The 72,089-nt window shown below is 35.0% G+C and overlaps 1 protein-coding gene across 4 annotated transcripts; it reads left to right on the top strand.

Moving 5' to 3' along the window:
- Positions 1-14,541: 14,541 nt before the first annotated feature.
- Positions 14,542-64,908, top strand: LOC115963891 (probable cyclic nucleotide-gated ion channel 20, chloroplastic). 4 transcript variants are annotated; one of them, XM_031083115.1, is made up of 14 exons: positions 14,542-14,746; positions 17,380-17,902; positions 21,981-22,172; positions 25,351-25,449; positions 32,869-33,006; positions 33,835-34,077; positions 34,938-35,204; positions 47,653-47,808; positions 49,052-49,197; positions 54,117-54,194; positions 56,123-56,252; positions 63,812-64,058; positions 64,149-64,311; positions 64,513-64,908. In XM_031083115.1, the coding sequence occupies exons 2-14, from the start codon at positions 17,396-17,398 to the stop codon at positions 64,631-64,633; spliced, it is 2,487 nt and encodes an 828-aa protein (XP_030938975.1). In that variant the 5' UTR covers positions 14,542-14,746; positions 17,380-17,395; the 3' UTR covers positions 64,634-64,908. The 4 variants fall into 4 exon arrangements, with proteins under 4 accessions (XP_030938975.1, XP_030938977.1, XP_030938978.1 ...); XM_031083117.1 differs by lacking the exon at positions 33,835-34,077; XM_031083116.1 differs by lacking the exon at positions 47,653-47,808 and having other exon boundaries at positions 14,544-14,746.
- The last annotated feature ends 7,181 nt before the right edge of the window (positions 64,909-72,089 follow it).

Raw genomic sequence — 72,089 nt, 5'->3', positions numbered from 1 at the left:
TACAATACTGCTCGCGTGCTACTATAAAGGGATAGGTGCTCACTAACTTCATTGTGGAGTTCACCCATATGGAAGGCCAGGGGGCAGAAGAGTAACCTCCATGGAGTGTCCACATAGACGAGTCATCTAACAAGCAAGCTGGCAAAGCAGGTGTAGTGCATCATTATCCATAAGGGGACAAAATCGAGTGCATGGTTCGTCTCGACTTTCCTACAACAAATAATGAAATGGAGTATGAAGCTTTAGTGGTAGGACTAGATCTCACCAAAGTCACAGGGGCCACAAGTGTGATTGAGTATTGCGACTCTCAGGTGGTCACAAGTCAGATGAACGGTGACTACGAATGTAAAGTGGAGAAGATGAAGAAATATTTGGAACAAGTAAGAAAGCGGACAGTTGAGTTACAGGCCAAGTTTGCTCAAATCCCCAGGGAAAAGAACAAGCAAGCTGCCCGTCTTGCCAAAGCCATGTCAATAGAACACATGCTCACCTTCAGTAAGGTACTCTCCTTTGTTCAACTTTCACCTCTAATAGATGGCGTCAGCATGCAGAACATAGACTCAGGAATTAACTAGACCACGCCCATAGTTTCTTATTTGAAAGACGGCACACTACCTAACGGTAAGAAGGTCTCAAGAAAGCTGAAGGTCCCAACAGTACAATTCATCCTAATAAAGGGTGTCTTATACAAGAGAGGTTTCTCCCACTTGTACCTAAGGTGCCTAGCCCCTGAAGAGGCAGACTACGTCATGAAAGAAGTCCATGAAGGGATTTGTGGGAACCATTCAGGCTCATGGTCGTTAGTGCACAAGCTAAATCAAAGCCTGCAACAAATGTCAAAGGTTCAGCAATGTCATTAGACAGCCAACAGAAGAGCTCACACCAATGACGGCCCCATGGCCTTTCACTTAATGGGGGTTGGACATCATGGGCCCATTCCCAATAGCTATGAGACAGTTGAAGTTCCTACTGGTCGGAATAGATTACTTTACCAAATAGGTAGAAGCCAAAGCCTTGGAAACCATCATAGAGAAGAGCATACGAGGCTTCGTCTAGCAAAACATCATCTGCAGGTACAAGATCCCTAGAGTCCTAGTCTCATATAACGGGAAGCAATTCGACAACGACTCCTTCAGGGACTTTTTCTCCCAATTGGGGATCAAGAACCACTACTTCTCCCCTGCCCACCCTTAGGCCAACATGAGAGATGTTGTTTCGTCTGGCATGTGGAAGTGAGGCAATTATATCAGTCGAGGTCGGGCTCACCAACTACAGAGTGGATAACTATGATAAGAGTAGGAACGATGAAGCCACACACCTACAACTTGACCTAGTGGATGAAGTCAGGGCGACAATTAAACAAAGGCTAGCACGATACCAGGATCTCATGGCCAAGCACTACAACTCCAAGGTCAGACACAGAGACTTCCAAGTTGGAGACCTCTTCTTGAGGAAGGTAACGGGCGCCACGAAAGATCCCTCCTAGGGAAAACTCGGACCTAACTGAGAAGGACCCTACATAATCACTTCATGGTAGAGGAAAGGCACCTACCACCTAAAGATGCGAGATGGACAGAAGTTATACCACCCGTGGAACGTCGAGCATCTCAAGAAGTACTACCAGTAGATGACGGCATGAAGAACACCACTCCTCAATTCCAGTTTATTTTCTCTTTTAGTTAATTTTTATCTACAGTACTTTTTAAGCCCAAAGGGTAGCCTTTTTATTCTTTCAAGAACCATTTTTTTACTTATGCATATTGTTGGGAAATTTAGACCCCAGTTGATAGAATTAATAAGTTTTAAACTCAAGTTGTTAATTAGATTTATTATGAATAAAACTTGTTAAAACAAACAAACATCAATATCATGTCAAAATCATGCAGTGGAAAAAATAAATAAGACAAGATATGATAACCCAGGAAAACTAATGAAACAAACTAGTTTCACAAAAAAAAACCTATCCGCGTTGGTTGGTCCAGAAAGGCATGGGAGTCTTTGGGCATCTCACTTGGAATGTAAAGCATTCTTTTCGATCTTGTACTAAGGTACACAGAACACCAACTCAATCTCTACTAAATCAAAGTAGACTTATGGAAAGATCTCTCACGCACTTGGGGGGAAACCTTCCCGAAAAGTAATCCACTATAGTAAAGAAAAGTTTCTGATATAGTACAAAACCTTTGCCCCTAGACTCTACAATCCCCATAGATGAACTTACAGCAGAAATCTTCTACTGCTTCAGAACCTCTGAACTCTTCTATATATGAACGCTACCGTTTTTGCACGGATCCAAGTACGTGACTAACCAATGATGCACGGCTCCCAGTACGTGACTAACACACCAACTTGGAGAAGATTGTTGGTTGCAAAGCTCTTCACTTCATCAACAATGAAGATCAAGAAGCACTTGGTTACAAAACCTTAAGGCGTAAAGACGCAGTAGCTTTCTTTAGAGAGAATAAGGCATCGGTCACCTTTTGCATATGTTTTCCTTGTATTCTCTTATGTGATGACCTCTGAAATAAGCCTTATATATGTCTAGGGTTATGAGAAAAGCAACCCTACACAAATACATAAGTATGGGCCGAAAATCAGATCTGAAAATCTGAATTCCCGTAACCTCGATAGATACCTTGATAGATAGTATTTGTCGAGCCTCATTAAAACTCAATAGATAGCTATCTGTCGAGCAGCTGTCAAGATTTAATGAATTAACACTTCTTCACTTGTTTCTTGGACAGATTTGCATGGCTTCAATACTAGACTTGAACTCTTGTTCTTTGAAGTATTAAACACATCCTAGATCTATCCAAATACTCTTGTTCTTTGGAGTTATTCAGATATGACAAGTATGTGCATGTGTCTCTATGCAACTAAGTCCTTAAGTGGATGAAGTCCTTAAAGGGATGAGTTCATTACGAAGTTCGAAAGTGGACAAGCTCATCCTAAAGGATGCCTAAGAATCACTAAGTCCAAAAGTGGACGAATTCATCACTAAGTCCACAAACAGATGAATTCACTACTAAGTCCATAAGTGGACGAGTTTATTGCTAAATCCTCAAAAAGACAGATTCATCATTAAGTCCATAAGTGGATGAGTTCATTCCAAGGAATGCCCAGAAACCATTAAGTCCATAAGTGGATAGAAATATTAAGTGCACAAGTGGACGAATTCACTAAGTTTACAAGTGGACAAGTTCATTACTACGTCCACAAGTAGGTGTGCTTAGAAATTATTAAGTCCACAAGAGGACGCATTTGCCAGGTCCCCAAGTGAATGAGTTCATTACAATGTCCATAAGTGGATGAATTTGTTATTAAGTCCATGAATCGACGGAGATATATAGAAGAACGAATTTATTACTAAGTTTGTAGGTAAATGGAGATATTAAGTCTTTAAGTAGACGAGTTTACTATTGACTCCTTAGGAGGACGGGTTCATATCCATGGATGTTGTAAAATTATTAAGTAGTTGATGGATTCGGTGCCAGGTCCCTGGGCAGACGGACTTGTCCTAAGGATACCCAAAATACACCAAGTCCCTAAGGGACGAACACACCCAAGTAGACAGGTGTATCCTAACATGTATGCTGACCCTAAAGCGGGCAGACATACGCATATCTCAAAATAAGAAATTAACACATAACAAGAGCATACTAAAAGTGACGGATGTAAAATGTTAAACAAATGCCATAAATAAAAGGAAGTATTTACAACAAGGCCCAAAAACAAAAAAGGCACTTAACATTGTCTAAAGATATGATGAAATACATAAAAAGTTAAACAAATAAAAACTAGGCTAGAAGGTTCTAGATGTCTTGAGCAAGAGGGTTCTTGTTATCTTTGGTAGGAGGATTCTGGGCATCTTGGGCAAAAAGGTTCCTAGCGTCTTTGAGAGGAGGATCTTCAGCAGACGGGATCAAAGGAGTGACGGGCCTTTCCTGAGCAGGTTGGGTAAGAACCATGCCGTCGTCTTTCGAACCCTGCTCTGTATGAGTGGAGTCGTTAGTCTCCTCACTGGCGGTGTCGCCACCTACAGGGGTTATCGGCAGTGGGTCGTCCATGGTGACTTTGGATAGGTCAAGGTTTGGGTAGACAGACCCGACCTTCTTCAGGCAATCATCAAACCCGTTACCATAATACACCATGCGTGCATCAATAAAATGCTGGGAAGCCCTGAACTCTGCTATAGTGTTAGCCCTGGCTCTACTTGCTCACAAATGGCCGTCAGCTTCGTCTCTAGGTTCGGCTTGGCCTCTTATGCCTACTCTCAAAGATGGGCTTCCTCCTTCAACTTCTCGATTAAAGCCATCACCTCCTTGTTAAGAGTATGGAGGGCCCCTTTATATTGCTCCTGGTCATTAGTCAGGGTTTCCTTACGCTTCCGAAGCCAGCTAATCACCCCTTCCTGGGCAACGCTCTTATCTTGAAGCGCCTTCATATGTACTAGCACCTAAAAACAAGACAATCGTCAGCCAATGAATGAACAACAGAGTAAAAGAAAGTTTGAGAAAAGGACGTACCCTAGAAAGGTCAAAAAGACCCGACGCCTCCAAGTCTTTCGTCATCTGCTCGACATAAGGGTCCAAGTCCGTCTCCTTAATGATTGACTCAACCATCTCAACAGCATGCTCCTTATGCATGAGAAGACAATGGATGATTCCTTGGGTGATGGGACCCGTTGCCGTCATTAAACCTTTACCAACTCCATGGCTAGGTTTGGGAGGCAACGACTTCTTCTGTTTGTCACCTATAGGGATGACCGATCCTCTCTTAAGTGGACGGTCATCTTTCCCTTCATTTTTCCTTTTAGACGACCCCTTGCCAACAACCTTGGGGGAGCTGACATTGACGCCCCCTCCTTCTCCTGCTGCTTACGTGTTATAGCTAACGCCCTTACCAGGCTCTTTGCCTCGCTACCTCCATTTCTACAAAGGGTAAGAGACAGACATTAAATAAGTAGACGGAAAGAGGCCGACGGAAAGAATGAAGCAAAGGAGTAAGAACTTACACCGACGAGAGTATGTGTTTAGTCTAGGAGCTGTAGGCGTCAGCACAGGACCACCACAATAGGCATGTAGCGTGTCAAGGGTGATCAGGTCCCTACACTTCCTTTCGTCAAAGGGGATCTCAAGCACTCGACGGATGAAAGCCTCTTGCTCGTTGGTTATATAAGGACGCACACTAACTGAAAAAGAGAAGAAGCAGACGACATTAAATGCTTAAACAAATAAATAAAGGAAAAGCAAGAATGTAGACGGTACTAAACCTAAATCCTTGATGACACCCCAAGTATTGTCAAAACCATGAGGCATCGTCACCCACTCTTCTCAACGTCATATCCTGTTTTTCCAATTTCTACTAGAATTGGGCATGTCCGACACCAACCTAAGCGACTTCTTCCTCGCTACAAAATGATATATCCCCTTAGACGAGGAGATATGTTAGGGTCTGTAGTACCAAAAGAACTCGTCTAGGGTAAGCTTACGGTTCCCCCCACTAAGACGACCCCAAAGGATTTTAGCCCCTGTGAATATCCTCCAAGCATGGGGGGCTATATGACTGACGGATAGACCTAGGAAAATGGCTAATTGACGGTGTAATGCCGTCAATGGCAATCTCAACCCTGCTGCGAACATGGCGTCATACATGCCGACGTCCACGGTCTTCCCAGAGTAGCACTTTTCAAAATTTTCGAGCAAACGAATTGGAATGTTATCAGGGATTTGGTAACGATCCCGTAAGGTTTTGAAGATATTGGTCGTCATCATCGGCTTAAAGTTGTTGACTGTCCATATTGCGGGAAGGATGAAGGGACGGGTGTGACCATCCCCTGATCTTCCTAAACTTCCTCCCTTAGGAGCTTTCTCGTCACCCTCATCCTCACCTCTGTCACCTTCTCCCTTGTACTCCTCTTCATTCTCCCCTTTCTCTCTGTTCCCTTCTCCCTCGTCGTATTCATCCTCGTCCTCTCCTCCCTCTCCTTCCTCTACTCCTTCTCTGTTATAATCTTAATCATCATCAAGAGATGGGCAGATGGTTCCCTCTCTGACGACCAGGATGAGCCCTCCTCAGGCCCATGGCCTGACAGGTAGACTCCGTTGTGCCCGCTCCCTCACGAACTGACGACGACTGATCACTCATCGCTTCTCTATCACTTGACATCTATTCACCTACAAGCGATGGAGTATTCTAAGAACCTATTTGACGGGTCTCTCTATTGAAGTGACGAGTAGCTAGAAAAACGGAAGTAGAAAAAAGAAGTGAAAGGAAAAGAAAACTTACGGATTTGTTAACAACTCTAAAGGGGTGATGAAATCCGAAAGTTGACGGTAGCAAAAATGACGAAATGACAGTTCTCCCTCTCTTAAGATTTGCAAAGATGAAATAAGAAAAAATGAGAAGAGGTGGTGAACTATTTATAGGATGAAAGAGCATGGGAAACGAAGCGATGCCTTTGTTCAGAAACGAGGCCAACCTTCTGATGCTACGTGTCCTAGCATTAAATAAAAGCTACTCAAAGAGTCATTAATGAGCACTCTTTTTTTTCAAACGAATGAACAATGAATGAAAAGTTACATTCCATTACCCGTCAACTAAAACCGACGGAGTCATGGAGTAGGGGGCAGCTGACAAGGGTGTTTTTAGAAAAGGATTAACCCATTACATGCAAAGAAGCTGACAGCCCCATTAGGACTGTCAGCTTCGCATGCACGTAAGAAAGTATGAAAATGATGACGCCATAGGTTGATGGTCTCACCTCTATACTTGATGGTGTCTACACGAGACGACAGAAAGAGAGAAGGCCGACAGGAACAAGAAGAGGCCAACGAGAATAAAGGGTGTAACGGGCCCAACATGGCCTTACTTGATCTCCACGAATATCTGTGCAAGGAAATGTCTTGTACCTCACGATTAACCTTAATCAAGAGAGTCCTTACAAGGAATGGATCCCGCAAGATATGTGTAATAATAAGGATCTTCCTTACGAGCCTCTCTGCCAAGAAACGAATGTCAGCTCTACACTACTATAAAAACCCCAAAGTCCTCATAAACCGAGGTATGCATAATTTACCTCAACTCTGGCATTCTAGAGTGGTGAAAGTTCTCTAACTTAACTTTTGAAAGGTATTTGGCCGGTACCACACTAGTACTCTCTGTGAGGTCTTCTTCTTCTTTATTGTGTAGGTCGTCTAGAGCACGTGAGGACTGTGCGACTTACTGATAGTTTTTGGCATCATCACCCTTAATTTTGATTTTTTTCCCTCTATTTATAGAGATTGGGATGCTTAAAAAATAAGCTGAATGAGATCAGATACTAATTGGAACGCCTCCTTATCTCTAAGAAGTAGAAAAAGATAGGCTTTATCTCAATCAGGAAGCACTCAGGCTGGGCCGAGTGTTTCGGCTAATTGGCATTTGCATGTGTTAATTGGCACTCTTCTTGGAGTGCCGATAGGCCCTTTTGGGTGCTAGGCTCGCATTTGAGTTTTGGTTCAATTTGGACTCATTTTTTGAGGATTTTTGAGCTGGAAATTGCACATAGATGCATTTTTAATCCATATTCTAAAAATTAATCATTTTTCTTGATATTTAGGTCTTTAAAGTGATAGTTATCTTGTAGATAAATATTCTAAAAAGATTTGATTATCCATAACTTCTTTGTTATCTAATTATTCACTTTATTCCCATGCAAGTAGGCCTATTTTTGACACTAACCAACAACCAATCACAAAATTATTTAATTAATTTTAATTGTTTAACCAATCAGAATTAATTTAAATTAATCATGCATAGTTGGTTCCACCCAAACAAAATGCATGCAGACCGTGAAAACTTGATAATGTGATATCTTTCAATCTAACAGTCCGATTTAGGAATCATACATACCGTCGCGATTGTTAAAATCTCAAGATAACTTTTATGATATGCAATGAATGAATAAATGCATGTAATGCAACTCTAAATTTTGGGTATATGAATGGTCACTTTAGCCATCTTCCAAGATTAAATTATGGGTGCAAAATCGAGTGTCTACACCAAGCATTATGGCAATCTGATCAAACATAATGCTTGAGTTTCACTTGGAATTCGAGTTTGACAAATTTTTCTACTGATGAGGGGTTGAGGAATAGCATTGATTGTGTTTAATGTGTGAGACTTGAGAGGAGTGGCGATGGCTGTGCTCAATGTGAGCAACTTGACAAGGATCAGCAGTGACTATTTGGTGTAGATTTCACTAAAAGCGCAAGCGCAACCACTGCTATTTTACAAAACTAGACTAGACTAGATCAATAAAATAATTGGTCAAACTGGTCTAGTTTAGGCGGTTTCGATAAACTCATTTGATCCACCAGTTCTTTGTATAGCCATATTAAAAATTATTTGGAACCTCTCCACCTCTTTTTTTTTTTTAAACAAGCTGATTGGGCCTAGGCCACTTGTTTAGGCCTCCTACAAGAGAAAGACCACTAAATGTAAGGGCAGTTATTTTATTTAAAAAAATAAAAATAATTGTTATTTACGCCTTTTTTTTCCTTCAACTTTTAAAAAAGCTTCCAAAATAGAGTAAATGTTAGAGATAATACAAATTTTACTACATAGATCTTAAAATAGGTGCATCACCAATTTCAAGAAATTATTCAAATAGGAAAATACTTGAGATACTACAACTTACATAGTCTTTTCAAATTGATGTGGCATTAAATATTGTGGAGAGTGGGATAAATACAAGCCCATGGGCCCAAAAACCATGAGAACGAGAATAAGGAAAGGGAAATAATAGATCCAGCCCAAGGTAGTAGTAGAAGGAATGAGTTGGACACCAAGGAAGGAGAAAACAAAGAGAACTTGTAGGGTAATAGGGCCCAACCCACCAAACTCTTACTAGGTACATGGCCGAGGACAATCTTGTCCTTGGTTTGTGACTAGAGAAGAGTCGAGAAGTACTTGAAAAATAACAAAGAAATGCTACAGATGAACTAGAGAAGGTAGTGCTAAATCTAACAATTTTCACCTCCGCATTATAAATGAATGTACCTACCAATCAGACCACACTTCATACCAAATGACTCATCACAACAATGCTTTTCACCCATCTACCCACTTACTCCCTCAAAAAGATGGAGGATACCTTTAATGGGACAAGAATCTTCTTCCTACCGCACAAATTATTAAAGAGAAAGGAATAACATGTATAAACAAAATCCACCCCTATTTTGAGAAGGGGATAGAGAAAATATAGAGTAAAAGGTAGAAAGGAGAGCTAAGTGTTGATCATTTCTTGTAATATGCTTCATCGCTTAAAAGAAATAAAAGTAAAGATCATTATGATAATCTTTATTTATATAAGCCTTATGACTTGTTTTCTTTTCTAGTTCTCCCATCGTGAATCTCCTTCCCATAACTTATAAATTAATTGTGACGTTCATTTTACTTTTCTTTTTTATTTTGACCGATATAAATAGATTTTATCAATGCTATTCAATGCATGTTTGATATTTTTTATTTTTTTGTATGATTGGTGATACGTAAGTATCATGTTGTAAAATTTGTAATATCTTTAACATTATTCATTCAAATACTTTGAAATGTTGTTGATCACATTCAAGCAACATCAGTTTGTAAGTTTTTTTAAGTAAAATTTAATATATATCTTTAGCATTTATATATATATAACCAAAGTTGACAGAAAATCCAATTAGATCTCAAATTGAAGTCTAATTTTATGCTTTGTGTTCCATTCAATTTTCTTAATTTTGGTGCAACTATTTACTACACTAAAAAAATAGTGGAGTCCAATTTATTTTTTTCTTTAATTTTTTTGGTCCTAAATGAGTTATTAAGTGAGAAACCATAGTCTTCTATAAAATAAATAAAAAAGGTGAGAAACCGTAGAATCAAAATTAGTAAACCTTTAAAAAATCACCAACATTGATTCATTTTTCTTATATTATTATACAAATAGTGGTTGGACAAATTAAAAATTAGAATTTCATGGATAACAATTTACATGATTTTTTTCATTTGTTTGAAATAAACTTATATTTATTTTATTAGTAGTTATTTTATATTTTCAAATATACAAACTTTATAAATATTTTATTCAAACTTGGTAAAATTTTAATCCACATTTAGTTATGTTTATTTGTAAATGTATCTAGTATACATGCATGAGGTTAAAAGCTACTATATATATAGAAATTTACCTCAATTACCATTACTTGAATTTGTCATATTAAAAAGTAAGAATAATAGAATTTTATATAAAAAATAATAAAAAATACTAACTAAATATTACTTTAGTGATATTTAAATATAAAATACTAATTTAATCATGGGTCTTTGAAGTTCCAAACTAGGTTTAGGTTTCTCTTGTCCTGATTTGTGCTTCTAAGGAGTTTTGACTAGGGTTGTGCACGGTCCAGGTCAGGTCTCACCCAACCCACAACACAACCAACTAGAAATTATTCGAAAGCTCTCTCACTTGAAACTCGCACATTTCGGTTGGGTCGGGTCTTGGGCAAGTGATTCGAGTATTGGGTCAGATCAATACTTTGTCTTATATTATTTTTATTTTAAATTTTAAAGTGTAATTCATTATGTTTTCTTTCCTTTTTGAATGTAGTTGACATAATATGTTTCTTTCCTTAGAAATCTGTTTTGGGAATTTGAATCATAAAAAACCAATATGGAAAATATAGGGTTTTAATGAATTGTTTGAAAAATGATACTATTTAATTTGCATTAGGAAAATATCTTATTTCCTTAATTTATTTTCCTCCAAATTAGCAACCAAATTTCAAATTTAAAGACCCTCTATAGGAGAAATTATTAAGGCTACTGGGTGGATTGCTGACGTAGTCCTCCCAACTAATGAGATAATGCCATTTATGTAAATGTGTGAGTGAACTTCCTAATCAGCATAAGGAATAAAAAATAAAAATTATCAGGTGATGTCATATTTGCATAAATAAGAGCATTTTATTGGTTATGAGGTCAAGGAGGACCATGTCAGCAGTCCTCCCAGTGGACCTAATAATTTCTTCCTCTATAGGAAGTATGTTGATTATATCATTTTGTTAACTTCCTAGTCTAGCACATTTCATTTAGACTTTGCCCTTTTGAATTCGCAAATCACATGAGGTGGAATCAGCCTTAATTGAAAAGTACACCATGAAAGTTCAAAACATTTAAGTTTACGACAGGATTATGTATGAGATTTTAAAACAATTTATATTATCACCTATTCATTTTGCCAAAGAGTCAAACTTAACCAAAAAAAAGCAATTGAACTAATTAAAGCTTCAATTTCAATTAAAAAAAGAGAGGAAATAAACGTATACAATTTTGGCAAGCTCATAATTATGCCATAATTTTCATTTTACGAAATAATTTTTATTTTGTTAAAAATTATATTAGGTGGTGTAGGGGCGGTATTTTGAGGCCCAGGCCCAGCAAGTAAATGGTTCTGGCCCAAAAGTCCCTAGACAATGAATTTGTAGAGAGTGGGCTACAGAGCTAGGATTAGACGAAGTGAACGTCAGTTAGATGTGAGCCATGCAACGTGTTGAACGTGAGAATACTCCATTTATGTTTAGTAGGATATCAGTCCGAGGAGACATATAAGTGCACCTCTTACTCTGTTTACAGACTATAGAGTTCTTTCACCTTTCTCTCTCTATCTCTTTTCCTAATTCTCTAATCCCTTCTTTGTGGGGATCTCCTTCTCTTATATAGCCTCCTTGAATTGATAAGGACCTTACACTTGTTAATCATCTGGACCTTCACTTGAGTGACTGTCCCATTGGACATCTTCCCTATCTTCCTGTGAGTTGCACTGACCAATGTAACACTGTTTGCTTGTATTTTCCACATTAATGCGGCTGAAAAAGTAGTTTCTTGCATTTAATGCGGCAGTTGTGGCTGTTCCCCGATGTCTCACATTTTCCTCTTCTATGCTGTGCGAGGCTCACCCTTCTGCTCATGTTCGCCTGGATAGGTTCTTCATCGTGGAGGGGACGCATATTGGGCTCGTATTAGTGTGTCCGAGGAGGCATTCCTCATCGGACGTCTTTTAGATCAAACCGGGCTCAACAGGGTTGGGCCAGGAATCACTTGGGCTCCTATTCCCCGTTGGGTCAGGGTTAGGCTTCGTGTGGGTCCCCAGGTCCATTCGCTGATTTTGGAAATTTCACCCCTACAGGTGGTATTTGGAATTTAAGAGATTTAATATAAGAGTCCGAATTTGGTAAGGATGTGGTGTAAAACTTATGTTTTACACCATCCAATAAGAGATTACCACATTAACATTTTACTTAGAATTCAATACATCTTACCACACCTAATAACATACATATATATATATATATTTTTTTTTTTTTTTTTGAAAGAATGATAGAAACCTAATAACATATTAATAAACTCTAAATTTGGTTGGATTTATATATGTGTATTAGAATTGATTGGGTGTGGCATGTTGGAATTAGAGAGATAAAACATGAGTTTTACATCATATCCTTACAGAATTTAGTCTCTTAATTTAAACTTTACCTCTATTTTTTTTTTTTTTTTGAGTGGGAGCATATAATTGATGGGTTCATCAAAATCCAAGAAATTAATTTTTCATTATACATTACATGAAGGATACTTATTTGATCCAAATTAAATGTGATGGACCCACAATTACCTTTTGTCCTTTACTTGAATTCGTATAATCTATGCTAGAGTATTTACATCAGTGTGGCCTCTCTTTTGGAATGCATCAGACTACCACCAATGGTTGTAGACTTGGAAGCTCTGGCATGTAGAAGGGCCATCTTATTTGCACTCGAAATTGGACTCCAAGATGTGGTGTTCGAAGGTGATTTAGAGGTTATTATCAACCACCTCAAAGTAGACCAGCCTTGTTTGACAGCATTTGGGCACATAATAGAGGAAGCACAGGCACTTTCAACTAAGCTAAGACAGGCATCTTACTCACACACAAGAAACAAGGGTAATAATGTAGTAGATAAGCTTGCAAAATTAGCAAAAAACTTGTATGAACCACAAGCGTGGATGGAGGATATTCATAGCAATTTTTTGCAATTTGTATTTTCTGACAGAGGCTTAATGCCTGATTAATGAAAAGTTCACGATCGTTTTCTAAATATATATATATATATATATATTTATATTATCCTACATCAGTGGACCTCATTATATGTTCAACAAGTTCTAGGAATGAAAAATCCTGAAGCTACTATCTTTGATGGGCAGTTTGCGGGTAAATTGGTAAATTCATATTATGTTTTCAAAATAGAATTGAGTTGTCAATGTTTGGATTTTAAATTTGAATCCTAAAAATCAATTAGGAAAATGCAGAGGCTTTAATGAGGTGACTAAAGATAAGATTCTTCTATTAGAATTAAGCTCTCAGGTTCAAATTTCAATTCTGGTCAACTCTGTTTTACTTTCCCTTTCTCTCTTCTCAATCCAAACAGGCCATAAAAGATTTCCTTTTAAGGTTCAATTCAAATTTGAATGGGAAATAAAAACATGGAAAGTATAAAAATTTTTGGGTCTTAAATGAGAAGATTTGGTCAAAGTTTTAGATTAGTAAAGGAAATGAGAGAGAAATCTATAAAATGATTTTTATTATTATTTATAATTAGAAATAAAAGTATATAATTTTCAAAAGACAATTATTATTATTATTATTTTTTTTTTTTGGGGTTTTGAGAAGTGAGAACGCTATATTAGGGAATATAACATAAAACCCAGCAAATGTGTAAAATTCAAAAGAAAAGAAAAAAAATAGAAAAAAGAAATTTCAAGAAGAAGCGGGTCGGGTTAAACCTGAGACCAACCCAAAACCCAAAAAGGCATGAGCAAGAGACCGCCCAAAGGATTGTCCCCAGGAAACTTGATGAGGCAGAGTCAGAACTTGACGTTTTGATTTCCATGGGAAACATACAGAGAATTGCTATAGACAGAAGTTGTTGGGAAGACTTTAGAATGAGCGAAAGGATTATGACACTCAAAGTTGGGCACAAGACTTATTAAGATTCTTGCTTTCAATACTACTGTAACTATATCCTCAAGAGTTTGCATTGCATTGCATTGAAGAGTCATTAGTTTTTGGAGAGAAGTGCAGAAACGGTGTTAACAAGCTGCAGGAGCAGAGGCAGCGGGTTGTTTGTTTAGCGCATAATAATTAATAAATAAGCATAACTTAAAAAAAGGAAAAGAATAATAGTATATGTTTGCATGCATCGAAGATAATAGAAATAATAATATTATTATTGAGACACAAACATATCCCGTGCTCTATCTATAATTTGGATATTCTCCTCAGCTTCTTATTTTGGAGGTTCCAGCTTTGTTTATAAATTATCTTATTGTTAATAATAAAAGTTTTCTTCTCAGCAAAGAAAAAGAAAAAGAAAAAAAAAGAAAAAGCCACCGTCTTAGATTGTCCCGTAGTGGTCCCACCAACAACTACTACAAGGAAAATTATGTGCAAATGAATTATGAAATGAAATGGGCCAATGATGTAATACCCTTTGCCTTTTTTGTCCATCTCAGTCTCAGTCTCTGTCTCAGACGACAACTGACTTTTCAAACTCTTTAAAAGTCACCTCTGTCTCTCTCTCTCTCTTTAAAGTCACCTCTGTCTGAGTCTGAGAGAGCTTAATTGCTGTCTTTTTCTTTCTGAGTTTGAAACTCCCTGCTAGCAATAGGAATTTAGCTCTTCAAACAGGTATGTAAAATACTTTCGTTTCTTTTTTCTTAAAGATCTTTTATTTATTTATTTATTTATTTTTAAAACAGGTATGTAAAATTGTCTTCAACTTGTTTATTTTTTCTGGAATCGGACTACAGACTTTGTTATTGTACAACCCAGTGGCGGAGCTATGTTATGGCCAAGGGGGCCACGGCCCCCCCAAATTTTTTTAAATTTTTTAGGAAGGAAACTTACGAGCTTAACAATTTCTTGTCTCAAATATGTGTCCTGGAAAAATATTAGGAGGAGGAAACTTATTTCTTCTTTTCCCTGACTTGTTTTCTAAAGCTTTTTAGTGCTTCACGGATTTCTAAGTCCAAAAATACTTTACTATTTGCTCTAATCCTAGAGGACCACATGTGTATGGTTTTAAAACTATACACTTTAAAAGAAAAAGGTGATCTCAGTTACTCCCAGCTAGGTGCCTGGCTTATTGGCTTTCATTCTCTTGTTCTATTATTCATTAATTTTTTTTTTTTTTTTTATATAAAAGTACTACATTCATAATATTTTCATAATAAATTATAGTTAATAAGTTGATATTGATTCTAATTTTTTAATTAGTTCTAATTTAAATTCACAATTGAAATTAATTTTTTGCCCACCAATAACAACCAATAATAACTTGTTACTTAAGATTTATGGTGAAAATATTATGGACATAGCATTTTTTTTTATTAAAATGGTGAATGATAAATATACTATATTAATATATCATATAAATATAATATATTATTATAAATTTGACAAAAATATATGATTGTTTATTCACTTATTTGATTATATGTTTTTTTTTATGCATTCAATGACAAAAAGATTATAGTATATAGAAAAATGTCATGTCCAAAACATTTTAACAATATTTTTACAATAAATTTTAGGTGGTGGATTGTTATTTGTTGTTATTGGTGGGTAAAAAGATAATTTTAGTGGTGGTTTTAGATTAAAATCAGTAACAACCTGCCACCTAAAAAATATGGTGAACATAACATTTTTCATTATACATAATATAAATATAGTATATACATGTTAAAAGTTTATGATCTCATTTTAAACTTGGCCCCCCCAAAGAAAAATTGCTAGCTCCGCCACTGGTACAACCACATTCACATATGAACAATATGCCAAAAGCACGGTTATTGCTAATGGAATTTGGTGAGGTTTTATTAGAATGCATACCCCCCAAAAAAAAAAAAAATCTTATTAATTATTACTTTACAATGGTAATCTTGTATTTGGAAGAATACCACATCCACATGACATACTCTTACTAATGGTTGTTTCTGGGTCCTTTGCTTACTATCAGCGTGTGTTGTTAATCTTTTAGTATTTACAATTGGCCTTATACGTTGGGTGATGTTAGAACAGGTTTATACTCGCACTTGATTGCGGTATTAATAGCAAATGATTTGCTTAAGTCAAATTGGCCTCATAGGTTCCAGTTAGTTAAATTGGTAAAATCTCTAATGATTAAATAAAAGATCTGTGGTTCAATCACTGTAAAAAATCATTTTTTTTTAATTTTTTGGTATTGGGTTTTGAGCCCACAACCTCATCCTCCCTTTTACAAGCGGAGTAGGTGCGTTTGTTGAATCATAATCATGTCTGAAATGTAATATTTTTAATCCTTGCATTTTCTAGAGAGAGAAAGAGAGGAAAATTACTAACAATCAATCTATCAATTACAATAGGATGTGTATAAATATTTGAGTGATAACATCATTCATAACTAACTCACATTTATCACATGCTAGATTTAATAAAGCACACAAACAACTTCCTTAAATCTAGCAGGTGGATTTGCCTTTAACTATTTTTCCCTCTAGTTTTCAAATACTACAACAAACTTGGCACAAGTGGATTTAGTAACAATAACCATTTGACACCTGAAATTCAGCTGTGCCATATCATTCCACCTTTCCCAAATGGCACACGCTGCTGTGTCACCCCCATGCCATGTCATTAGTTTCCATATATGCATTAACCACCCCTTGTTTGTGGCTATAAGTTTTGTTCTCCAATTTTTTTATCTATGTTTTTCATATCTTCAGTGTTTTTTTTAATTTATTTTAAAAATATAATTAATTTATTTTTAATTATGAAAAATGAAAAGTTAGGTTGCCAAAAAGAAAAAAATAAATATACAAATTTGAGCTTTAATATGTGTTATCAGAATATGGGGGTTTCTATGTTATAATATATGCATAATGCAGGATAACCTGATGCTTTGAAATATTGTTACACTTAATGGGCTGAAGGGCAAAATATGTTATCCTGAATATCTTGCATATACAGCATTTGAGTGATATATTGTTGAAGAAGAGAAACACAAGATTTGAAAATTGCATTGCATTACTTGAGAGTAAACAAAGAAGATAGAATTTTATGATATCTTAAGTAAGAACTTAGATTGTGAGGATTGAATAAATAGCCTTCGAATATGGTTTTGTTTTCTTCTAGTTGGAAACGCATTGGTGCCAAGTTACTGAATATCTATATAAAAAGGACAAATACTTCTTGTGGTGGCATGACAATATTTTTCTAGCTATGCAATACTTGCAGAACTAGCATGTGCACGTATGCATTCTGACTTTTACATTCTTTTGTAGGTCTAGTTGATGAGAAATGGCTGGTTATGAAAATGATGATATACCTATGCTTTTAGACACACATGCACAGTTCTTGGATGAACATCCGGATTCTCGATTTCAGAGATTTGTATCCACAAGGAGTGCATCGATTTCCATTCCTACGAACTCAATGGATTCCCATGATAGTGAAACTAACCTTGTGGGCTATACTGGTCCCTTACGGAGTGAAAGAAGGACTCCATTCACACAGATGAGTGGTCCATTATACATTGGCCGTAAACCCGAAAGCCTTTTTCCGGTAAATCAAGGTGTAACAGGTCATAAAAAAGTGGAATCTGTGCCAGAAAAGTTTCCTTCTTCCAGAGGAAAGGATCGGAATGATTGGCTGAATGACAACTATGCAGCCAAAAATGAACATTTACTGAGGTCTGGGCAGTTGGGAGTGTGCAATGATCCTTATTGCACAGTTTGCCCAACATATGACAATTTCAGAGCCGCTCAACAAAAGAACTCAAAAGCTTCATCTGTATTTGATCCTAAGGTGTTTTTCTTTCTTAACCTTAAGGTTGTTCTTCCTGTGTTATTCTTTGAGTTTGCTGATATTTTATGTTGCCTTGTATTATATGCTTTGGTCGTCCACATTCTTAACCACATGCCTACATCATAGCTAAAAACTTCACTCTATGCTAACTTCTTGTGTAGATATCAAGTTTGGTGGTCTTTAAAAAAAGAAGAAGAAAAAAAGGATTTCAAGTTTGATGGCTAATTCTGTATCATAGTAGCATGTAGCCCTTCTGTGGATTCTATGTTGATGTTTGTACCTAATTTCATTAGTTATGCAACAGCTATTATTAGCATCTAGAAATTTCAGTTGGAGTTTGAGATGTCCAATGCTATCTCTGCAACTGACATTCAGCTCTTATGTGGTTTAAAATTTCTATAGATGATTGTTCAACTTACATTCTCCTAGGCATAGCAACAGCTTTCTTTTATTCTATGCTTGCATAATAAAGAACTTGAGGGCCCAAAAGAGATAAAACTTCCAGTAAATCATTTGCACACATTAAGTACCGTCCAGGTCAAAATTTTGTTTTTATATATTATGATGAATTCTGGAGCTTAGTAATGCTAAAAGATTTATTTAGTACACGTAAACCAGAAGGTGTGTTATACTGGCTTTCCAATTTGGCATATCATAAATAGCTTCCATGTAGTGGAAGATCAAGGATTTTGGTCAGCAGGGGATAATGTAAGACAGATATAAGAAAGGGAAATATGATGATGAAAATTCATCTACATCTGCCATGAGGAAACCAATATATGATGTATGGAATTTAGCTCTAAAATTTGCAAGTAAAAATCTCCTAATTCCTCTGTAGTTTTTGGTAATGAGATTATTATGTTCAATGCAGAAGTATCATTACATGATCTTTAGTTTTCACAAAAGCAATAACCAATGATCATCAAAACATACTAAAAAATTCCCATCAATTAGATTAGATTATGCATGAAAGAAATAATTGTTGAAACCTCTAATGGAAGAAGGAAACTTTTTTCTGGATTATTAACATAACAAAGAATATGATCTAATCATCATAAATAGATATAGGCCAATGTGATAATATACTGAAAGCCCCAGTGAATTTCAAATTTGATGATGCATTGGGTTTGTATGTTATACATATATACAGGCTGACCAAGTTTGCTAAATTTTGATGGAGGAACTTCTTGCCAGCCACCTTGGCTCCATTGTTGGTTTTATAGTTTATTTTATTTTTATTTTAAATTAATATTATTAGTTAAAAAAAAATCTTGGCCCCTTGAAGGCATATGTTGCTTCTAAATATTGGGAATCAAAGCCGCAACTTACCCTCTTGTGGAAAGCCTACGTCATTTGTAGTTGAAGAACAAAATGCTTGATGTTTGTTCAGTTCTGTAACAGTCTGGTTGAACCCTCTTCTTTATATATTTTTTTGTTATGAGTAATGTATGTGGGGAAGATTTTTAGAATGTATTTAAAATTAATTTGAAATATGTGGTGTGTTAGGGTAATTAATTTTAACCCTACATGCTTCCTGAAGATTAATATGCTATCAAAGTCAAACACCACCCATTGCCTCTAACTCAGGCATTTCATATCATCAACAACCACAACGAACAAAACTCATGACACCAGTGATCACATTTAACCAAATTCCTCATGCTGACGACCACAACTACACTATTCAATCACCAATCATAACTCCAATGACCACGATTCACTCGCTCGGTGAGTCAGCTGGCTCCGACAAGTGACTTTGTGGTCATCTCGACACCAAAACAACATCAATTGTTGAGGTTCACTTGCTGGGTTTAGTTGGCTTCATTGGGCAACGCAAGGAGGTAGTTTTCTTGGTCAGAAACCCCATTTTCTTGGATCAATAGACTTTGATACCAAGCTCAGTTGTAAAATATGAGGTAGTAGGTTTGAAGGAGAGAAAAGAAGAGTGGAGAGTGATATTTGAGAAAAGGTTTGGGGCTTTGTTAATCAGTTCCTCACCTTAGCACATATTTATATTATGGAGGCATGGAAAGATTATAAGAATACTTATATGCTAATATAAAAAAATAATAATGGTAATTCTAACAAATAATATGTATTGTGTTAGATTAATTAATTTTAACCCTACACACTTCTCGAAGATTAACAGTTTTATCTTGAATTTTATTGTAGATATCAAATCAATTTACTTTCTTGTTCTATGGATATAAAATTGTTCTTCCTTTTGGAAACCTGGTTATCCCATTAAATTGTTAATTTTAATTTTGCATGCCATGTTTTCATTCAGAGTTTTGTCCAAGCTGAGAGTGCGAATAGATCCCCAATTGCAAATTTTACTGCTAAATCACTTTTAACAAAACTAACCAATTAAGTTGAGTATACGTGATTAATTCACAATTCATGGTTTGCAATAAACAATATAAAGGAATAAAGGAATATAAAGTGCAGAAAATAAAAAGCAAACCATACAAAAGCACCGGCAAGTGTTATTGAAGAGGAAACTAGAGCCCCCCCCGGTGAAAAACCTGTTGATCCTCCAAGTCGGAACTCCACTATAGAATAGATGCAGTACAAGATTGACTATAGACCCTCCAAGCATATATCTTTCTAAGTACTTGAGTCCTCCAAGCTCTTGCTAGCATTCGACTTTGCTGAGTCCTTTCTTCTATGGAGTCTTGTCGGTTTAACAACCAACCGCTAGTCACCAAGTGGAACTTGGATTTAAACATGGGCTCTCCAATGATTCCCAATACTGATCAGCTCTCTAACACTCAAATAAGGTGTAGATAGTGATGGTAAAACCCCTCTCAAGGTGTAGGCATGGTGAGAGGGAAAGAGAAGAGAAAAGCTATGGGTTCACTCTGTGTTTAGGTATTTCTCTCTAAGATTGAGCACAAGAAGCTCTATAAAATCTCACTCTATCTCTGTTAGGATATTTCGATTTCTGGATCTGTAGAGATATGAGAGGATGAGTGTGCATGTTCTTTTCTTAAGCTGGTTGTGGATTGGGTCAAGTAGCTGGAATCTGTCCACGATGCAAAGTTGCGAGCTGCTCGTGGGATGTCTAGGTCGTGAGCTTTTTGTGGCTCACATTGAGAAAGCTTTCTCCTTTATGTAACGTGGTGTTCTTGCGGGCAGCCATGACGCGGACAGGTTGCGTGCAAGTTGTGACACCACTCTCTCGGCAGCTTTGGCCAGTCTTTGACAAGGGTTCAAAGCATGGTTTGAAACTGGACTGGTTCGACTAGTTCAACCAAGGACTGGGACCTATGTTGGTCTGGTCCAATTCAAAAAACCAGAAAAGTCAGCTTTTGCATTTTTTTTTTTTTTTTGCTTTGCTTTGTTCTGAATGCAAAAAGAATGTTTGCTAGATTGCTATGCTGTCTGTAGAAAGAAAATTGTTTAGGCCTGGTACTAACTGTAATAGTAATAGTCATGGTGGCAGTGGCAATACTCTCTGTGATAGCATTGACAGCTCCAGTGATAACATTGTTGCTGTTGCAGTGGCAGTGGTCAAATGCAATTGGTAGAGCTGGTGGTGATTTTGTTATGGAGGCATTGGTAGCAATGGTTACGAGAGCAGGAGGTTGAGATTATAGTCCTTTTTAGTGAAGGTAGGTTTCAGAAAGGGCGGGGGCTTGTGCAGATTTGGTGGTAACTAGTGTTACTGTCTAGTGGTGGTGCTGTTAGATGTCATGCATGTTGATTGTAGTTATTATGTTTTGATAGGGTAATGTACAAGGAAAAGCAATTCTAATGTTATGTTTTCCTCTTAGTAGCAATAATAAGGGTTTTTAATTTTATATTTTGTTTAAATTTAACTGTTTTTCATTCTAGCTGCATTGTAGTTTATGTGTTTTCTTTTTTCCTCGCTTCTAAAAGAAAGAAAGTCCTCTAAGTTGTTATCCAAACACTTTGTTATTGTTCTGTAAAAAACTTTCTTGAGGCTGCAAAGTCATTTTGTTGTACTATTATTTTCCTATGACTTTTTCATGTTGTGTATTTTAATAGTTTTTTTTTAAGCAGAATAATGTTGTACAAATACACCAATATGCTCTTTTGTTGTTGATTTTTTTAGTTCCGTAATGTTCTCTATGGGGATGCTAAAGGCTGGGCTAGGAGAACTTTTTCCTTTCTCCAACAATATATTCCTGGAGTCATGAACCCTCATACTAAAGTTGTGCAACGATGGAACAAATTTTTTGTCATTTCTTGCTTGGTGGCAATTTTTGTGGACCCATTATTTTTCTTCTTGCTGTATGTACTAAAGGTATGGATCTTGTCCTTGAAGTATAAAGTTAAATTCATTTTGAAGAGTTTTGCTTGTGCATGAGATAAGGCTATAATCACGTCTCTAAATTTTTAACATGTGTCCAACATCTATTATTGTGAAGTCAATATTTTTCAGTGTTTTGGGATTATTCTCAAATCTCATTAAGTCCGACATATGTTTTCATTGCCAAAGCATTGCACTCAACCTTTTGACTATTTATCCTGTCACAATGGGAAGATAAAGAAAAGGTAAAGACTGGGTTTTGGCAAATTTTTGGGAAGGTGTCCTAAGCGGGCTTCAAGGAGGAGGGTATCAGATTGTTCATGGTAATCGAGAATAGTTGGAGGGCTACAATGTCACCAAGCTCACAGCAGAAAAGTCAAATCCAGTATGAAAGGGATGAACTCAAGAACTTGGTCTCTCGACAATAAATTATGACACAAGAGGAGGGGGCCGCAATAGTGCTGGTCAAAAGAATAGGGTGCTTTAGTTGACATCATGAATTTATGACTTATCATGTGGAATGTGAGAGGTTTGAACGACTGGGAAAAGAGGGTGAGGGTGAGAAATGCTCTTAGAATGTGGAAGGGGGATATTATTTGCTTACAGGAGATAAAAATGGAGGGTAATTAACCATAGTGTGGTCTAGAGTCTGTTGGGGAGTCAATTTGTGGATTGGGATTGTTTGGAGGTGGAAGGGGCTTCTAGGGGCATTTTACTTCTTTGGGAAAAGAAAGTGGTGTAGAAGAATGATGTTGCGAAGGGGTTATTTTCCTTATTGTGTAAATTCAGGAGTCTAGAGGGGAATTTTGAATGGATGTTTTATGGGGTGTATGGTCCCAATTTGGACCAGAAACAGGCTATGTTATGGGGGAGTTGGCTGGCATTCACAATTGTTGGCAACTTCCATGGTGTATCGGGGGTGAGATTTTAATGTAGTAAGATTTCCTAGTGAAAGGCTTACAAGGGGCAGAACCACTCTGGTCATGTGGGATTTCTATGAATTTATCTCTGATTAGGGGATTTACTAGATTTACCACTTGAGGGAGGATCTTAACATGGTCTAATAATCAAGAAGTGCTGTCAATGTCGAGATTGGATCGTTTTCCCATTTCAGCAGATTGGGCAGAATAATTCTCTCTTGTGAATCAGAAGTGGATACTTTTTTTGTATATCTATTGTTAAATTCTCTATTCTTATTAATATCGGTCTGAATGGATTTTTTGAGAGCTCTCAGGGATTGAGGTAAGAGATCTGTTGTTGCCATTATTATTTGCCCTAGTTATAGAGGCTTTGAGTAGACTGTTATCTAAAGCGGTTAATATTATTTGTCCTAGTTATAGAGGCTCTCAGTAGACTGTTATCTAAAGCGGTTGATATTATCTCTCCTAGTTGTAGAGGCTTTCAGTAGATTGTTATCTAAAGCGGTTGACCGGGGGGGGGGGGGTGTTACTTAACGGGATTTTCGGTTGGTGGTAGGCAGAATGTTCCTTTGCTTGTGTTTCATCTTTTGTACAATACTTTAATTTTTTGTGGTGATGAGAATGAACAGATTGGTTATTTGAGATGTGTATTGCTTTGAAGCTGTTTCGGGATTAAAAATAAATTTTGACAATTCAGAGATGGTTCCAGTAGGGGATGTGCATGAGATTGAACGTCTACCTAGTTTGATGTAAGATCTCTACTTTGCCTTTAAAGTATATGGGTCTCCTACTGTGGGAAAAATGTCCAAGGCTATATGGGATCTGATATTAGAAAAGATGGAAAAAAAATTGGCAGGGTGGAAGAAGTTCTATCTATCCAAGGAAGGACAGCTTACTTTGATTAAGAGTATTCTTTCTAGCCTAACTACTTACTACCTCTCTTTGTGGGATGGGTGATTGTGTAAAATTCCATTTGGTGAAGTGGCAGACAGTTTGCAAACCTGTCCAACAGGGGGGTGCTTGGGCTTTCATAGTTTGGTATGATTTAATCAAGCTCTATTAGGGAAATGGCTTTGGAGATTTGCTTATGAAAAAGAGGCCTTTTGGCATACAATTACAAAGTATGGAGTTCTTGGGGGTGGGTGTACTTTGGGGTTGCCTATGGGTGGTCTCACATATGTATCTTGGGGAAACGTATCAGAAGTGGGTGGAATAGTTTTGCACAATTTTCAAAGTGGGTAGTCTTTCAGGGATTTGTTTTTGGTGTGAATGCTGGTGTGGTGATGATTTAAGTATACTTTTCTGGACTTGTATTGTGTAGCTCGAGACAAAGATATTATGATGGTAGATTATTTACATATACATTATGGGGGTGTTTTTTGGGATGTAGTGCTTAATCGTGCTTGCCAAGATTGGGCATTGGAGATTTTGCAATCCTTTATTACTCAGTTATACTCGGTTAAAATTGGGGATTTTCTGAGGATCATGTCTAGTGGACCTTTACAAAAGTGGTAACTCGAGGTAAAATCTTTTTACAAAGCTCTCTATTCTGGGGAATTTCAGTTTTTCAGTGGAGGAGTATTTGGAAGGTGTAGGTTCCATCTATGATGGCTTTTTTTTTTTTGGGTGTGTGTCTGTGGGGACTGCAGCTAATGGGAGAATCCTAACAATGGATAATTTGTGTAAGCGGAGGCTGTGTGTGATAGATTGGTGCTTTATGTTAGAGGAGTGGTGAGACTATTGATCACCTGTTACTACATTGCGCCATTGCCAATAATTTGTAGTCTATGGTGTTTGGTTTGTTTGGAATAGCGTGGTTATGCCTATAGAGTGTTTTGGCTTTGTTGGAGTGTTGGAAAGGGGGCTTTGGTTGGAATATTATGGCAGATGTTTGGGGTGCTATTCCATTATGTTTTATGGATTATTTGGAGAGAGTGTAATACTCACATGTTTGAAGGGGTTGTAGTCTTGCAGATATGAAGATTTTTTTTTTTTTTTTCTCACACTCTGCATGACTGGATAGCAGTCTTAAGTTGTCATTCTTTCCCTAATATGCTATAATTTTTGGATTTATATACTTTCATTTGATTTTTAACAGCCCCTGTACACTGCCTGTGTACTGTGGTTGTGCTGTACTTATTCTTCTCTAAATAAAATTTGTATTTACTGATCCAAATATATATATATATATATATATATATTGGTTAACTATAGCAAAACTTTACTTGCTTTCCCCCAACCTTTGAGTGCAGGATAACAAGTGTATAATTATTAACTGGCCCATGACCACTACAATTGTGGTTTTCAGAAGTATGACTGATCTGGTATACTTATTTCACATGCTTCTTCAGGTGAGAAGTCAAATCGATGCTTATTAGCTCTTTATTCCATAGATTATCAGTAGATTAGAATTTTTAGATTCTTTGTATATTTGATACTTCTCAGGGGATAGTTGAGTGTGTTCAAAACTGTTCCCAAAAACTGTTTACTATATATATATATATATATATATATATGAATATAATTACTTATTACTTATATAAAAGAAAAACTTAAATTATCTTTTTATTCTATTTTTTCTTGAAAATACCTACTATTTGAGTAAAAGTGTTTAGGGTTTGTTAAATTAACCCTAACACATAAAATATTATTTGTGTATAAAGAGAGTACAGCGGTATTATTATTGTGCCCCTAGCTTTGAATCTTGGAGAGTATATATCATACAATTCTAGCTTTTTACATAATAAATCCAAATGAGTTTTACATAAAGCTTTGGTAAACATATCAGCAATTTGGACTCTTGTAGAAACATATAGAGTAGTAATTACACCATTTTCTACTCCCTCTCGAATAATGTGACAATCTACTTTTATATGCTTAGTTCGCTCATGAAACACAAGATTGGAAGCAATGTGAATTGTTGCTTAATTATCACAATGCATACTCATAGGCACCTTCAAAATAGATTTTAATTCCTCAAGTAAGATTGATCTATATTAGTTCACATGGTGTGTGTTTCAGGGCTCTATACTCAACCTTTGTACTAGACCTATCTACAAAAATTTGTTTCTTACTCTTCCAAGGAATCAAGTTTCCTCCCAGAAAATCAAGTTTCCTCCCAGAAAAGTGCAATAAATAGTAGTGGATTTCCTAGCTAACAATGATCCTATGCAATTGGCATCGGTAAAGGCTTATACTTGCAGGCTAGGTTGCATAGACATAGACACGGGTGCGAGTACAATATGGGTACGGGAGTACGACATTTCTTGAAAAACTAGGGTACGACATGTCTGGAGTACGACAATTAATTAATTAATATTTATTTTAGGTATATTTTATATATTTTTAGACATATTTATCTTTTTTTAGGTTTTAAAATTAAGTAATTGCAATAAAATGTTTTAAAAAAATATCTACAATTAATTTAAAGACAAATCTAAAAATATTTAATATAAAATAAAATAATATAAATGCTTAGGAAAAGGCAATTTCTTTACCATTATTTATAATGCCATAGACTAGAAAGGGCAAAAAATTAAAAAATAAAAAGTAATACGTGGGCCACCCCCCGAAATATCTCTTGTCATCTTGCCACACCCATGCCTCGGAGTCGACACCCACAAGAAGATATATAAGGGTCTGTTTGGTTAGAGGAGTGAAAAAGTAGGAGAATAGAAAAGTGGGAGGATAGATGAGATTTAGTTTTCTCCCATTTGTGTTTGATTGGGAGGATGGAAAATTTATTTGTTTGGTTGAGAAACAAAATGAGAGGATGGAAAAGCGAAGTTAGTATAAATTTACAATTATGTCTCCATTAAATAAAACAAAAAAGTAACACATTTTTTAGCAAAAAAATTGTGTCTGTGCAAGCGGACGAAAAAAAAGCAACTGGCTGAAAAGTAGAAGATGATGATTGCTACTTGTTCCAGCCTATGCGAGAAGAAAAATAAAAAGAGGGGTGATGGTGGTGATACTATTGTGGTTCTAGATTGAAGGAAGTTGTGGGTTTAGAAAGAGAGTGCGTGAGGGAGTGAGATCTTTTTTTTTTTCCCCTCCCATGTCCGGGAAGTAACTAGCATGTCTTGGCTGTGTCCGCCCGTACCTAGAATAAATTTTTTTTTTTTCTCTGGTATGCGCTGGGTACTTTTGCAGCCGTGTCTTACTGGTACCTATGTTGAATACGTGTCCGACACGGGTACTTTGCCATTTTTGGCATGTCCGGGCAACATAGCTTGCAGGTGACTGTTAGCTTTATTCAAAAGACCACAACCTATATGTGCTTTAAGATACCTCACAATTTGAATAACTGTTTACCAAAATCCCAATGTGGAAGATGTGGAGCTTTCATGTATTGGCTCATAACACCAATTGCAAATGATATATCAGGGAGAGTAATTGTGAGATAATTTAACTTACCAACCAGACGACGATATCTCTTAGGATTAGACAACAGCTCCTCCTGATCTTCATACAATTTGGCATTAGGATTCATAGGAGTCTCCACTACTTTAGATCCTAACAAAGCTAGTTTCTTCCAAAATATCCATCACATACTTTCTTTGTGATAAACTAATACTTTTTTAGATCGTGCTACCTCAATACCCAAGAAATAATGAAGTTTGCCCAGTCCTTAGTTTGAAATGAGTTTTGAAGGAATGTCTTCAAATCATCAATGTCCTTGTCATCACCAGTGATTATAATATCATTTACACACACTATCAACATAACCTTTCCTCTTTTAATGGGCATATATGGTTGATTGTTCCCCATTACTTATTGTGGTGTTTATGGAGAAAGAGAAATAGTAGGTGCTTTGAAGATAGGGAGAGATCCATACCATACTTGAAGCTATTTTTCTTTAGAACTTTAATGGATTGGTTGGCTGCTTTGTGGAACCAATCATTTTTTTTATCTTTTCTAAATTTCTTAGATTCTTGTAAATTTTGTTCTTGATTGTTTGACCCCTTGTACACTTCTTGTGTACTAGGGTGTTCCCCTTTTTGATATCAATAAACTTATTACTTATCAAAAAAAACCTTTCCTCTTTTAGAGTGATTAGAAACCATAGAGTGATTAGATTGGCAATGTCGCAATCCAAACTATAACACTGTTGCACTAAATTTACTAGGGAGATTGCTTAAGACCATAGATGGCTTTATGCATCTTGCAAACCTTCCCAAACTCCCCTTGAGCAACAAACCAAAGTGGTTTCTCCATACACAACTCTTCCTTCTAATCACCATTTAAAAATGCATCTTTAACGTCTAACTAAAACAATGGCCAACCCAGATTAGCAGATAAGTAGATTAAAATCCTGATAGAAAATTTTAGCAACAGGAGAGAATGTCTTTGCATATTCGACACCAAAAGTCTTGGTATACCCTTTGGAAACCAAGCGAGCCTTCAAATGTTCAATAGAACCATCAGGCAAGTACTTCATAGTATACACCCAACGATAGCCAATAGTAGTTTTCCCTAGAGGAGGAACTAAAGACCAAGTAGAATTTGAAACAAGGTAGACATTTCTTCTTCCATAATAGCCTTCCAACCAAGAATGGACATAGCTTCCTGTAGAGACTTAGGAGCAACAACGGAGGACAAGGATGAGGTATGATATTAAAGCAATGACGTATGAAAATATTCAAAAGCATATAAAAAAAATATGAAGTGAAGCAATAAATTGATTCTTTATTTCCATAAAAAATGATTTGAAAATAGGGAAAAATTCAAACATTTCTTTCGTAAGATAAAGATAGGTGACCCTAGAATAATCATCAACAAAACTAACAAAATATTTAAATCCCAACTATGAGGGAGTTTTTTTTGGGACCCAAATATCAGAATGAAATAAATGAAAAGGACTACTGACATGACTTTCACGCCTAGAGACAAAGGCAATGGTGCTTACTCAATTGACATGCTTCACATTGCAAAAGCTCGATGACACAATGGGACTAACCACTTCAAATTTTAGAGAGTGGGTTGACCAAGGCGACAATGATGCTGGAGAGGTGAGATACACAAGTGAGAAACCACTAAACTCGATGAACAACGATGATCCAGGTGGTAGAGTCAACTGGCTTCATGCCCTCCACCAAGAATCGTCCTTGTCTTGAGATCTTGAAAGATACAATGAGTGGATAAAAAAGGGCAGCGCAATTCAGAAATTTAGTAAGCTTACTAATTGGCAAAAGATTAAAAGGAAAGTCAAGAATATATAAGACTGAAGAGAGAGAAAGATTAGGACCTAGATTGGCAGTGCCTAGACCATAAACTTTAGTGGTTGAGCCATCTGCCAAAGTGACATTGAGAAGACTACTAGAGTGCTCGTGCCTAAACCATAAACTTTAGTGGTTGAGCCACCTGCCAAAGTGACATTGAGAAGACTACTAGAGTGCTCAAGGTCAGAGAGTAAACTTGAAGTACCTGTCATATGATTAGTAGGACCTAAGTCAATGACCCAAGGTTCTTGAATGGCAAGACAAGCAATGGAAGTACCTTATTAAGCCAAAGTAGTTGTAGAGCTACACCTAACAGAATTAGAATGTACAGACACAAGGTGAATGTAGTCTTCCTCCGGAATTGATACTACTCTTGATGTTGGTGTGTTGGTGGAAGTGATTGTGAAGTTAGTTCTTCAGCCTGAAAACTAGCTTAATGAGCTGAGAGTTTGCCATACTACTTCCAACAAAAGTCTAGTTTATAATCCTCAGTATGACCCCTTGCTCAAGACCTCCACTCTAGTTTATAGTTCTCAGTATGACCCCTTGCTCAAGACCTCCACGGCCTTACCATAGTTTTTAGACTCAAACTGTTCAAAGAACCGGAGAAGGGAGAGAGGTTCAAAATTTTTAAGGTCAGACTAAGGTTCAACCAAGGTCGAACCGTGATGACATCATAATTAATTTAATAATTATTTAAAAGATAAATAAATATATTAAATTAGTAAAAATTAAAAAATTAACTAAAATAATCCAAATAAATATAAAGAACTATATTTCAAATATTTTTTTATATCATCACTTTCATAATGCAAATAAAAAATATTAAATTCTAAGCAAACATAATTTTGCAAATAAAAAATATTACATTCTGAGCATAATTGACAATCCAATATTTTCTTTTTTATGCCCATTTGAATAGTCAATCATTTGTGAATTAAAAAAAAAAAATACAAGAGTGGAGTGGGCAGACACTGGTTTGTTCCCCCATTAAAAAATGGGTTAAATAAAGAACAAGTTCCCATAAAATTTAAGAAGTGCTTGACAGCAAGAATAATTGGGTAACAATGCAGATACTGAAGAAGAATACTCTAGAGGCAAAAAATGTTGATACAACATATGCAAAAACGCACACAGAGAGAGAGAGAGAGAGAGAGAGAGCAACGAAGAAGATGGCAGTGTGGTATCATGTCTGATAGTCTCATGGTGGGTGGTTGAAGTTGAAGGCTTGAAGCTTCAACAATGGCTGCAACGAAGAAGATGGCAGTGTGGTCTCATGTCTGATAGTCTCATGGTGGGTGGTTGAAGTTGAAGGCTTGAAGCTTCAACAATGGCTGTAAGTAAAAAAAAAAAAAAAAAAAAAAATCTCAAATGGTTTGACCTGTGAGAACCGCTTAAGGTTTTCAAAACTAAGAGGTTCAACCGCATTTCTCACGGTTCACGAACTTTCTTGTAATGGCTGGTTATTATGGTTAAAAGAACCGGCTTTAATGAACGGTTTTTGGTTAATCCGGTTGGACCGTATGGTTTGATCTAGATTTCAAAACCATGGGCCTTACCACTCCCCATAGAAGTGGCAAAAGCAGATTTATAACCGGAAGGTAATGTAGCAATATTAGAGTCAGATAATGTGGCTTGTCTAAGTCTACCAAAAGCTTCACTTAATGAAGGGAGGTCTTTACAAGCCAAAAGTTGTTAGTTGTGATTAAATTGGGGAAATGATGTCGCGATGTGGAAGCGTCAAGAAGCAAAACATGTCTACTTCTAGTAAACAAGAAATAAAACACATTTACTTCTAAAAGTAACCTTGAATCCACAAGGAGAAAGGGTTCTGGTATCCACCAGAGAAACAAGAGACAAAAGTTTGAATTTTTATTATTATCAATAATACCGAAAAACGTTTACAAATTTGGAGGCCTATTTAAGGGCTCCATAAAACTTGACTAACAAGAAAATATATTCTAAAATAAATCCTAATTAATACTTAACCATAATAGGAATCAAAGTTGACCTAAAAAGTATTAAAAGCACCTAAAAACAAGAAAATAAAACCCTAAACTTAGAATTCCAAAAATTACATATTGAATACCAAAATTAATAAATAACAAAAGTTTACTTGTAGATTCTGTCCTACATCAGCAAATATACCGTACCAGCCATTAAACCAGTATTGGTCCTCTTCCAAAATGTATTGGAAAAAATATCGGGTTGTACCAGCCTATATAGGGGATATTTCGGGCATTTTGGCCAAAATTAGTGTTTCGGTCAATACAATTAAAAAAAAATGTTAAAAAATTGAAAAAAAATATTAAAAAACATGTTATTTAAGTTAATATATTGATTAGTGTACTTAGGCTAATATTTAGTCTTATAAAATATGTGGATTTTAAATTTTATGTTGATAAATGTAAAAATTAATAAATTTATACTTACATAAGTAAATACAAACATATATTTATGTACAGAAATATATAAATAGCGGTAATCCCAAAATGGTGCATCATTATCAACCGCTACCGAAATATTTCGTTCTCTTGACCAAACCATAACGGCCTCTGGTATGAAATTGACTCCCTTGGGATGTTTGCTTTCCCATCTTGTTTTTCTTTTCTAATCTTTTTTTATTGGGAAGTTACACATTCATTTGGTGGGTTTGGAAACCACAACCTCATCCTCCATCCAATTGTTACAAAAGTTCCTAGTAGGGAAGATTAAATTAAGGGAAGTAGGGTTGGGAAAATTTGCCATGAACTTGCTGCTAATTGTTTGCCATGTACAATATATATTTGAATTAAAACCCAATAACAAACCAATTCAGTCAATAGTGTCAATGCAGAATTGAACTGACTCATTACCCTCACAAAAACTGAATGGCTTGGGCAGCCATTTCACAGCCCTAATTTATAATTTCCTTGAGCCATTTATGATTATTTATCATTTATTAGTTATTATTATGATTATTATTGGTATATCACTCAAGTTTCTCACATTCAATGAATGTAATCGAAAGGTAGTGGATAAAATGATTTGAAAATAATTTTTATTGTTTTGTGGATCTATTTAGTCACTAAACAATGTTATGCTTTTTCATTCATATTCACATTAAAGCAAGCAATGATTGTTACACTTTTCTCCATTATCTAAAATGCTATTTAAAATCTTGGCATTGTATGTATGTATGAATAGATGATTTTATTAAAGGGAGTGACTTAGGTGTACAGGTTCTATACAAAAGCTACTGCGCTTGGTAACAATTACAAATACTAAGAATCCGAGAAAATCCATGAATATTTTTGTACATATGCATCTTCATATATTTATTTAAGTATACTGTATGCTATTGAAAAAGAATATAGATATAAGAAAGTTAAATATTGTGATAACTGATAAGAGAATTTTATAGGTTTCATCTATAATAATTCACATGTCTTAATTTGAGAACGTGATTCATATATCCAATGCCTCTAATCATTATCCCATTGTAATTTTCTTAGTTTTGATTGAAGCCTTTCCTCTAGCCTTGGAATTATATAATTTGCTTTTGTGCAGTTTAGGTTGGCTTATGTGGCCCTAGAGTCGCGAGTGGTTGGTGCTGGAGAGTTGGTTGACCATCCAAAGAAAATTGCTCTTAATTACATTTGTGGATACTTTTTTATTGACTTGTTTGTTGTATTACCTCTTCCTCAAGTAAGAACCATCTCTCAATCATTCTCTTCCCTTTATCAACTTTGTTTACCATCTACATTATGACACGTCCGTACACTTAATGTGTTACAATCTTCTTATTGATTATTCAATGTACAAGCTTGTTGTTTCGGGATGTAATTAGGGTTAAAAACTTAATTTAACATTTAAAAATTCTAATTTATATATGTGGGTGATTACGATGATATTGTTTAATATTTTTCCCTTGACTTAATACAAACTTATAACACTTACCCTCAAGTTGGGACGTATATGTCATGCAATCCTAGCTTGTTACATAATAAATCCAAACGAGTCTTACACAAAACTTTGATTCAAACATATCAGCGAATTGGGCTCTGATAGAGATATATGGAGTAGGTATTACACCAGTTTCTACCCTTTCTCAAACAAGATGACAATCCAACTCTATATGCTTGGTTTGCACATGAAGCACAAGAATAGAGGCAGTATGAATTGCTGCTTGCTTTTTACAATCATATTCATAGGCAACTTCATGTCAAACCTTAATTCCTCAACTAGATGCTTAATCCACATAACTTTGCATGACGTATGTGTCATGGCCTTGTAATCATCCTCTAAGCTAGATCTGGATATTATAGTCAACTTCTTAATTTTCCAAATAATCGAGTTGCCTCCTAGAAAAGTGCAATACATGTGATCAAGTTGCCTTCTATAAGATCGTTGCATGTATCGATCAATTGGTTTAAATACCTTTATGATAGTATATGTTTTATTTAAATGATAAGTGTATTTCGAATTTCTGTCCTTTGTAATTAATTATTTTTATTATTACTTTTTAAAATGCAGATCATAATATTGTTAATTCTACCAAAATCTTTGGGAGGAGCCAATTATGCCAAAAATCTTTTACGGGCAGCTGTTCTTGTTCAGTACATTCCTAGATTGTATAGGTTTCTACCTCTACTTGCTGGTCAGTCTCCAAGTGGCTTCGTATTTGAGTCAGCCTGGGCTAATTTCATTATAAATCTTCTCATTTTCATGTTGTCCGGCCATGTTGTTGGGTCATGTTGGTATCTGTTTGGGTTGCAGGTAGGTGGAGGTTTTTATATCACTAAAGATGCTTGTTGACCTTGCCTTATTTTTAACAAGTTTCTTCTTCTTTCTGTTTTTTGAAGTTTCTTTGAACTTTACACTTCCTCTTGTACATGCAATTATATTTAGTTGTTGAAATGTTCATAATAGTGAAGCATCTTCTTGTTCAAATTACCTTTTGTGAAACACAAATTGCAGACATAATGCAACCTTGGCGAACAATTTCCTGAAGCAATATTAAGTCAAATGTTCCTTTGCCTGCCAAGAAAAGAAAAGAAAAAAATAAAAAGAACCCAAACATTGCATCATTTATGTTCTCAGTTTAGTTTGTAATGTTTTGATTTATTGTTGACATGGTAAAAATATTTGTGACATGAAAAAAGAAACACCATGAAGACAATAATTTGTTTCATCATTGAACTAGTCATTCAATAGTTTTTTTTATTATATATTTATATTTCAAAAGAAGAGAAGCTTTTGACATTATGGTCTAATCTTGGCCAGAACCCAAACATTGCATCATTAATGTACTCAGTTTAGTTTGTAATGTTAGTAAAATATTTGTGATAGGAAAAAAAAAATCCACTACCAAGAAAATAATTTGTTTCATTAATGAAGTAGTCATTTCAATATTCTTTATTTATTTGTTATTTATTTAAAAAAGAAGAAGAAGATTTTGACTTTATTGTCTTATTGGAAGTCATTATATTGGCTGAGATGCTTCAAACATGAGAGGGTTGATTATGCCAACTGCTTCTTATTTCTATTTTGCCAAGTATTCTGTTTACTACGTGCATGAAGTCTTTTGTTCAATGATTCACTAATTTTCTCATTTTACCTCCTCTTTATTTTCCCAGAGGGTTAATCAATGTCTTCGAGTTGCCTGTGAAAACTCTGGACTTGCGTCATGTCTGAGTTTTATAGATTGTGGGGTTGGAAAAATTTCTAAACATTTTTCCGATGATCCCAATTCAACATGGAATAGCTGGAAAGATAATGTGAATGCCAGTGCTTGTTTAACTGAAGATGGCTTTTCGTATGGGATTTACAAGACAGCTGTCTCTCTTACTATGGAACATAGCATCATAACCAAATATATATTTTCATTATTTTGGGGATTCCAGGTATTCCTTTTATGTATTTCTTCATTTTTGCCTTATCTTTTATATGAAGTGTCTTGAACTTTATCCTACAACTTGAATTTCAGTCGAAATTTTGTTTTACATAGTTTTTAAATTAACTAGGGATGTGCTATAGGAAAATACATTACAAATTTTGTCAAGCCCTTTTGGCGGGAGGCAAACCTGAGGCACACACTTGCCATTGCTTTTGGTTTCTTCCACTTGATTTCTTATCTTGCATTAAAAAAAAAAAAAAAAATCTGATTTGGGTTTGTTTATTACTTCATATTCCTACTTTTAAAAAAAAAAAAAATTTATTTATTTTATACCTGGCAAAGATATCTGGCAAATAGTATGAAACAGTTGTCAAAAAACAATATATGGATATTGAGTTGCAGCCTGGATGGCCACTTTTCTAGCTTCAGGTAATATTACATTTGAAACACCTTTAATAACAAGTCTAATCTGAGCTTGGGTTCCGATATATTATATATCTTCAATGAGGTTGTGGCATTGCCTGTGCCAGTGATCTTTCTTCTTCCTAAACTGTGCTATGTCTTTCTTGCTGATCAGGACCACCATGTTGGAAAAACCCATGTCTTTCAGAGTATTGCTTCTCTGTTTATATAAAGTCTAGCTTCTTGCAGCTCCTGTATGCCAATGCTCTGTCCCTTGGCCAGAATGTTGTGCCCTTCTCTGTCCTTAGCTACTATAGCCTATCCTCTTCTGCCCTTGTGCATTTTCTTTCTGACCTCCACCTGAATTAATATCTTCCACTGCTCATGGAAGGGCCATGCAGGTTGATTGTGCTCCTTGTGCATTGAAAACCCCTGTTCTAGCAGCACCCGCATCCACATTGTGAAAAGCCTCTCCATACCTTCTGACCAGAGCTTGAGAAGTCATTAGTGTTTCCATGGTATTGGGTTGCTTCCCCTCAAACTGAACTTGATTTCTATGGTACCAAATGCAGTAGAGGGTTCTGAGTACAGTGATTAAATAAGGTAGAGTGGGGGGCAAAACTTGGTTGTTAAGAATGCAATGGCTAATCTAATTTTTAAGGGACGGGAATTGGAGGTAAATCAATGTTTATAGTCAGGTTACTTCCCTGGAAATTCCTATTCAACAGATTTCTCCAAATCCAGGAATGATGTTTGTTTGGTTTGTGTGAGTAAAGTGGCTCTCTTGGGCAGTATTTGGAACTATTGGTGTTGAATTTGTCTAGTTGTAGTTAGTTGACTCATTGTTGAGGTTTCTTTCCACAGGTCCACTAGTTTATTTGCTTATTGTGAGTGTGTTGATAAGATTGCTGCTGTGGACCAAAAATAGTGTTCAACCCACTAATTATTTATTGTTTCCAGACTTGTTATCTATTACCTCTTTTGTCTTAATGGAAGTAATTATGCTAAGTGGCCCAAGTAGTTGAAAGAAGTTCAATTACGTGATTAATGAACCCCCTGCTTCTATGGACTCTAAATATGCTGATTGGAGAGTTGAAGATGCACAGATTAGGACTTTCCTGTGGAATAGTATGGAGTCTAAGATTAGTTGTAGTTTGGTTTTCTTATCGACTGCAAAACTTGTTTGGGAACAGGCCATGGAACTGTACTTTGGTGTTAGCAATTTGAAGCAAATTTATGATCTTCATCAAGCTTATTTTTCCTTGACTCTTAGTGATTTGTCTTTGGAAGACTATTATAACAAGTTTAAGAGTATATGTGAAGAACGCAATATTTACCAACCCATCTCCTTTGATATGAAAACTATGAAGAAACAAAGAGCTTATATGTATGTTGCTTGCTCCCTCACTGGCTTACCTACAACATTGTACCCAGTAAAATAACAATTGTTGACAAGTTAGGACATCCTTTCATTGAGTGAAGTTTTTGGTAGACTTAGATAGGCCACATTATCTAGCTCTAAAACAGCTACATTACCTTATCCTAGTACTGCTACATTACCTTTTGGTGATAAATCTACTTTTGCGACTTCCATGGGGAGTGGTAGAGGTGGTTGTGGAGGTCAAGGCCGTGGACGTTGTGAGCAAGGGGGAAAAGTGGTAGAGGACGTGGCCTCCACAAGTGCACTTATTGTCATGGTGAGAATCATACATTAGACTTTTGTTGAGAGTTGTAAGGTAAACCCTAAGCTCATCAAGCTAGTTTTTAGGCTGAACAACTGACTTCACAGTCACTTCCACCTTCATCTAGAGTAGTCTCCATCCTTGAGGAAGAGTACAATCGCATCCTGTCTATGCATTCTAATTTTGTTGGGTTTGGCTCTATAGCTACTTTGGCTTAACAAGGTACTTACATTGCTTATCTTGCCACTTAGGAACCTTGGGTCATTGACTTAGGTGGTCATCGACTTAGGTGCTACTAATCATATGACAAAGTACCTCAAGTTTACTTTCTGACCTTGAGCACTCTAGCAGTCTTCCGAATGTTACTTTGTTAGATTGCTTAACCACTACAGTTTCTGGTTTGGGCACTGCCAATCTTAGTCCTAATCTCTCTCTCTCTCTCTTCTGTCTTATGTATTCTTGACTTTCTTTTTAATCTTTTGTCAATTAGTAAGCTTAGTAAACTTTTGAACTGCGTTGCCATTTTTTTATTAATTCATTGTATCTTTCAAGATCTCTAGACGGGGAATATTCTTGGTGGAGGGAATGCAATTGGTGGACTCTTCTACCTGGATTAGCATGGTTCTTCTGTTTTAGTGGCTTCTCACTTGTCTATCTCACCTCTCTAGTATCATTGTTATCTTGGTCATCCCTCTCTCCAGGATTTGATTAGTCCCGTCATGTTGTTGTGTCCTTACAATGTGAAGCATGTCAGTTGATTAAGCACCATGGTTTTTAAACCCGTACTATTCAAAAAATTGGACAAGGGAGATGTTCCAGGTTTTTGAGATTGGACTGAGGTTGAATCAAGGTCAAACTATGATGATGTTATAATTAATTTAATAATTATTTAAAATATAAATTAATATATTAAATTAGTAAAAATTGAAAATTTGACTATGATTAATTATTTAAAATTAATTGAAAATTAATTATTTAACATATTTATTTTATTTTTATGCAAGCTTATATGATATCTAAATTATTTAAGCCATGTCAAAGCCCATTTGACTACCCAATAAACTTTTTGAAAGAAACCCAATAAAAATGTTAAGAAAAATATTTCCCATTAAATTAATTAAAAAAAGCCTGAACAGTGGCAGACATTGATTTGCCTGCCATTTAATTTTTTTTGTGAGACTGAGACCCATTCCCCATGAAATTTAAAAAATAATAAAATAAACAAAAACAAAACAAAAGCTAGCTAGAAAGCCTAGAACAGTAGGACAGTGGATAGCGTAAAGCTAGCTAGGAAGCCAAGAAGAGAGTGAGAGTGTGTAAAATTCAATTGTCTTGTCCGCCTCATTTAAAAAAATAGTCCAAGAAAATAGGTTGAGTCTAAGCAAAGCAGTGGGCGAAACCGAATAAAGAACAAGAGAGAGTGCGAGACATTGACAGTCAGGTATTGAACAAACCAGAGGGCAAAACCACAGAAAGAACAAGAGATGGAGAAGAAGAATAAGAAGAAAAACTGAAACAAAGAAGGAACGAGAAAGAGAGTGAGACAGAGAAGAAACTATGATGCAATCTTAACGTTTGACAACATCTCTTGGTGGTTGAAACTTCAACAATGGCAATAAGGTGATGTAAGCTGGTAAATTCCATTTTTTTAAAGCTTTGACCTAAACCATGAGAACCGTCCACAATTTTCAAACTTGGGCTCGACTGCGGTTAGAGTTAAAAGAACCGTATTAGTGAGAGGTTCCCTATTAATCAAGTCGTACCATACTGTAATACTCGGAATTTAATTAAAAAAAAAGAGATTTAAAAGGAGGGGTATTTAAGTAAATCTTTTTGTGGGGTCAATTTTATAATTAGTATTACTAAGGGGGTTTTTAGAAAATAAGGTTGAAACCCAAGCTATATATAAGTTAATTAAGTCAGCATATAATGACAGATATTTTGAGAGAGGAGACTACCCAAAATATCTATGCTTTATTTGGAATTAGAGTAGTTTTGGCTAGTAGTGAAACTATTTAAATATTCAAAGAGTTTTAATGATGCAAAGGAAGAGAGGTTTAGATATATATTTTTGGTAAACTAGAAGCTAGGTACCTGCAGATTTTTCTATGTTCAGTAATTCAATCTTTTTCTATACCTTTGTGCGCTAAGCGTAGATAGAAGCCGCAAATTTTTTTAGGCTTAATTCTGCACAGATTTTCTTTAAGGAGCAGTGCCCGAAGTATTGTACTTGATGAAAACAAAAAGCCTATTGCGCCTAGGCTTTGAGTTCTGACATGCTATCACCAAAAAAAAAAAGAAAAAAGAAGAAGGAAAGAATGGTTGTATTTCCATAAGGCCATGTGCCTAACTCGAACTTGGAGTTATCATCATCTCAAAAGATGATAATGGTGGCAGGTGGCATGAGATTTTGAGATGATAATGGTGGCAGGTGGCAGAGATAAAAAAAAAGAAAAGAAAAGGAAATAAAGGTGTTAACGCAATAGTGTCCAAGTGTCTTTGTTTTTCTCCTAGTATGATACAGTACTAAGAGTTTTAGCCTTATCTCTAGGGCATTAATGGTGGCAGAAAAATAAAGAAGATTATTAAGAATGAGGATTTTTGGGTATGAGATATTAGTGGAACATTATTGGATATTTTTAGTAGTTTCTCTTTTGGCCGGTACTGTTATAAGTTTTTCTTGAATTATTTGATTATTGAGTAAATGGTGGCTGAAAATTGTTTAGGTGATATCTAAGGATTTTAGAGGAAGTGTTAGGGAGAAGTTCTTTTGTGGTGAGCTAGTTGAGATAAGTAATCTTATCCTAATTGGTTCTTTACTACTGTATGTTAACTACTGAAATTTGTTTATAATTGTTTCAATTTTATTTAATTGTTTTAGTTACATTGATTTAAAGTAAAAAATAGAAATTATCACAAATATATTTGATTACTGAATATATAATTTTATATATATGTATTTGAATGAGATATATTTTTGTTTGAACTTTGATTTGATATATATGATTTTGGACAATTTGACTTTGTTTTGAGTCTGATACCTAGCTAATAGGGTTTATTTATTGGTACTGAAACTAGTTCTATCTAGGGCATCACAAGCCTATCGTGTTTCTGGACCCAGCTAATGGGGGATATATATTAGCACGGAACTAGTTTCATTTGAATTTGATGCCCGCTTATGGGGATATAGCGTGGCCATAGTCATAAAGATTGTTAAGAATATAAATTATGTTTGATTATTTGAACTGTTTTAAGTCTTGAAATTGCTTGTGTGTTTTTGGAACTTACTGTAAATTATAGCTTTGATATATGGAAAACTGATTATGTTCTAATCCATCTATGATATATTTGTAAGATTAAGATATTCGATCTATGTACAACTTATTATTTTACAGATCTATTTGCTTGATAGAACTTATTAGGACTTTGGTTACTTATTGAGCAGCATATGTTTGGGCTTCCGTTGGGATGTGCGTATGAGTGAAGTTTAGGAAATCATTGGAATAAAATTTGGAATTTTATGTTTAATAATGTCTTTTGTTTAGACTTTAGTCTTAAAAGATTTAGTTTATTTTTTCTTTGTGATGTTGGAAGATTATTATTTTGGAGATCCTTTGAGAATTGCATTATCGAAGATATTTTTGGATTTATTGATGAAATTTTCTTTGAGGACAAATTCTTAGTGATTAAGAAGATCTTTCACACTTGTAGAGTGTAAACCTTATAAGCGTGTGGCTGTTGTCACATGTCTAGCTCTTACTTGGGTTTGGGGCGTGACACATACAGTCTGGCCTAGGTCTAAAAACCATGGCAAGCACCATAGGGTGCCTTTTGTCTCTAGGTGTGAAATCATGTTAGTATTTTCATTTAGTTCATTCTGATATTTAGGATCCAATAAACACTCCTTCATTGTTGGGATTTAGATATTTTGTTATTTTTGTTGATAATTTTTCTAGGATCACCTCTTTTTATCTTATGAAAGAAAGGCCTGAATTGTTCTTCATTTTTAAATCTTTTTATATGGAAATAAAGACTTAATTTAGTGTTTCACTTCATATTTTTGACATGATAATGCTCGTGAATATTTTCATACATCGTTGTCTTGTCTCATTTTTTTGATGATCATAGTATAATTCACCAATCTTCATGTCCTCGTACTCCACAACTAAATGGAGTTGCTAAATGCGAATAGCATCATTTGTTAGAGGTTACCCGTGCTCTTTTATTCCATATGAGTGTCCTCAAATCCTATTGAAGTGATGATGTGCTTGTTTCTTGTCACCTAATCAATCGCATGCCTTCTACTATTTTGGGTGGTTAGATCCTCTATACTGTGCTATCTCTTATTGTAACTTAATTTCTCCTACCTCCTAAATTCTTTGGTTGTGTGCACTATGTTCAGCTCTTAGGTCTAAGGGGTGATAAACTTGATCCTAGATCAATTAAATGTGTTTTTCTTAGGTATTCTTGTAATCAGAAGGGATACTAGTGTTACTCACCTACTCTTCGTCTTTCATTAGTGCCCCATGTCTCCTACTATAACTCCTCCTAAAAAACCACTCCAGGTGTATCATCGTCGGCAACAAGAAGAAATGCATGCCTTGTCTCAAAATGCCACTTGGTCTTTAGTTCCTCCTCTAGGGAAACTATTGTTGGCTGTTGTTGGGTGGACACTGTGAAGTACTTGCCTGATGGTTGTATTGAGCATTTGAAGGCTCGCTTGGTTGCCAAAGGGTATACATAACATATAGTGTTGATTATGCAGAGACATTCTCTCCGGTTGCTAAAATTTCTTTAATCAGAATTTTAATTTCCTTAGCTGCTAATTTGAGTTGGCCACTATTTTAGTTAGATGTTAAAAGTGCAATTTAAATAGCGATTTGAAGGAAGAGGTGTAGATGGAGCAACCACCTGGTTTGTTGCTCAGGGGGAATTTGGGACAGTATAAGGGCTTCATAAAGCCATTTATGGTCTTAAGCAACCTTTTAGAGCTTGGTTTGGTTATTTTAGTGTAGCAGTGTTAAAGTTTGGATTGCAACGTTGCCAATCTGATCACTCTGTATTTTCTCATACCTCTAAATGAGGAAAGATTATGTTGATAGTGTATGTTGATGATATCATAATCACTGGTGATGACAAGGACATTGATGATTTGAAGACATTCCTTTAAAACTCCTTTCAAACTAAGGATCTGGCCAAACTTCATTGTTTCTTGGGTATTGAGGTAGCACGATCTAAATAAGGCATCTGATTATCACAAAGAAAGTATGTGCTGGATATTTTGGAAGAAAATGGCTTGCTAGGATCTAAACAAGTGGAGACCCCTATGGATCCTAATGTCAAATTTTATTAAGATCAGATCTATTATCTAATCTTGAGAGATATCGTTGTCTGGTTGGTAAACTAAATTATCTCACAGTTACTTGCCCAGATATAAATTGGGGGGAGAGAGAGGGTTTCCCTGTCTAATACCTCTAGGAGGTATAATGGTCTGGGAAGGTCCACCATTAATTAACACATGATAAGATATAGTGGTAACACACTGCAAGAGCCACTGGATCCATTTATCCCTGAATCCTATGGTAGATAGGACAACTTTGAGAAAACCCCACTCCAGCCTACCATAGGCTTTGTGCATGTCAAGTTTAAGGGAACCAAACTCTCCTTTAATATTCTTCTTTCTTCTTAATAATGACATAAAATTCATGTGCAAGGATGATATTATCAGAGATATGCCTACCGTGTATGAATGCATTTTGGAAAGGGGAGATAAAGGAGTCAAAGCAGGCATCTGAGTTGATTGACAAGAATTTTATAAATGATCTCATAGACTAGACTACATTACAAAGCCTGAAAGGGCAAAACTGGGAGACATCTTCTGGACTAGCAGATTTAGGAGTCAGTGTAAGGAAAGAGTGGTTTAGGGATTTCAGAATCAGATCTGAGTGGAAGAAGGAATGTATAGTTGCAAGCATGTCTGGTTGAACCACCCTCCAGTACCTCTGGTAGAATGCAGCTGGTAACCCATCTGGTCCAAGGGCTTTGAACGGTCCAATTTGAAAGAGCGCTTGAATGATTTTTTCATTCTAAACAGGCTCCTACAGCTTTTTTTTTTTTTTTTTTTTTTTTTTTTTTCCATTGACACAGCAGGCAGAGGAACTATGCTTAGTTGTTCTTGGATCTGGTTGGCCTCATATGTCTGTTGTGATGTATAGAGTCGCTGGAAGTAATTCTGGAAACACTGGAAGATACCTTCTTGTGAATCCATCCAACAACCCTGATCATCCTTTATCTGCTGAATTCAGTTTCATAGTGACGCAGGACAACCAGAACGAAATTGAAAGAACGGAAAAATAAATTATATGACCTAAGAGTCAGCACTTAGGCCTTGCTTGGAGTCAGCACCAAGCGGGGAAACCACTAGGAGTCAGCACCTAGGGTAGACCTGGAGTCAGCACCTAGGGTAGACCTGGAGTCAGCACCAGACCAAAGAAAGACCAAACGGCCATTGTTTTCATTCATCAAAATATCAACTATTTTCTCAAGGAGTACAATAGGTAGCTTATAAAGGATTACTAAACTCTAGTTCTAATTGGTTAGGAAACCTTAATTGCCTTATTACAAAAATACCCTTGCTGGCTAGGAAACCCTAATTGCCTTATTACAAAAATAACCTTACTTCTAAATTAAAATACTAAAAGCTCAATAAACTACTAGGACCTAAAACATAAAAATACAATTGACTTGCAAACATAAATAATATTAAATAATAATTCTCTTTCATCTCCCGCATCATTCTCCTCTGGTTGGAGAAAACTCGACCTCGAGTTTTAAAGCATTGAAGGATTAGGATGCTGACAAACAACATTTGCTTCAAGTTTGGAATCACCTTAGGGAGCATAGGGAAAATAAAAACCTTGAATTCCACCATATCAAACTCATTTGGAATAATAAAATCAATGTGTGGAATCAGTATAATCTCTTCTTGAACCTTATGAGCCATAGGAAGCACTTTGGTTTCAACCTCTTCGACTTCACCAAGATGTAGATCTTCAAGGACTGTGGGGGGTTGATCAGAAGCACATTCAACAACTTTAACTTTCACATCATGTTCACCCTCTAACACAATACTCTCTTTAGGCGCCATCTTTTCACCTTGCTGTTTTTCAATGGATTCATTTCCTTGCACGCTTGTTAAAGCAACACTTGTCGAAGCATGTACGTCTATGTCAACATTAGGCTTTGGTGTTGCTGGAGGATTCTCCACAACCAAGATATCACCACCAATGTTGTCTTCTATGGGGGCAACAATAAGTTCATTGTGATCAATTATCCTTGGTTTTCCAATTGAATCAGGTTGAGTCTTCATTTGCTTCATCTGAGCAATCCTGTCTTGAATCTCTTTCATGGGCTTTATAGTTAATTCCATTGCTTTCCTGGTAGATAATTCCTTGGTAGATTGTTCAAAAGTGCACTGAGGACATGATATGGGATGAGGATGAGGATTCATCGCATTTGTTTCAACTTGAAAAGTACCACACTGAGATTGGGATAGATACTTAGCTCGATAGTATGGTGACAAATACTCATCACAAAGCTTTTCTTTCATATCTTCCCACACAGTAATGGCAGGTTCATAATCCATATAGCGGAAACGTTCAAGATTCTCCCAAAACCTCTGTGCTTTACCTACTAACTTCGACTTGGCATACCTAACCTTTATGTTATCTGCAAAATTTGCTTGCTCAAAGAATCGCTCCATCCCATTCATCCAGTTGACAAAATCTCGTGGATAAGTTTCATAACCATCAAAATAAGGTGCTTCTAATATTTCCATGATTCTCTAAAATAGTGCTTCAACAAATAGCTACTGTGATTTTCTCCTTGATAGTGGCCAACTTACTGTACTATAGTCACGGGCTGGCAGCAACTGTGGATAACAGCTTTGGGGCCTATACGTGCAATGGGCTGGCAGCAACAAGACTTCTTCTTCTTCTTCTTCTTCTTTTTTTCTTTTTTTTGCAAAATAATAAAATACAGTACATGGACTTAAAATTGAAGAAGCTACAAACACGGACTTTAAAAGAAAGTCAAACGAAAGACTCTAAATTGAAAGACACGGACTCAAAGTACAGACTTATGAAAAAGAAACCACAGAAACTAATGAAAGAGAGTGGAATCTCTAAATTGAAAGAATGTTGCTCGGCGATGGGCTTGCGGGGCTAGGGGTTGACAACTGTGGTGGCGCGACGACAGGGAAGGCAGCGGCGGCACGAGACATGACGGTGGTCGACGTGATAATGGGTTCGGCGGCTGGTGGCTGTTGGGTTTTGGGGCGGTGGGTGTTGATCTTGTGGGTTTCGGCGGCTGGTGGTTGATGGGTTTTGAGGCGGTGGGTGTTGATCTTGTGGTTTTTTTTTTTTTTTTTTGTGGGTGATATTTTCTGGTTCTTTCCTGCAGTGATGCTTCAACAGATCAGTGTTTGCTCTGATACCAAAACTGACGCAGGACAACCAGAACAAAATTGAAAGAACGGAAAAATAAATGATATGACCTAGGAGTCAGCACTTAGGCCTTGCTTGGAGTCAGCACCAAGCGGGGAAACCACTAGGAGTCAGCACCTAGGGTAGACCTGGAGTCAGCACCAGACCAAAGAAAGACCAAACGGACATTGTTTTCATTCATCAAAATATCAACTATTTTCTCAAGGAGTACAATAGGTAGCTTATAAAGGATTACTAAACCCTAGTTCTAATTGGCTAGGAAACCTTAATTGCCTTATTACAAAAATACCCTTGCTGGCTAGGAAACCCTAATTGCCTTATTACAAAAATAACCTTACTTCTAAATTAAAATACTAAAAGCTCAATAAACTACTAGGACCTAAAACATAAAAATACAATTGACTTGCAAACATAAATAATATTAAATAATAATTCTCTTTCATCTCCCGCATCACATAGCCTATGGTTTCTAGCTACCATTTGGAAGTACTTAGACTTCCTGTCCATCTTGATTATCCAGTCTCATAGCACTTTTTGTGTCCACGCAGTTTCCTCTCGTTGGTATAATTTTTTCCAACTGAAAGTTCTAGTCTTCAGCTTTTCTAACATCTTCATGGGACCTTATGTTACTTGTATTTCCTGCAATTCCATCATTTTGTTTTCAATGTCCACTTCCACTTGCCCAAACACATTCTTGTTCCTCTCCCACAAATTGCCTTTCACTTCTTTGATCCCCTGTACCAATTGGTAGGCATGAAAACCGGCCCTGTTACTGTTCCATGCTTCACTTATAATGCTCTGGCAGTTGGGCTGATTGGTCTACATCCACTCAAAATGGAATGGTTTCCCTTTGAAGATTGGGCTCAGTCCATGTCCAGTGGAATGGGCCCATGATTTGAATGCAGGATGGGGAAATTCCTTACCACATTGTGGGGAAAGCCATGCATTTAGTCCATTGTGACAAAGACACAATCAAGCTTTCCATAACAAAATCTTCCCCTAGTCTGCCATTCTTCCAAGTGCATGCAAGTCCCTCAGAGTTGAGTAGAAGAAATCCTTCTTCTTAAGCACAAAAAATAATAATCTCAAAATACACTCTGATTTATTCAATCCAGCCAAATAGCTTTTATAGAAGCTTAGAATAGCCCTCAAAGCATGGGAGAATGAAAATAGCAATTAACACATTACATTTTCAAGACCATAGTCAAATAAGACTCATAGAGACTAGAAACAAAATAAATGATTGGTCTGCTTAGGAGTACTGAAACATAAAGGCTGATTATTTCTTAGGGAATACTAAGTAATGCTATTTGACTTCTTTGAGAAAATAATCATTAATGATCTAATTTGGAGGGAAAATTCGTTCAAAATAATGGGCTTTATTGTTGGACTTCAAAAACATTTGGGCCAGGGTTTTTTAGCATCAGATTGGGCTGGCTGGAACTTGGGACACTCTGGTGTCATCTTCTACCCTAGGGACTATCATATGATTGTGTCCCAGTTGTGTCCAAAAGGAAAAAAAAGAAAAGAAAATTAAGCATCGTAATTTAGGCACTTAGTAAATTAGTATTCCCTCATTCTTATTGTTAACTTGTGCATTTCATAAAAAGTCCGATTAATTTAGGTGTTTTCCCGACCCTAGACCCAAATTCTCGAAGTCAAATATTTGCTTCGAGCCAGGTGAACATCTCCCGATCTACTTTGAGTAATCTGAAAACATAATTAAGAGAACAAGGTTAATATAAAAATTGGTTTCTCCTCCATCAGAGATGAGAGACTTTGTTAGAGTTGGGTTCGATGATTGACTTTCTGTTTGCGAGTTCTGGCCTTCTGGGTGGTTGTTGATGGTTGACTTTGCTGGTTTCAGGTAGCAGCAGTTGATTGTGGGTTCTGGTGGGTTGACAATAGTCGACTATGCTGGTTAGGGTTAGTGGCAGTCAGATTGTGGGTTTTGGAGGTCCACAGTAGTCAACTAGGCACGACGGTTACCGGTGGTCGGATTGTGGGTTTATGGAGGTCCATGGTAGTCAACTAGACATGACAAGCTGGGATTGTTTACATTGGCACTCTGATACAACATAGAAGCTAATTGAGCAATTTTTATTGAGAAGAAAAATTACATTAGCCCTAATACACATGTATTATTTATAGGTTAATCCCAAAATGCAAAATTACTCGTTTTCCCTCACAACTTAAACAATATTACTCAGTATAGTACATATGCTAACATCAGTACATCCTCTCATTTGAAAAAAAAAAAGAAATCTGTAGATTGTTATAGTGCATTCTAGGGTTGGATCAGGATGTTGTGATACCAAGTTGAGTTGTGAAATATAAAAAATTAGGTTAACACAGTGAGAGAGAGAGGGGTAAAAAAAGGTTTAGGGCTTCATCAATCAGTCTCTTACTTTATCACATATATTAGAGTGATATGGAATGATTACAAGAGTAGATGCGAATATAAAAATAACATGCGAATATAAAATTAACAAGAGTAACACATTCATATAAAAATTCTAATTTTTTTTAGAGGTAGATGTCCCACACTTGAGAGCTGACATTAAAGTTGGATAAGATAAAGAAAAAGTAATGAAATTTCTGTATTTAAATAATTTAAAAAATACATGTAATAAATAAGTAGGATGTCTCTGTTAGAGACACCAATGAGTGCCAATTGAGCTACAAGGCTCATGAAAATTTCCGATTATAACTAAATAGACATCAATCTTTTCCCTCTATCTTTGCTCATTTTGGGTGGACGCAATGATGTGGGCCAAGATGGATTTCCCATCTCTCTGTGTCATCACCATCTCATTTCCTTCCCTTGAACCAGATGGGAAACAAATTCCTTTCCTTACAGAGTTTTCCATTCCCTTTTATTTCCATTAAACCAAACAAAATGTAAATGTTATGTCATATATGTGGTCTCATGATGTTGTACACTTAATTGAGTGAGTTTTGCATTTTTGATGCTGGAATACAAGCTCAAAATTAACTACATGAGTATCTTATGATTATAATAGTATAATGAACTTGTGTCTTATAGTGCCTGCCAATGAAAAACTTTATTGACTTTATAATAATATCATAATTAAATTATTTGTCTCAAATGATTTTCTTTCTTGATTGTATTCCAGACTGACCTGACACGTTTCCTTTGGTAAAATGATAGGAAGTGTGTTCATATGTGATTCAATAAATTTTGTAATGAAATGTATAAATTAATTAACTCATTGCTGACATTGTTTTTGTACGATTCTATGAAGCAAATCAGTACCCTCGCTGGAAATCAAAATCCAAGCTATTTTGTTTGGGAAGTCCTTTTTACCATGGCCATTATTGGACTGGGCCTCTTGCTCTTTGCTCTTCTCATTGGAAATATGCAAAACTTTCTTCAGGCTCTTGGGCGGAGGTACAATTATTTTTACTATGGTGATATGATATCTTGTTCTTAAATCTTTGTGCATGCAAAAGCCACTTAAGATTCTTGACAGTATATAGAGTGTCTTATCAGTGTTGATCAATATAAATAATATTCTTGTTTGAACCCTCTGTTAATTATATTTCTTCAAAGAATTGAGTGATGGACTAGGTTGAAGAATCAAGTGTGGCTGGAACTATTTTTGTGTGTGTGTGTGTGTGTGAGAGAGAGAGAGAGAGAGAGAGTATTGAACTAAATTGGTTTACCCTTTCTCTTTGGCAATTCAATGGACTGTCATCACTCTCAGAGGGAAAAGTATGAATACGGAACCTCCTCTGCCATTCGGATCAAAGAATGTATGGAGGACAGAGGATTTAAAATTTCAGAAACCACATGATTATATAGCCAGAGTGAATATGTGTCTCTTTAATGGCATGAATGCCTTTCTTCTTGGAGCAACCCATACCTTAGCCCTTTCTCTATTCAGAGACTTTTATAACTTAGGCAAAACCTGAAGTTCACCCTTTAAGTTTGGGCATTGTCATGGCTTCAAAAAATTACAAAACAATCACCACAATAATTAGGAGAGAGGTGAGTCAATCCATGTAATCGTCGGACTTTGGTGACCATATGTTAGCACCGTCTTTCATTTGACAATGAGCTCCAAAAGTTTTTTATAGGGAATTCTAGGGTTGGATCGGTTGCTCTAATGCCAAGTTTAGTATTGAACTTTGAAATATTAGGGTTAGGTGAGAAGAGAGAGAGAAGAATGAAAGGAAAGAAAGATTAGAAAATCGGTTTAGGGCTTATTGGCTTATTCCCCTGGTATGAAATATATATATATATATATAAACTGAAGTATAGTATTTATTATTGTTAGGTTTCTATTAAGCCACATTAGCATCCATGTCATTATTTTTCTTTCCATTAATAAACAAAATTATTTTACTTCCATTATTTTTCTATTAGTCTTTTAACGTTTTCACAGTTTTCACTTCAGCTTTTATAAAACCTATGATTCTCTATCTTCATTGTTTTCAACTTTCCATGTAAGCTCTTTAATGCCTCAAGACTCCCCCTCTCCTCCTTGTCTCTTCCTCTCCTCATTGAACCCAACCAATTCATACCTGTTTAGTTGTCACCACCCCTATAAAATCAAAGAGATGATATATAAACCATTAGACGTCCTCTGTCTTTGTTAACCGGAAGGGGAATTGACGCAGGACAATTAGAACAAAACTGAAACAATAATAAAATAAAGGGATATGACCTAGAAGTCAGCACTTAAGCCTTATTTGGAGTCAACACCAAGTGGGGAAACCACTAGGAGTCGGCACCTAGGGTAGACCTGGAGTTAGCACCAGACCAAAGAGAGACCAAACAACCATTTTTTTCATTCATCAAAATATCAACTATCTCTCAAGGAGTACAATAGGTTACTTATAAAGGATTGCTAAACCCTAATTTTGATTGGCTAGGAAACCCTAATTGCCTTATTACAAAAATAACCTTGCTTCTAAATTAAAATACTAATAGCCCAATAAACTAATAGGACCTAAAGCATAAAAATACAATTGGTTTGCAAACATAAATAATACTAAATAATAATCTTCTTGCGTCTCCTGCATCAGGAATAGTTTTGGATTTAACTCTTGCCAGAAACGAGCTACTTTTAGAGCAGCAAGCCTATATTCTTGAATGGGGATATTGCTCTGTTTCTTAAAACCATATGGTATGTCAAGCGTGTTTTATATATTGGAGTATTATGTGTTTTTTTGTTTTGTTTTTATGTCTCTTTTACAATGAATTGTTGCCAAGCAAAGTGGTTTGCTCTTTGTTTTGATGCTGAAGGTAATCCCTATATTTGCAGTTCTATGTTTTCATGTTTTTGATAAAATGACTATAAGAAGGTTAAAAAAAATGGTCATGTTCGTGTAGAAGAACAAATATTGAAAAATACCATTATATTAGTAAACTTCATTCATAAATGGGTTTTCAACACTTAGAATAAAATTCATAAGTTGTGTTTCATTGGATTTATTGCAGCAACGAAGGTAGTAAAAAGAATATTTGGCAACAATAATTTTGATTTACCATCCTTTTCTCCATTAACATGTTGGTACCTCACTTTTGCAACCATTGACATCCTAAACATCCGGTTCCATAAAAAGATTACATTATCTCCAAAACTGAGCCCAAATTCTTCTCCAATTAGCTCCAATGAAAAGAAAGCAAAGAACCAATCTTTGATCGAAAATTCAAATGTTCTATCAAATGTGGTTTTCTTTTCTTTTCTTCTTTCTTCCTTTACCACTTGGATTTCAAAAGTTGATATAAAGAACAAAGATTTGCATAATGTATACTTCATATTGGGATGCATTGCACCAAAAAATGACAAGACATATAATATACTTAGAGCATCAGTATCAACTGTTGCAAAAAAATTCTATTGTAACACATCAAAAATTAGTTTTGCTACTTTAATATAGCATTTGACAACACATTACATCGCATGTTCTAATTTCATGTCCTATTTCTAAGATGAAGCCAGTGGGACAGAAGAATTGGTAGCAAGTGTATTTGGGATTTGAGATTTTGAGACTTTAGAAAGAGAGAAAAAATGTCTCAGAGTTTGGTTTGAGAGAGAGAGAGAGAGAGGAGGGAAAAAAAAAAAACATTTTTAGTTTTAGCATTTGAGATGCTAAAAATTTTGGCATTTAAAACATCTCATGTAGCTTGTTTTTTGGTGTTTGGTATGCTAAATGCTAAAAGGTTAGCATTTAGCACACTTGGTGCTAGTGCTCTTATATTACAAATAATATTTATTTTCATTATCCATGTCATCTTTGCCAAAATAGAATAAATTATCTAAAAATTGTGACTGATACATAATAATCAAAGTCCTTTCTAAAACTGTTCACTGAATATATAAGTCATCAAACACTATAAGAATGACTATTTGATTTTTGTTTGCCTATAGGTAATAGAAATATATGACTATATGAATATGTTCTGTATTGTTTTAATTACTTTTGTTAGACTTGTGGTTAAATGATTAAATTTATCATTTCTTAATAGTTTAAGTTTTTGGGATAATTGCTAATTTAACATGGTATCAGAGCTGAAGATCCTAAATTTGATCCCTGGTTTTCCTTTACCTCCCATTTAAAATGTTAAATTCTCTCTTGTTGGGTCCCCACTTATTAAGAGGAATTTTAGGCCCACAAGTGAGGGGGAGTGTTAGACTTATAGTTAAGTGATTAAATTCATCATTTCTTAATAGTTTAAGTTTTTGGGACAGTAAGTAATTTAACAACTTTAAATGACAATCAATTTCCTCCTCCATTTCCTATTAAAAAAAAAAAAAAGTCCTTCTCCATTATATTAGAAAAAAGACTCTTTAGATTTTTATCATTTTTTATTAATTATTATCAATAGATCACGTTAATCATTCAAATAATAGTTACATTCAACCGCACAAAAATTTACATTTAGGTTTGTCTTCTTTTCATTTTTCTACTTTATTATTGTCAATTTGAATTCATTATTTTTGTAAAAACCATATTTACTCTACGCTATATTTAATTATGAAGTTTCTAGGGTATGTCATATATTTGATGGTTGATTTAAATGATTTATTAACAAAATTTTGTTAGAATAATTTGATAAGTTATGTTATATATCTTTGGTAATTTGTTTTTTAGTAATGGTAGTTTATTAACTTATGTGGTAAGAATTTTCTTTTGGTGATTCACAAAATGATCCTGAATGAATTATTGTTATAAAATTTTACTTTCAAATAAGTTTAACCACAAAATGATCATTAATAATATTCCCATGCATTGCATGGGTTTGTGAATAGTTATTACAATAATATTTTTAAGCTAAAAAAGTTAAAACCTTGTTCTCCCAATTTTCAGTAAGTCTGCTAGTATAACTAATGCTAGAGTTTAATTGGTAGTACTTTAGCCATTGCAGCAATATCCAAAGATCATGAGTGCACAAGTTTGATCATTTTTATGATTATGTTTCTTTCACTTTTTGGGTCTATGAGGATACCTATCTAAAGGTGTGAAGACCTCCAAAGGGAATAAAATTGTGCTTAGGTGTTGATTCTAATTAATTTCTTCATTTCCTTCTTTTGATTACCGGCAACCTTTTCTCTACCCTGCTGGTTATGAATATAGTATGAATTGGGAAATTCCTTAAATCCATCGGTAAATTATTGTTAGTGATAAATTATTGATTGTCTCAAAAGTTTAAATTATTAAGAAATGGTGAATTTATCATTTAATCTTAATTATAACATTTTCACTCGTGTGGGCCCAAACTCCTCTCAATAAGTGACGCCTAACACGTGAGATTTTTAGCATTTCAAATGGAAGGTAGAGTGGAGACATGGATCAAATTCAAGACCTCCTGCTCTAATACCGTCATAAATTACCTATTGTCCTAAAAGCTTAAATTGTTGGAAAATTGTGAATTTAATCTCTTAACCATAATTCTAGCAGTTAGAAACAATCAGTTTTATATTTCTATAATGTCCTGACTGCTGGACTATCCATCTTATTGCATCAGGTTTATAGTGTTGCAAGTGATTAAAGCACACAATACACTTTCTCAGATGCTCAAACAGGACATACATTCTTCCATTTGTTTCTATGTTCTAGAGTCGAATTTACATGTAATAAACAGATAATAGCTGTCACCCAGTAAATAATCCAAATTCTTTCAATTATAGACATCTGTGTTTAGGGTCTCATTTATACTTTTCAATAAATCCAACTGAAATTAAAAAAAATAGATAATAATTCATTGATTTACTTTTGGAATTTATCAATATTCCACCAAAGTTTTGAACTTTTTAGATTGGTTTCATTTATTTATTTCATCTGGTGGTTTTCCCCTAGGAGGTTAGAAATGTCTTTAAGACGTCGTGATGTTGAGCAATGGATGAGCCATCGACGCTTGCCAGAAGAACTAAGAAGGTATTCCATTCCTGTCATTTGTTTACATTATTTATTTATTTTCTATCAGTTCATTTGTTTACATTCTTGTTGGAATTTTATATAGGTTTATTTATTTATTTTTTAATACTAAGTGAAGAAGGAGATAAGTGAATGAAGCTTATGGTGTTAGTCCAAGCTCACCTCAAACGGAATACAATTATTTGAGGTTTTTTGTTTTCTCATTGTTAAATTAAATAATTGAGTGCCCTATGACTTGGACTAATTCTGTCAGACATATCTTGATTCTTGACAGTATGGATCTCTGAAACTTTTAATTATCTTTCAAAAGTTTTTGTGGTAGGTCATTGCCAGAGATTTACATAAATACTCTTTGTACAGAGTAATCTCTCTAGCAGTTTTCAATCTCAAATTTTGTCAAAAATTTCTCATGCTTTAGTCTTGCTCCAAAATTACACATTTTAAGAGAAGACGAGAAAGTGATTTAGGTTTAAAATGACCAAGGATGTCATTAGCATAGCCATTTCACTGGCTCCATTCTTTTCTTTCCTGTTGTCCAGTCTTCTCTCTTTTATTCTCTCTCGCTCTGTCTCTTTTCCTCTCTATCCATGCTCTCTCTAATTTATGATCTATATCAAGAGAGCTTGTGATACATGTTAGGTGCGTGCCAAGAGGGTAGTATATGTATCATAAGAATACTTATATTGGATCAGAAACACCCATGTTCTCTAAAACTAAAGGCATTTTAGTATTTTTGTAATGATAAGCAAGTGTTAGAAAGGGCCATTTCTTCCCCTTCTCTCTCTTGATCTCTGTTATAGTATATCCATGGAAACCAATAACATAGTGATAAACATTGCAAGATGAGTATCTCAAGTTTACTTAATAGGAACATAAGCAAATTAAATTGAGAAAGAGACCTAACTTATTTGATAATTTTTTGCTAAACCAGGCAGACTTGGAAAATATATTATGAGGAAAAACTGAAGGAAAATGGCCATCATTTGCACAAGCCCAACTCTCATCACAGCCCTTCCCTTGGATCTTCTTATATTAAGGATTCACTATAGTCAAAGAAAACTAAATGTTTTTTATACTTTTTTCTACTGTTAGTCACCTCTCAAACAGCTCAAATCTGTAGGCCAAGAATCATCCAGTTACCAAATTAAAATCTGGATACCATGCATTTGAAGTTGATGCACACCAATTCACACCAAAAGCATGTATGAAATTTTTATTGCCTAGCATAGCACCTTCATTGAAGATGAGATGGTCAAATAATAAATCATGAAGGAGAGATAGTGAGAATTCAAGCTTTGTATCAGTCAAAGGTTGCTCACTGTTACAAGCGTGAATGATGGTGGCAATTTGGTTTTTGTATCAGTCAAAAGCTTACTCACCATTAAGGTTACTCTTTTTTTCTTTTTCTTTTTCTTTTTTGAGGGAGATGGATAGGTAGGCTAGATTTTTCAGGGTGATGGGTGGATAGGTTCAGGCATCAAAAGATATTATTACCCTTATTTTGATCAGGTATTTTTTGAGAGCTGGAAAAGGAAAATTATGTGAATTTCTTTTGTCTGTACTCTGTTCATTGTGGGTTCTCTGTCTCTTCAGTTTGGTAAGTTACACGCCCACTCAAGTGAATTTAGAACTCTTGACTTCATCTCCACCTTGTTCTTACAAGGAAAGGAAACGCTATTTGAGCTTGAGCTTATTAGCTTCCTTCCTTTTGGATAATAAAATAGTTTTGATTGATTGAGATGCTAGTTTGTATGCTTAAAGTGTGTATTGAACCACTCATAAGCGTTTGTGTGTGTCTATACATATAGGTATGTTCAAATATTTGAAGCCAATGCAGATAACATGTGCATGAAGGATTTCACATTCCCAAATTGCCTTTTGATGCGGGATTTATTGGCAATCTTACCCATATAATTGGCTTAATGTAGGCAAGTACGGCATGCTGAACGGTATAATTGGGCTGCTACTAGAGGTGTAAATGAAGAAATGCTTTTGGAGAATTTGCCCGAAGACCTTCAGAGAGATATAAGACGCCATCTCTGCAAATTTGTTAAGAAAGTAAGCTTCAAAATGTCTGAGCTTCATTACATGAATTTTCTAATATTGTATGTTTATTAATTAATCTTAGAATAAATCTTGTAGCTTTGATCCTTAATCCTATGTTTGATTATTAAAAAGTAGATTTCCTTGGAGGATCTTCTGGAAACATTGATTATTATGTTCTTTATGCGGACAAAAAAAATCATGAGACCATAACAACAAAACCCTCATCTCAAAATCTCCCCAAAACATCAAATTCCTCAACAACCACTGGACAAACCCATTTCTCTAACCTTACTACCTTTAAACATTTTAATCAGACCTTGTCAAAGATTCCAAAGCAATGGAAACTTAAAATGTTCAACCTGATCTCCAAGCTATACACTTAATTTTGCCCATGCCATGACTCTGATAATCTTGAACAACAAAGTGAGCATGCTTGAAAGATAAAAAAATCCATCCACAAATATCCAAACTGATCCATGCTGCAAAAGCTGCATTAAACTGAGGTTGAAAATGCTAGAGCACAGAATCATCTCTCAAAAACTTTCAAGCCTTGATAATTTCATTGGAGAATTACAAGGGAAAATTCAAATGATCAATGGGGAATCAGGAACGATTGCTATTATAGTCAAAGACATTTGTCTATTCTCCCAGCTATTAGAAAAAAGGAGAAATAGAAGCAAATAGAGTCCCAGATAAAGTTTCTAGAAGATTTTAAATTTTAGAAGAAAAAAAAAAAAAAAAAACTGTGTTTAAGTTAATATGGTTTACCCTAACGTTGGTTTTATTATACTTGGATAATAATATGCAAGTTAAAATTATACACTTAAAAGGGAAAATTTTGACTATTGATAATTTACACAAGAAGAAAGTGTGGTTTCTAGATTGGTTTTACATGTGTAAAAGTAGTGGGAAATAGTAGACCATCTTTTACTGTCATATTGCATTTGAGCTATGGTCTATGGGGATCACCTTGTTTGGTATCTATCGGGTAATGCCAAAGACTGTGGTTGAGATTCTAGCATGCTGGCAAGAAGATTTTGGTCGTCATTGCAATGGTGTCATCTATATGGCTGTCCCTCATTGCTTAATGTGGTGCATTTGGCGAGAGAAAAACAATCGGTGCTTTGAGGATTATGAAAGGACAGTAGTTGATCTAAAACTGTTCTTTTTTAGAACACTATCCGATTGGATGTCTATCATAGGAAGCTACTCTATTTATTTAATTTATGATTTGATGAATGTAATTGTTAATGGGTATAAAGCTCAGGGTAAAACAGTAATATCATTGTCTTTGGAAGACTATTATATGCATGTTGCTTGCTTTCTCTCTAGCTTACCTATGACTTTGGATCTAGTGAAATCACAACTTTTGGCCAGTAAAGACCTCCCTTCATTGAGTGAAGTTTTTGGTAGACTTAGGCATTCCACTTTATTTTATTGTAGTACTGCTACATTACCTTCTTGTGATAAATCTGCTTTTGTCACTTCAATGGGGAGTGGTAGAGGTGGTCATGTAGGTCAAGGCGTGGGGGTCAAGGCCGTGGAGGTCGTGAGCAAGAGGAGAAGATTGTGATAGAGAATGTGGCCTTCTCAAGTGCACTTATTGTCTTGGTGAGAATCATACAGTAGACTTAACCATCATCAAGCTAGTTTTTGGGCTGAAGAACCCACTTCAGAGTCACTTCCACCAACATCCAGAGTAGTATCTATCCCCGGGGAAGAGTACAATTGCCTCATGCCTATGGATTCTAATTCTGTTGGGTCTAGCTCTAGAACTACTTTCACCTCAGCCATTAAAGTTTGACAAATGGCTCAGCCACTAAAGTTTCGGGTTTGGGCACGACCAAAATCAGTCCTAATCTTTCTCTCTCTTCTGTCTTATATATTCTTGACTTTCCTTTTAATCTTTTGTCTATTAGTAAGCTTACTAAACTTCTGAATTGCGCTGTTAGTTTTTTATCCACTCATTGTATCTTATAGGATCTCAAGACGGGGAAGATTGTTGATGGAGGGCATGAAGCCGATTGACTCTACTATTTGGATCGGCATGGTTCTTCCAAACTCATAGGGAAACAATCAATTAGCCACAACAAGAGAAATGAATTAAAAAGAAGAGGATTTAAGAATGTCTAAAGAAATTCCCCATACACAACACAAAACTCTGTTTTGGATAGAAACAGTAAAATAGCCATTCCCTTCAATTCTCCTTCTAACTTCTCATTTGATCAAGGGAAGAATATTTTCTTCAACATAAATTCTCCCTTGATGTAACACGCCATTTCTCTGCTACCATATGTGATATACAGTAGACCATAAGGCTAAGCGGAATACATTGAATCTAAGGCTCTTACCTTTGGCATGTATTTCACCCCAAGCCATGATCTCATCCCAACAAAAGCTTGGATGCTTCACCAATCTCCAACTCATGAGAGTCCTCCATAATCTCCTAGAGAAAGAGAATTCAAAGAAGAGGTGCTCCATATTTTCAATTTTATTTCTTCATGGTACCCATTTAGTATCTCCATTAAAGCCTTGTTTAAGCATTCTTTCCTTGGTTGACAATCTATTCAACATGTCCAACCAACCAATGAAGGCATGCTTGGGTATGGCTCTTGAATTTTCAATCTCCACCAGCTAAACTCAGCTTTTTTCTCTCTAATGGCCTCCAAAGATTCTGCACAAGAGTAAGAACCGGATTTGGAAGGGATCCAAATTGGTCTATCTTCCACAACTAAATCAACAAGTCTCAGTTTGCTTTGGATTGAGACTAGGTTATAGGATCTAGCTGGTGACCAAATCCAACTACCCTCTTGCAACACACTGTACAAAAGAGCATTAGAAGAGCCGACTGCATCATACATTATTTTGTGGCCATATTTCAAGGACCAGACACCATCTGGATGCCACCAATCATGCCAAAGATGGATATTCCTACTTGAACACACATCAAATCTAATGAAGGGCCTAGCAATCTCCTTGAGCTTCTAGATTTCCTCAAGTATAACTTATGCCGTTCTTTCAATTCAACTCACATATTCCTTCGCTCCCTATTGTCATTTGGTTGATAGACCCCCAGAGAACATTCATTCGAAATGTTCTTCTAAGCTTCAAATGAGACATGATACTGAATAAAACCTAATGTAGCAATCTACTTTTCCACTACTCTCTTGTCTCACATCAACCATATCCCCTTGCCAATTGCACAACTTGAACAACCTCCCACTACACATAGGGACCTTGCTGAATGCTCTTAGCAATTCCATGAATCATAGATTTAACCTTTGAATACACACAACCTTCCAACCATGCAAACAATTTTGATAACTTCCCTTATTTATGGGGTTTGTTGGCAGCCCTACAAGCTACAACAATCTTTTATTTCAGTTGCTTACTAGCCTCTTTTCTCGTTGCATCATAATTAATTGAAGACTCTAGGTTCTTAATCTCCATCACACCTTTTACTGAAGAGCTTGAGCACTTCTCACCATCTGTTCTCAATATTAACTCACGAACAAATGTATAGCTTTTGATCCTTAAAGTCCTTTGTCAAAACTCTCTACGATTCTTTGGTCCCTTGAATTTAACATATCTTTCTTGCTGAAACCTCCCATATCTTCCCTCTCTTGCATTATCAATTATTGTGATGTGATTGCTTACAATGTGACTACAATCATAATCCCCTTCTTTCTGAAAATTGGCTCCTCATCACTATTAGCATAGCTATCACCTGGGTCCTTCCCAAGCGCCAATTGGAGTTCAATTTCATCCAAGAGTGTCATTAACTCTCAATAGACTAGAAGCTAGCCAGAGTTTGTCCCTCGGGCTAGACTGCCTCTTCTCTTTCACTTCGCTTGGTATTGCGCAAGTTTGTATTCCTATTGAGTTCAACCTTTGACGCCCATTGCATCATATAATTGGCCATGCATCATTAGGGAATATGTTTGGGCATGCATATTGAATTTCCAGCACTTTCAGTATAGATTTGCATTAGTAGTTTCATCTGGTTCCTCTTAGTCTTGGAGTACTATCATCTATGTCATTGCTCAAGCTCAATCCAATCTCTAGAGTTTGTCGAATTGAGTCTTATGTAATCTTATGCATTCATAAATAATAATATTGGGTATTCATACGTAAGACAACGTTGTTTGTCTCATGTCATGAGAGCTTTAGTTTGGTCACTTAACTGGAGTTCCATTTGATTATGCCCATTAGAGTTAAGGGCTTTCTGCCCTGGGTCCTCTTGTGTCAACTGGAATCCACCATATTATGATTTTGGGCTTATTTGACTTGTACCAATTGTTGTATGCATCATTTTAAATTGAAGTCCAGCTCATAATTAGTTTCTCCTAAAATTATTAAATTACATTGAACTCTCTTCGGACAAAGTTTGGCTTTAAACTGGTTTGAAACTATTTTTTCTAGCCCATTATGTGTCGAATTATAAGACTGTCCATGTGTACTATTTAAACAAGTCACATGACTCATTAAAAAAGTCAAAAGTCATGTGACTAAAATTACACATGGATGATCTCTTCAATTGTCACATAATAGATTAAAGCAAGATAGCTCTGAATTGGTTTGGAGCCGAACTTTTTCCTCTTTCTACCATTCTCTTGGTCTAGAAAACATCTCAATCAACTTTTTTTTTTTTTGAGAATCGCATCTCAATCAACTTAAGTTGCTTGATTGGTTTTCACTTCTTCTATGTGATCATTAACGATACACTTCAATACCACCAACCCAGTCCATAATGACCCAGTGATTCTATTTCCCATTATCTTGAATATTTTGAAAGGGCCTGCTCTACCAACTTCATAGCACGAAGTCCAAATGTCTTTTGGTCAATTCTAAGAAGTACTTGACCCCACATCATCAATCAAAACTTCCCTCTCTATTATTGGAATCTTTTCATATGATAAGCTATTACAGTTAATGTGAACTGCACCCAGTTCTTGCCAAAAGTCAAAACCATATCTCCATTAACCACCCCCCCCCCCCCCAAAAAAATCAGGGGTAAAGTAAGGTTAACCATGAGAAAATCTATACTAGAAAATCAAAAAAATTTAATGGCTTCCTTGTTTTGTTCAATTCATATATTATATATTTTTTCTTTTTGTATTCCTTTTCTTTCAAATTATCAGTTTTCAAGAAGAATTATAAGTGGTCAGTCCAAGTGACAATATTAAAACTTTTTTGGATAAGTAATAAGTTTATTGATATCAAAAAGGGGAGCACCCTAGTACACAGGGAGTGTACAAGGGGTCAAACAATCAAGAACAAAAGTAACAAGAATCTAGGAAATCAAGAAAAGATAAAAATGATTGGTTCCACAATGCAGCCAACCAATCCATTAAAGTTCTAAAGAAAAATAGCTTCAAGTCTGATATTGATCTCTCCTTATCTTCCAAACACCTACTATTTCTCTCTCCAAAGACACCTCAATAAGCAATGGGGAACAATCAACCATATATACCTATTTCGATGACAACCAAATCTACCTTGCCAACATGCTAAAAGCCCCACTACAAATTGCGGCATAACCCATTTCACTCCAAACAATCTGAACACCATTGCCCACATATCCATTGCAACCGGACAATGAAGAAAAAGATGATCAACCGATTCACCATTACACTTGCACATGTAGCACCAATCCAATATCCAAACCTTCATTTTTCGTAAATTGTCAATCATTAAGCACTTCCCCAAATTAGTAGTCCAAACAAAGAAAGCTACTCGGGAAGGAATCTTTTGTTTCCAAATACTTTTCCAAGGAAAGCAATAGTCATTAGAGCCCCTAAGAGACTATAATAGTCTTTAACCAGGAAACCCTTTTCTCTATCAAGTTTCCAGCACATCTTATCCTCACCAAACCCTTTCACCGAAGCACCATAAATGGTATCCATAAAACCAGCCAGTGCCTCTAATTCCCGGGCATGCAAACCCCTAAAGAAACTTACATCCCAAAAAAGGACTCCATTATCAAGTTTCATAAGCTCAGCCACACTAACCTCCTTGTCTCGGCAAACTCTAAACAATTCAAGATTGCTGACTGCAAGAGAAGTCTTACCACACCAATGGTCTTGCCAAAATTTCACCCTAGACCCATCCCCAATATCATATAGAATGTGGCGAGAAAAAGAAGGCCATCCCCTACTAATATATTTCCACAAGCCAACACCATATAGACCATTAGGAGCAGTTTGTTTGTATGCTTCTTGCTGCATACCTGTTGTGTGACCACTAGTTGAAGTCTCCTTGGGATTGAATTTTATGGCGCCACTAACCAATTTTCCCCTTTTAGTTTAGTTGTTATTCTGAAAATCAGTTCTCATCCTTTCTACTCAAGAGTAAGTCTACTACCACAACAATTTCCACAACTTGCCTATGTGGCGAGTTGTTAAAAGTGGAAAAATAATAGTGGGTCCACAATTCCACTACTCATAAATCGCCACGTGAATAAGTTGTGGCAAAGTTGTGGAAATGATTGTAGTACCAGACTTACTCTTCTACTTAATCCAGGAAAGATTTGTCTTGCATGTTCAAGCTTCAAAAAGTTCAAAGCTTTAGAAAGAGGAAAACTTACAAAAATACTTAGAGATTTAGAGAAACCCTCAATTTTGTGCTTTCTAATATTAAACCCTAAAACTTTGACCTTATTAGAATTGTCATGTGGATAGAATTAAAATAACCACAACCCTAAAGAGAAATGACCAAAAAATCTATTAACATAAGAAGGGGCAAGAGGGGTCTTGCATAAGTACCCTAATTTCCCACTACTAATTTGTTACTTCTTAAGGGTGGCAATTTGTGTTCGCGTGTTGGGTTCTTTTCGTGTCAACTTATTAGTATCCGACTATATGAGTCAACACTAATTCGACATGTTTATTAAATAGGTTAAAATTCCTCAACTTTAACACAACTCATTTATTAAACGAGTTAATCGTGTCGACCTGTTTATCAGATTTTATTAAAATAAAAAAAAAATAAAAAAAATTATGAAAAAACAAGCAAATAAATATTTTTAATATAAAATTCAAAACTAACATGTAATTACATCACAAATAATCATTCAAAACTAAAGCATATCTCAATATCACAAATAATTAATCACAATATGTTAAAGAAAATAAATTACAACAACTAATAAGTTTATATACTTAGGGTTTGAAGGGTATATTAGTAAAATGTCATTTAATTAAATAGGTTAAACGGGTTCTATATGTTGAACACTAACCCAACCTGTTTATTAAATGGGTTAGTCGTGTTAACCCAAATATGACACGAACCCATTAAGACTCAACCCGTAACCTGTTAATTTCGTGTCATGTTGTGTCGGGTTCGCGGGCTGTGTTTAATTTTGCCACCCTTATTACTTCCCAATTCTTTTTTGGTTATTATTGGCTTTTAGGGCTCAGGTATTGATTTTTATTTTTATTTTTTTCCTTGATTTGCTGCTTAGAGAAAATCCATCTTCACAGACTAACATGTTTAAGTTGAGCCCATCAAACTAATACATGCTTAAGTTAAACCTGTTTCTATGCACGTGAGGATTTAAAAATATACTGCAGGTTCGGATATTTGCCCTGATGGATGATCCTATCCTAGATGCCATTTGTGAGAGACTAAGACAAAAGATATACATCAAAGGAAGCAGAATTTTGTATCATGGTGGCCTGGTTGAGAAGATGGTTTTCATTGTACGCGGAAAAGCAGAGAGCAAAGGAGAAGATGGTATTGTAGTTCCCTTGTCTGAAGGGGATGTTTGTGGTGAGGAACTTCTAACATGGTGTCTTGAGCATTCTTCAATAAGCAAAGGTATAAGGTTAATCATTAACTAACTGTATATTTTCAAATAACTGTATCTAAAAGATAGCACTATATTTTGCCAACATGTTTCTATTGCAGACGGAAGAAAAATAAAGATTCCTGGACAGAGATTGCTTAGCAATAGGACGGTAACGTGCTTAACAAATATTGAAGCATTTTCACTCCGAGCTGCAGACCTTGAGGAAGTCACCAGTCTTTTTGCAAGATTCTTGCGGAATCCACGTGTTAATGGGGCCATAAGGTTTTTTGCTGTCAACTTTTATCTGAAAGCTTGTTTCAGAAGAGTACTTTGATAAATACAGCTTCTCATTAGATTTCTAGGATGAATAACAAAACAGATATTGTAAAAGCAAGTGATTTTCTTAGTCATGTAGATAGGAAAGTTCATCTGGGTTTCTTTTTAAATGCCTTCTATAATAATGTGAAATTTGCTTTATTGTAGGTATGAATCACCCTACTGGAGATCCCTTGCAGCAATCCGCATTCAGGTAGCATGGAGATACAGAAAGAAACGTCTAAATCGTGCAGATACTGCTCATTCTAATAATTCATCAAGAGTTTGATTCCAACTATTATATCATGTAAATGCACGGTTTTATGTGACTCCTTGTAGATCCTGACCATCATATGAAGCTATAAATTTTGATTTACTATTGCAGTCTTGTAATGACTTGGTCATGGTGTATGTGTGTAGTAATGTTGCCAATGACGCATGTCCAACTTTGGAAAGTAGATATTTGGCTACTAATGCTAAGAAGGTGATCTTTGCAACAATTCATTATTTATTGGGAAGGGATTAGTCTTCTGGAATATGCAAATCGACACATTTGGTGGGTCATAGGCATTTTGTTTTATTGGTAAGCTTGCGAGTTGTGTGGATATGCGTGATCTATGGTTTGAGTTTTTGCATTCTACCCTTTCAGTTCTTGTGTTTATTTACATCGCTTCTTTTTATTTTCCTGCAAAATCCTCTAGTGTGCTGTGCTACATCAGTTTTAGTGAGCTTGTCTGTCAGCACAAGATTCGATCTTGAAGACTTTTCCATGACAAGATTTTACTTGTTGGGATGGTTGATGTCTTACCGCTTTGTATAGTCAATAGTCTATTCCTTCAACCTTTATCCGCCCATCATGAATTCGAATTGCTATAGTTTATAGTTCAACTTCAACACCCTAGCAACTAGAAATAATCACAAATAATTCAGCAAAAAAAAAAAAAAAACCATCTGTACCACTAAATCAAACCTCGTCTTCTATCCTAAGATTTTTCCTAAATTGTTCACCTGTGATAGTTTGTTATTGATTTGTCACTAGAACTATTGCATACTCTTGTACGAACTCCTATATATTCTCGCATAAAAATCATTGAAATATACCAAAATTCTCAAAGGCCTTCTTTTATTTATTTATTATAAACAGATCATTCTGTCTTCGAATCCAGAACCTCTACTAACCACAAGAAAGCCTTTAAATGCTTCTCTATATGCTTAACAATTTCCATTAGACAAATGGGAATGTTAGTCCTGCAAACTTGTATCTCGCATATTACAGATTAAATTACATTGCATGCAAAATAAAGCTTCTTATGATTCCAAGAGGTGATTCTTGAGGCCTAACAACAACTTGAATTCATTTAATACTTAAAGTGACTGAAGAACTATATGGGCTACTGAAAACACCATCAAGTCATGTGTAGCTCGATTCATAAACTTTTGTAAAGACATCTATTTGCTATGACAAAGGGAAATAAGAATCTTTCTGAAACCCAGAATTTATTAAATGTCCTTTTCCTTTTTGGTCTACACCCAAAAACAAAAAACAAAAAACAAAAATCAAGTATTCATGGCCAATTTCAAGTAGATGAAATGAAAATCTCATCCCCACTTGTCAATGTGGCCAGTCCATCAAAATCCCTCTCCATCTCTCTTTTCTACGCGTACATATATTCTATCTCCTTTATTGGAATTTACTTCCACATTATTAAAATGCGTTATTGGTCCAATTAAGTATAGGAAATGAAATTATTTAAGTTCATTCAATAACATTTTCAATTATAGGACTCAATCTTTTCTTTTCAGTATTGGATAATGCATTTTTCTCAACAAAAAAAAGTATTGGATAATGCATAATAACTAAGCAATTAGTTAGTGAAAATCACTTATATTCAGTCATCAACAACAACATACTCGTGAATGCTAAATGGGATGTTTTTGAGATCACTGTACTATGAACTCTCTTATCCTTCTTTCCTTCTTCTCTGACATGAACACAACAAGCAATATCATTGTCACTTCAACTGCCACTGTGTTATCGTTCTCATTACCAACTCCATAATTATCGCCAATGTTTCGGTCATTTCCACAGTTACTATTAGAATGGTCAATGATTTAATGTTACCACAGCCAAAGTATCTAGCTATTGACTATTACTTTAACTAGTCGCTAACCCGTGCGATGCACGGGAAAATTATTGACTTCGAAAAAAAAAATTCAACAATGAGTAAATAGACATTTTGCTAGTTAGTATTTTTTTAAAAATATATATATATATATATATATATTTAACTTCTATATTTTTCCATAGTTTAAAAGTTGTCTAACATTGAATGTTATTGAGTTGCAAGTGCATAGTTACCAAAACCTACAAAGTAATTTACAATTCTTAAATTAATAAAGCAAAACTGCTAATAGTTATATATACACATACTCAAAACATGGAACAATATCAAAATTATAATACCTAATTCCATCATCTTTTATGTTGAATCCAAACAAATAATTAATCGACCAAAAATCATAGCTTTTAATAGGAAAACAAAAAATCACATGAACCTAAATAAAAAGCATTTAAGGTGAAGAATTAAGATCAATTTACGGAAACACAAATACCAAAAACCCCAAGACTTAAAAATTTATAGAATCTCTAAATTCTACTTCAAAACCAAACCAAATTCAACAAATTTATATATAACATACCAAATAAAAATTTATCATTCCTTAGGTTCGAAGACATAGGTTGCAGCTTTGATTTTTATCCAAAAAAATAGAGATGTTTTATTTGCCATGTACAATAAAAAAAAAAAAAAAAAGTAGAAATTTCAACCCAAAAACCAAACCAAGGAAAACAATGTCAATATAAATATGGAGATTAACACAAATACTCAAAAGAAAATCAATTTTAAACATAACAAAAGAATAAGATAGAAAGAAAATCTCAGGCACATATGAAAGCATATAAAAAATTTGACATAAAAGATAAAATTTATTAATAACAATATAAACAAATATCTACATATGTTGAATTGAAATTTTATTAATAATAACGATATAAAAAAATTTGACATAAAATTCATTAATCAAAGAAGAAGGTTGAATAAGATTGCTTGCATTTTTTTTTTTCTTTGTTAGTCTCTGCTTTTTTTTTAATGTTTAATTTTTTTTATTTTATATCCTAAAGTGAAGTTAAGTTTAGGGTTTTGAGGTGGTAATTACTAAGGTTTTGAGGAGGAAAAAGAGACTCCTAACAAGAGTCCTTTTTTTTTTTTTAATCCTAACTCTTTTTAAATAATATTGATGTGTAAAATTGTGGAGAGGTCAACCAAAAGTTCGGTTTATATATATATATATATATATAGATTATCAACGTTTTAGTTTGAGTTTAAGTTAGACTTGTTAGAGAGATGGAGTTTCACTTCTTGTTAAGTTTAGACTAAATAAAAATAATTTTGTTTAATGTTAAGTTTTTGCAAGATATTTTATATTTCTAGCTAAATGATTCATAGTTGTCAACTAAAGAAGGATTTAGAGTCCTAGTGAACTTGAACAGCCAACATAGAGGCTATGTTTCTACGTAAAATAATGGTCACCAAAAATTGTGTGGAACATGAAGTTTGGTGTGTTTAGAGTTTAGATTATGAGGAAAAACTAAAAATCTTGAAAACTTCAATTTTTTTTTTTTTGCTAATAATATTATTGTTGTATTTAAGTTGAACTTGTTAGAGAGATAGAGTTTCACTCCTTATTAAGTTTGGATTAAACAAAAATAATTTTGTTTTAAAAAATGATAATGATGAGTTTGAATTTAAATTGGATAGAGTTTCACTCTTTGTTAAGTTTGGACTAAAAAATAATAAATTTATTTAAATAAAATAATTATTTTATTTAAATATTGTGCTTATTTAAATGAAATAATAATTTTATTTAAATATTGTGCAGAAATGGAAAATTGTGAGAGTTTCTAAGATTTCAGTTTTATATATATGTATATATAGGTGAACCGTGAAATTATTTAATGCACCTGGAGACTACACACAAGAGCGTTATATCAATGTTTTTTAGGGTTCAAACGTTATAAAAAGAAAGGGAAAAAAGAAAAAGTTTTAAATCAAGTGAAAAACAAAATACAAAAAGTATTGTTATTTTTCAAGTGTTAAGACTTTAAATTCTTATGTATTAATTTATTATTTTTCATAAAATTTTATATAAATAGTAAAATTTGGAAATAAATATATAATAAAATTAATAAACTTATTTTTTCTTCCAATTAAACTCTATGATTTTATACGCCCAAAATGAGCACTATATGATTTAAAATTGTTATAGTTTAATTATTTTATAAGTTTAACAAAATTCAATATAAGTTGCAGTTGAGGTTTATCTAATTTATAAAATCATTATATGAGAGTTAAAAGAAGAATTTTGAATATGAAAAATTATAACACAACTTATTTAGATTAAAAAAAAACTATCAAATAGATACAATATAATGGTATGCTACCTTTTTATGGATAACAAAGTGAAATTCTAGTTCTACCACTGATTACACATTCTTCTCACATAAAAGTGGATTATAAGTGTAGATCTTGTATATGGAATTCACATTATGTAGGGGGAAAGGTGTAATATAGTGTGTGCGGAAAAAAGTTTTTCCATCAATTATCACCGTTAACCATTCACCATTAGGATGAACCACCGTTAATTTACGCTCTGTTTGTTTTGATATAAAATATTTATATGTAAAATATTTTACTGTAAAATATTTTCATTGAAAATAGTTTCAAGTGTTTGGCAAGATTAGACCTTTGAAAATATAAAGAGCCACCTGCCTCCAAATACAAGCACACCACCACTACTAACCACTTGGAAAAAAGAAAAAGAAAAAAAAGAAGCCACCACCGCCCTGCTACCACCAAAATCTAGTGATTGCACACCACCACTCACACGACCACACTACCATAACAACAACCACCAACAGGAAGCAACAATCCCAAATGAAAAAAAAAAAAATTTTCAAAATCAAAGATCAATGAAACCCACTCATATTCAGCCACCATCAAAACCCACGAACCACCACAACTACAGCAGTTTCGGCCACCAACCTCAAAACCAAACCTGAAAACACCAAACCCAGCCTACCAAAACCCAACACCAATGACCCAGCCCACTAAAACCCATCACTGACGACCCACCCCACCACTGAGAGGGACACCGGCACTCAGATCTGATGATGGCCCACCCCACTATCAACCTTATCAACGATCTGCACCACAAAAGAGGTAGTGGTTGTCAATCTATACTGTCCTTGCACTCGACATTCACATCAGGAACATTGATGCCGAGAGTCAAAGTCCCAAGGGTGGCGCTGCTGGTGGGTAGCACCGGTCAGTGAAAGGCTCTAGTCGATGGGTGGCACTACTGTTGGTTTGCGTCCGTCAGTGGGTGGTGCCACTAGGTTTTGGGAGAGAAGGTTTAGGTTGAGAAGGAGAGAAAATTGAGAGGGAGAGGAGAAAGTGGGAAAGGGAGAGAATAGATAGCCTGAGAGTTGTCGGGTGAGAGTTAGAGAGAAACTGTAAAATATTTTACCAAAATTTTAAGTGTAAAATATTTTACACAAATTTGCTTGGTTGATTTGGTTGTCTGAAAATATTTTACTTTTGACTAAATATTTTACTACAAAACAAACACTGTAAAATGAGAAAATATTTTCCTGTAAATACTTTATGTCAAAACAAACAGAGCGTTAATGTAGTTTACAATGTCACAAAAATTATTACCAACAGATACAGTCTTATGATATCTCATCATCCATCTTGTTACTAGTAACCTTTATTTTAGAATTTTTTTTTTCTCTCTCTCTCCCTTATGTGTGTTTCTTTTTTTAAAAAAAAAAATCAAGAAAACAACTTCGGATGTTAGTAGTAATCAATCAAATCAATATATATTCTTCTCAAAAAATCAATTCAATCAATCATCAATATGTGTATATAAATATATATATATATATATATATATATTTATATAAGCAGAGACCTCATGTTGGAAAGTATGAGGTTCTGCCAAGTGGCGCATTCTATGCAAAGAGAATTGAAATATTCTCAAGTGCCACATCAAAGATAAGAACAAATTAAATATTGACTTTTTGTTTCATTTTATTTAATGTTTCAAGACTTTTCTAATTAAAAAAATAAATATTCTTTGTATCATTTGGTTCGATGTTTCAAGACTTTTCATCCCTCACAAATACACATAATACTTTTTGCATTTTAATTCATTATCTTCACTTCTTGCACTTCTACCCCTTTATATATACCTACTCATAGTCTTTCATGCCATCCCATTTTAAATACACATAGACCAAAAATGATTTTATCTATCTTTAATTTTTTGGCGACACCAACCTAACTTTAACATTATTGTCTCATCTAATCCTAACCTGTATAAGTTAGCTACAATCAAGGAAGAGGGTCTTGCATTTTATATTGAGTGACAATGGCAATTATGATTTTGATGTTCAGGTCAAAGTTGTGGTTTTGTAGGTTTTGCAAATGATGTGATTGACTGTGAGTGTTTGGAATGTGTATTTTTTTTTTTTTTTTTTTTTTTAAGAATTAAAGAGAAAGAGAAAAGCACATTCTATATAAACTTTTATTCTATAATTTTCCTCCAATTTTTTTTTCTTTTTTTAATTTCTCATTAGTTCAATTGAATACTTATAATGGATATGTGTGTGCAATTTATAATTGTTATTTTTTATGATGAACTCATTACTAATAAATTTTTATAACAGTTATGCTATAATACTTGTGCAACATTCTCCAAAATCATCTTATATAAAACATTATAACATTATCCGTGCATTGCACGGGTAACTTATTAGTATATATATAAAAGCAGAGACTTCATATGAGAAAGCATGAGGTTTTACCAAGTGGCACATTTTTTACAAAGAGAATTGAAATATTCTCGAGTGCCACATTAGAGATAAGAACAAATTAAATATTGAATTTTTGTTTCATTTGGTTCAACATTTCAAGATTTTTTTTAATTAAAAAATAAATATTCTTTGTTTCCTTTGGTTTAATGTTCCAAGACTTTTCCTCCCTCACACAAACACACTAACTTTTTGCATTTCAATTCATTATTTTCACCTCTTACATTTCTACTCCTTTATATATAACTACCCATCACCTTTCTTGTAATCTCATGTTAAATACACACAGATCAAAAATGAAATCATTTACCTTCAATCTTTCGACAACATCTACCTAGTTTCAACATTGTCGTCCCATCTAATTTTAACCCATATGACTTGGCTACAATTAAGGAAAAGAACTTGTATTTTATATTGAGTGACATCGACAATTACAATTTTTATATTAAGATCTACCGTTGTGGACTTGTGAGTTTTGCAAAGACTGTGATTGACTGTGGTGTTTAGAATGTCTATTTTGTTTTAGAATTAAGAAGGAAAAAAGGACACATTCAATATCAACTTTTATTCTATAATATTCCTTCAAATTTGTATATATTTTTCTAATTTCTCGTTGCTTGAACTGAATAATTATAATAGATATGTGTGTCCAATTTATAATTGTTGCTTCTTATGATGAACTCATTACTAATAAAGTTTTATAACAATTATGCTATAATATATTTCTCAAAAAAAAAAAATACTATAATATATGTATAAGACTCTCCAAAACCATCTTATATAAAACATTATAACATTATTCATGCGTCGC

This window comes from Quercus lobata, chromosome 10 (genome assembly GCF_001633185.2).
Source record: "Quercus lobata isolate SW786 chromosome 10, ValleyOak3.0 Primary Assembly, whole genome shotgun sequence".
Taxonomy (NCBI): Eukaryota; Viridiplantae; Streptophyta; class Magnoliopsida; order Fagales; family Fagaceae; genus Quercus; species Quercus lobata.
The sequence above is the reverse complement of the archived record's forward strand: the minus strand, read 5'-3'. Positions and strand labels throughout refer to the sequence as shown.

Coding starts and splice junctions, on each gene's coding strand:
- LOC115963891 (XM_031083115.1), top strand. CDS start 17,396: ATGGCTGGTTATGAAAATGATGATATACCTATGCTTTTAGACACACAT. Junction 47,809..49,051: donor TGGGTTTATGGAGGTCCATG/GTAGTCAACTAG, acceptor GATTCTATGAAG/CAAATCAGTACCCTCGCTGG. Junction 54,195..56,122: donor TTGCCAGAAGAACTAAGAAG/GTATTCCATTCC, acceptor GGCTTAATGTAG/GCAAGTACGGCATGCTGAAC.